This window comes from Eleutherodactylus coqui, chromosome 1 (assembly GCF_035609145.1).
Source record: "Eleutherodactylus coqui strain aEleCoq1 chromosome 1, aEleCoq1.hap1, whole genome shotgun sequence".
In the NCBI taxonomy this organism is placed as follows: Eukaryota; Metazoa; Chordata; class Amphibia; order Anura; family Eleutherodactylidae; genus Eleutherodactylus; species Eleutherodactylus coqui.
In genome coordinates, this window is record NC_089837.1 from 41,928,108 (window position 1) to 42,000,196 (window position 72,089).

The 72,089-nt window shown below is 45.0% G+C and overlaps 2 protein-coding genes across 2 annotated transcripts; both read right to left on the bottom strand.

Annotated features, from left to right (window-relative positions):
- Window positions 1–237: 237 nt before the first annotated feature.
- On the bottom strand, window positions 238–53,437 carry LOC136613640 (zinc finger protein 850-like). Its single transcript, XM_066594069.1, has 7 exons — window positions 53,001–53,437; window positions 46,168–48,080; window positions 19,551–19,674; window positions 18,971–19,125; window positions 12,974–13,153; window positions 12,767–12,890; window positions 238–2,296 (listed from the first exon to the last, which is right to left on the bottom strand). Exons 1-7 carry the CDS (start codon window positions 53,146–53,148, stop codon window positions 684–686), a joined length of 4,257 nt encoding a protein of 1,418 aa, XP_066450166.1. The 5' UTR covers window positions 53,149–53,437; the 3' UTR covers window positions 238–683.
- Window positions 19,662–34,932, bottom strand: LOC136608510 (oocyte zinc finger protein XlCOF29-like). The gene is made up of 3 exons (XM_066589114.1): window positions 34,753–34,932; window positions 29,304–29,464; window positions 19,662–19,935 (listed from the first exon to the last, which is right to left on the bottom strand). Exons 2-3 carry the CDS (start codon window positions 29,421–29,423, stop codon window positions 19,699–19,701), a joined length of 357 nt encoding a protein of 118 aa, XP_066445211.1. The 5' UTR covers window positions 29,424–29,464; window positions 34,753–34,932; the 3' UTR covers window positions 19,662–19,698.
- Window positions 53,438–72,089: the final 18,652 nt, after the last annotated feature.

The following is a 72,089-nucleotide window of genomic DNA, read 5'->3' on the forward strand; positions in this document are numbered from 1 at the left end:
AAGCACCAAAAGCCCTCCCACCAGATAAGAAGAGTAAGGGCTCCTCTACACGGGCAGATCAGACCCCACATGCAGGATTACCGCCGTGGATTTCGACCAAGTGCCTGGCCAGTCACCCCAGCTGACCTGTCCGGTGTCTCTTCTCTGTGCTCCGTCACACATGCGCAGAACACAATGATGATTGCAGAATGGCTGTGGGACGGCCAACTTCTATTGACTTCAATGGAAGCTGACAGTGCGTAGCCCACATGCTGTGATTTCTTCTTCGCGCGTGGAAAATTGTAATCGTTTTCCGCTCGTGGGCAGAAAATCACGTTTTTACATTGCATGCTATGCGGCTGGATGTGCTGCGGTGTCCGGAGGCAGAATCATGCTCTGTACTCCGCAATGCAAATCCGTCCATGGACAGGACCACAACAACAATTACTGGGTGTTTAATGTCTGAAAACAAACTGATGTGCTAAAAATATTTTTTCTTAGCATTTCCCATAGTAGAATCTGATCTCTTTGAAAATGTTGATTTCCTTGGAAAACGTTTTCCATGTATATAACTTCAAAAGACTTTTCCACTCTGTGACATCTTTGATGGTCCCTGTGTGTGGTAGGAACATTCCTTTGCGACTTTTCTAATGTGTAACAAGAGCTAATTTATTTGTAAAACACTTCTCACATCCTGAACATCACTACGGCTTTTCTCTTGTGTGAATTCTTTGATGTGAAACAAGATTTGATTTTTTTCTGAAACATTTGCCACATTCTGAACATAAATATGGTTTTTCTCCTGTGTGAATTCTCTGATGTTTAACAAGGCTTGATTTACAACTAAAACATTTCTCACATCCTGAACATGAATAAGGCTTCACTCCTGTGTGAATTCTCTGATGTAAAACAAGACTTGATTTTTCTGTAAAACCCTTCCCACATTCCAAACAAGGATAAGGCTTTTCACCTGTGTGAATTCTTTGATGTGAAACAAGACTTGATTTTTTTGTAAAACAGTTCCCACATTCTGAACAAGGAAACGGCTTTTCCCCTGTGTGAATTCTCTGATGTTTAGCAAGGTTTGATTTACTTATAAAACATTTCCCACATCCTGAACATGAAAAAGGTTTCTCTCCTGTGTGAATTCTCTGATGTAAAACAAGACTTGCCTTTTCTGTAAAGCATTTGCCACATTCTGAACATAAATAAGGCCTCTCTCCTGTGTGCATTCTCTGATGTGAAAGAAGATTTGATCTTTTTGTAAAACATTTCCCACAATCTGAACATGAAAATGGCTTCTCTCCTGTGTGAATTCTTTGATGTGAAGCAAGCTCTGATTTTACTATAAAACATTTCCCACATTCTAAACAAGAAAATGGCTTCTCTGATGTGTGACTTCTCTGATGTCTACCAAGGCTTGATTTATCAATAAAGCATTTCCCACATTCTGAACATGAAAATGGCTTCTCTCCTGTGTGAGTTCTCTGATGTGAAACAAATTTTGATTTTTTTGTAAACATTTTCCTACATTCTGAACATGAAAATAGCTTCTCTCCTGTATGAATTCTCTGATGTGTAATAAGTTCTGATTTTATTCTAAAACATTTCCCACATTCTAAACAAGGAAATGGCTTCTCTCCTGTGTGAATTCTCTGATGTCTAACAAGGCTTGATTTAGCAACAAAACACTTCCCACATCCTGAACATGAAAATGGTTTCTCTCCTGTGTGAATTCTCTGATGATAAACAAGACTTGATTTCTTTGCAAAAATGTTCCCACATTTTGAACATAAATATGTTTTTTCTGCAGTGTGAATTCTCTGATGTTTAACAAGCTCTGATTTCTGATTACACCGTATCCCACATGCTGAACATGGAAATTTCTCTCCAGTATGAACTCTCTGATGTTTTGAAAGAGCTGCTTTTAGGATAAAACATTTCCCACATTCTGAACATGAAAATGGCCTTTCTCTTGTGTGAGTTCTCTGATGTGAATGAACTATTCTTTGTTCTGAATTAATTATTAGATGATCTTTGACATTGGCTGCAGTTATAAAGAATTTTTTGCATTCTGAGCATGGACCCTGCTTCTGCCCTGTGTGACTTCTCTCATGTAGAATACATTGAAATTGATCGCTAAGATATATCCCCTTTTCTGAACAGAAGTATGGCTTCTCATCTCTACTGTGATGTACTGGCTGTAAGTGAAGGGTAATGAGGTTTTCTCTTGAAGATTGCTGAACTATATCTTCACCTTCTACTTTATAATTGGGCGATAAAATGAAGTTATCCTCAGAGTTCGCACTGGGATTATCTGTTAAGATAAAAAAAAATGTATTTTGTGATTTGAACATAAATTATTAAAGTAAACAAACTTATAATATTCCTGATAGGCTGGAAACACACTATTAGTTTTTGATGCAATTTGAGTTGGTTTTTTTTGGAGTCAAAGCCAGAAGTGGTTCCAGCAGGAAATAATATAGGCTCCTTTTTTAGGTTTCATATATATATATATATATATATATATATATTTATTTTATATTATCCTGCTGGAAAATACCTCTTGGAAGTCGCCATGAGAGAAACACATGTGGCTGTAGGATGTCCTGAACATATCGCTGAGCTGTCACTGTCCTTCGTACCGCTACTAGGGGTGACCGACTGTTGTATGTGATGGCACCCCAGACCATCACACCAACAGTGATGACAGTGTGCCTCTCCACAGCAAAGGCACGATAGAGGCACTCACCCTGAGGGCTCCAGACATGAAGACAGCTGTCGTGAGTGTGCAGACTAAATCTCGCTTCATAGTTGAATAGAGATGAGCGAGCGTACTCGTCCGAGCTTGATACTCGTTCGAGTATTAGGGTACTCGAGATGCTCGGTACTCGAGACGAGCACTACGTGGTGTTCCAGTCACTTTCATTTTCTTCCCAGAAAATTTTGCACCGTTTTCTGGCCAATAGAAAGACAGGGAAGGCATTACAACTTCCTCCTGTGAAGTTCCAGCCCTATCCCACCCCCCTGCAGTGAGTGGCTGGGGAGATCAGATGACACCCGAGTATCTAAACTGGGGCTGCCCGCGGCTCGCCACAGATGCACGCTGAGAGACATTAGGGAAAGTGCCGTCTTGCTGTAGCTGCTATAGGGAGAGTGTTAGGCTGTTATATTCGTCTTCAAGAACCCCCAACGGTCCTTCTTAGGGCCACATCTGACCGTGTGCAGTACTGTTGAGGCTGGTTTTAGCAGTGTTGCACATTTTATTTTATTTTTTTGTATATTGGGCGTGCAGACCATAGCGTCCTCAGTCTGCAGTCATTTTACTGAGTATAGGGGCAGTACTGGTGAGGCAGGGACAGTGGTACAGGGAAAGAGGTATACTGGCTGTATAGGCAGTGGGCTTTTTCAAAAAAATTGGAAAAAAAAATCTTTGGGCTGCCTGTGACCGTCTTCAGTTTACTGCGTGTCTGCTGGGGGTAGTAGTCACTCACTTATTACCCAGCTAAGCTTTACAGCAGGCTTGCACGTAATTGTTTCCTGGCTCTGCTGTGTCCATTACATGATCGCCGTCATCCCGCCAGAGGGAAACAGTATACATATATACGCTGCATACAGTATCTGTCTGGTTTCTCACCTCACCATTTAAAAATATTGAAGCAAAATACTTAAGGCCTACCACTGGCCTTTGGCCACTTGACTGGTTCTGCCCTGTGAATTCCAGTAGCTCAGTCATACGCACCTAGGTCTCACTACAGGCTTGCGCATAATTGTTTCCTGGCTCTGCTGTGCGCTCCGTAAGCAAAGTCAGCCTCCAACCACAGGCCAATAAGCGGCACATTTAATTACAGCGTTCTGTTTCTGCTCTACTCGTAATACACCATGCTGAGGGGTAGGGGTAGGCCTAGAGGACGTGCTCCCCCTATACTGCTGCTAGTGATATGTTACTGGGGCCTGTCTTGACTGCTACTATTACTGAAATGGAACTAATATTGTTCTCCTCCTATACTGCTGCTAGTGATATGTTACTGGGGCCTGTCCCTAATGCTACCGCTGAAATGTTACTAATTCTGGGCTCTGCCTATACCGCTGCTAGTGCTATGTCACTGTGGTGGGAAAACTGAGGCTTCCCAAAGACATGATGGCGGCGAGGCCATTTCCCACCAACGCGGTTACTGTTAAGGTGCATATAACCATGGACACGTGGAGAGGACACGTAGTGCCTCAAAAACATCTCCCTCCTCCTCCAACTATGAAAACATTCTTGGCAAATACCTTTGCATTGGTCCGTCTGGTGGCAGCCCAAGAATTTAACCTTTAACGACACAACAAGAGAGCCCCCCCCCCACCATCCCCCCGCCACGGCCCACTTAATCCGGGCCACATTCCGAAAACCAACTAAATAAAACCGCGCTACTAGGTCCGCAGTCGCGACCTCATTCCCACCAACGCGGTTACTGTTAAGGTACATATTACCAGTCTGACTGGGGCATGCACTGTGGGCCGAAGCCCACCTGCATTGTATCTGATGTTAGCTCTGCTGAGCAGGGCACTGCAATTGGATACATTTATGTTCCGCCGGTGGGTTCCAGGGAGCCACCCATGCTGTGGGTCCACAGGGACTTCACATTACGGATTTGTACCTGCCAGTGTCTATGTATTAAAAACCCCGGTCAGACTGGGGCATGCAGTGTGGGCCGAAGCCCACCTGCATTTAATCTGACGTTACCTCAGCTGTGCTCGGCCATGCAATGGGATTTATTTATGTAACGCCGGTGGCTTCCTGGGACCCACCCATGCTGTCTGTCCACACGGAGTTGTACCTGCCTGTGTCTACTTATAAAGAACCCCAGTCTGACTGGGGCATGCAGTGTGGGCCGAAGCCCACCTGTATTTAATCTGACATTAGCTCTACTATCCGGGGCACTGCATTGGGACAAACTACAGGAGCAATACAGTGCTAATGAGACGTTCACAGCTATGCTAGCATTGGAGTCCGCTGTAGGCACGCGATTGCTGAGGGTTTGTGCAGAGGCCTATGTTCTGGGTGCAGTGGAAGTCCGCTTCCAGCCTAGGATTCCTGAATCTGTGGGCCGAGGCCTATGCCGTGGGCGCGGTGCAAGTCTGCCATGTTTGGCCGCTCAGATCAATTTTTGGTTCATGTCTTGGGTTTCCTAGGACTCACCTATGCTGTTGGTGCAAACTTAGTTCCCATTGCGGTGTTTGACCTGTCTGGCACAAAGGCACTGACTGACTTGGGTAGGGGGCAGAGCGCAGACGGCTTTCCCCTTGCAGTGTGGATTGAGCTATGCGACACCTTGACAGAATGAATACTGTGTGGCACATGGATTCCCCATTGCTATGCCCACGTTTGCAGCTCCTGACGGAGGTGGCACAGGATTGGAGTTCTCATTGCTTCTGTACAGCATTGTGGGCTATCGCCCCGCCCCTTTTAAAGAGGGTTGCTGCCTGGCCCTGCCAACCCTCTGCAGCGTGTGCCTGCGGTTCCTTCTCATGGCAGACGCACTTATAAATAGACATGAGGGTGGTGTGGCTATGAGGCCAGCGTGTGGCATGAGGGCTGCTGAAGGCTGCGCAGGGACACTTTGGTGTGCGCTGTGGACACTGGGTCGTGCAGGGGGGTTGGGCAGCATGTTACCCAGGAGAAGTGGCAGCGGAGTGTCATGCAGGCAGTGATTGTGCTTTGGTGGAGGTAGTGTGGTGCTTAGCAAAGTTATGCATTGCTAATGAGGGCTTTTCAGAAGTAAAAGTTGTTGGGAGGGGGGGGCCCACTCTTGCCGCTATTGTGGCTTAATAGTGGGACCTGGGAACTTGAGATGCAGCCCAACATGTAGCCCCTCGCCTGCCCTATCCGTTGCTGTGTCGTTACCATCACTTTCTTGAATTGCCCAGATTTTCACAAATGAAAACCTTAGCGAGCATCGGCGATATACAAAAATGCTCGAGTTGCCCATTGACTTCAATGGGGTTCGTTACTCGAAACGAACCCTCGAGCCTTGCGGGAAGTTCGACTCGAGTAACGAGCACCCGAGCATTTTGGTGCTCGCTCATCTCTATAGTTGAAGACAACTAGGTTCTACTCCATAACAGTCCAGTTTCATTGTTCATGGCACCACTCCAAAGGGAAGCAATGGTGGGTGGCAGAAAAAAGCAGTACACATAATGTCCTTTAGCTAAGCTCCTGGAAATGGTTTAGACTGACACAGGGGCCTATAACGATGACACCACCTGTCTCTGGCTAGTGGACAACAAAACAATTGGAGACACTTGAGCTTGTTGAATGATCAGACGATTCTCTCGGCTAGTGGCCTGTTGATGGCCTCATGTTTCTACTGGACCCACCATGCTATAACAGTGTGGACAGAACAATCCAGCTGGTTGGCAATTTATTGATACAATCATTCAGCTTTTCGAATTCCAATAATGCGCCCCTCTCAAACACTGTTAGCTGTCTTTGATTGCATCACAATGGCTCATCTAGTGGTTAACAAGCTCTAAACAAGCAGAAAATTAAATCCACTACACACAAGTAGCCTCTGAGAAAGTTTTTATAGGCCATGGATTTAACCATTTTTAGGGCCTGAGGTGGCGACACCGTTCATCTAATCATTTGTATGTCTGTCTGAAATGTAACTGCATGCCGAGTTTTGCAGCAAAATTACAACTCCTATGTGATTGATTGTTTTGACAAGGTGTGTAGTATCTTATCTGTGTTTGTATAATTAACCTTTTGCACAAGGTATTCATGCCAATAGGTATTAATCCCCTATATCCTCATTCAAGCACTTCACTCAAACAAAGACGTTCATCTCATCATGCCATGACTAATAATCTGCATATCTCCCTGATATGTAACCGCATGCCTAGTTTTGCCTTGATTTTTTTTTCTTTTCTTTTATCGACAAACATGATTCCAGCCTTCTAAAACTTGGATTGAGGATTATTTCAGACGTCATTTTAGTGCAATTTTTCATCTTGTTGTAAAGTGGACCTACTACACAATGCTTTACAATTTAAAAATCAATACTCCTCCCCCAAAAAAGTATTCTAAATGATGGATCAGTTTCTCTCAGCTCTTCTACATTACCAACACTATCTCTGCTGTAATTAGTCCAATAGGTGACACAGTTCAACTTAAGAGCCAACATCCACAAACAGAGCCTTACAGTGAAAGCGCTCCTCGTCTCCTGACCATTACCCAAGTTGTCCTTCTAGAGCATAAGAGAGACGTCCATTTGTGACTTAAACTAATAAGGATCCATTTCAGGATTAAACCGCTTTTCACATCACGTTTTTAATCTATTATTTTGTATATATGTTAAATGTACATGACAAACATATGCAGTAAACTGTGAAGGCTATGAGCATAAAACATATATATTTCATCCTGTCTCCTATGAACATCTTTGATATATGTTTGTTATAAGAATTAGAAATAGAGAATAGTACTTAGCAAACGTATATATAAAACTTACATTCTTCCTTATCTCCTGTTACACTGTTCAAAGGTCAGAGTGCAATAGTGTTCAGTAAAGACAAGGCCTTAATGATTAACTGCTATCTATGTAAAAACACATGACTGACTAAAATGTACACTCCTTTAAAATACTATATAAAGAAAGATGTTTTGTAATAAGGGTAGATTGCTTTTAGACACAGTCCTGATTTCTGTGTCCATTGCTTTCTCACGGCGGCCGCCATAACCACCTCTGATTTGGGGCCTCACAACATATTGACGGAACATTGAATTTCCCTAACATTAATTGGCGCCCAACGTGGAGCTTGAAGGAACAAGAGGACCATCTACACCTCGAATCCCCCGGACCCAGATGGGATAAGGAGTCACTCGGAACCACGGATTGACAAAAACTGTGCAGTAAGGTAAGATTTTATCTTGCCACAATCTATCCGTGCTTCTTGGCTGCTCCTTTCCTGTCCGAGGGGTAAGAAGTGCACGACTCTTATAAATCTTCAAGCTTTTTCAGAAACCATATGGTGGGTTGAATATGCTGTGCGGGTGTTCTTTAATTGTTATTGTTTTTGTTAGTTTGCGTGGTCAGTTTACAGAATATGAAACCCTCTTGCCGATCTCTGGAAGGCATAGTATAAGTTGTAACAGGGAAGCCTAAAGTATTCAGGGGATAAAACCCCTGATGGGATCCTCTTATAAACATAAGAGAAGTAGTAGAGACGGGGGGAAATAAGCAGGGTGAGGAAGTACAGAATATGAAACCCTCTTGCCGATCTCTGGAAGGCATGGTACAAGTTGTACCAGGGAAGCCTAAAGTTTTCAGGGGATAAAATCCCTGATGGGAGCCTCTTATAGGTATAAGAGAAGTAGTAGAGATGGGGGGAAATAAGCAGGGTGAGGAAGTACTGACACTTAAAGACAGTGAGGAAGTACCAACACTTAAAGACAGTGAGGAAGTACTGATACAGAAGGAACTGACATACAAATGTTTTTGCTCTGTGTTTCTGTTTGTATATCTCAACAGCCAGAGGATTGTTTTATGTGTGTGAAAGAATAAAAATAATAAGCCTCTTGGTGTACATAAGCCACCAGCCATGGGCAATACTGCTGGTAAAGAGGATTAGTTATGGAAGACTACACAGAAAATAGTGAAACAAAGAGAAGGCAGGGATACACTAAGTAATGAATATGAAGGGACAGGAGTATTAGACCCCCAGCATTGGGATAGGTTTGCAGAAAGTTATGCTGGATGGGTTGAAGATAATGGATTACGGGAAATGTTGAATAGTTGAAAAAAGGCAAGTAAAGATATAGAAAAAGGTTTAACAGTGATAATAGTTGCTAACTGAAATGATGAATATAAGTATGTGGGTGGAAATGGGCATAAGTTGTATTCTGTTTGTCATTGGATAGCCTATAATGGACAAAACATGTAAAACCCGCGGTACATAAGAGTTTTTCTTACATATGTGTTTTGTCCACTGTTGGCAGTCCTATGTACAGTAAATATAATCCCAGTTTCTTCTTCACATGATAAACTTATCAGTCCGTATATGAATGAATAAAACCCCAGTGAGTGTGAATTTGCAGTTTTGTAAGGTGGGGCAAGTATATTACACTCTAGGTTAATTTTAAATAGACACATGAGCCCAGGCTATTTGGACATAATAGAAGATGGTGACAGGCAGTGAAACCGGTTATACAGTTCAATTATTTGTCTAGAGAAGCTTCTGTGTTCTATAGGAGATGAGTTAGATTCCAAAAGGTGGGTTATTGTGCTGTAGAGGGCTTACTTGTCTCTGCAAAGAAATGTGAATTAAGAATTGGTTATATTTGGCTGCACAGGAAAGGCCCCGTATGTTGTATTATATATACTGTTCAATGGCTGAAAATGACATGAGAAAATAATTCAAAGGACAGGTATATTATGCTCCCCCATTGTCGGGTCAGTTCCCTCTTCCACCTCTACCCCATCCTTCATCTCAATTCCAACCGTATCCTCCTCCCCCACCCTATGCCAAGCCATCCACTCCAAGGTCAAACATTGGACCGGAGGGATGGACCTGCTGGCATTGTGGACAACAAAACCCGGATTGGAGGGAGAGCTGCCCTGCTTGCGGAGCTCCTCGGCGCTAACCGGTTATACCTATGCTCACTAGATCCAAGGCTAGTGAGTGGAAGCATGAGGAAGAGGACAAGAGGAGATGCAGGAAGCGGAGGGTGGTACAGAAGTATATGTAACACCTGGGGAAGGCAGAAGGAGCCAATATGATGCAACATCACAAAAAGTCAAATATAGACCATGGATGCCAAGGGAGCATATGGCGCTCATACAACAATTATCAGACCCCATGACCAGATCTATGCCTTTCTTTAGACAGATAGCACAAATACAAGACACATACTCTGCAACATCAGTTGATCTGGGTCCTCTGATTATGTTGAAAACAGGGGAGGCAGTGGGAACGATAATCTTAAATTATGTGAAAGACTATTGTGGCACAGATTGGGATAAAATTAAACAGAGAATTAAAAAGTGGTAAGATATTTTTAATTGGTCTAGAACGTTGGGCAAAAGAAAAATTGAGAGAATCCTCCTTGTCTCTTTCCAATATCACACAAAAAGAAGGAAGACAGTGTAGAACAATTCTATGCCCGCCTTCAACAAAGTTGGTCAGATCTGGGGTATAGAAGAAATGGGCGAACATGTACTTAGTATGGCCTTTGTAGAAGGTTTATGGGAACCCCTAAAGTCTAAACTCATAGACAATAAGCCAAAGTGGAGACAGTCTGAATCTCTGGCCCTTTTACTGACAACAAAGGGCATTGAGTTAAACTGAAAGAAATAAAAAAAAAAAAAAAAAAGGATGTTTGGACATTCCTGCCACAAGGTGCGCAGAATTTTCCAAACATGTAGATCCAGGCATTCCAGTCTGTCTTGCAGGCCTGGACTCCGCCTGATGGGACTGTGCTGCTGCAATATGTTGATGACATTCTGCTTTGTGCTGAGGATCTGAAAACATGTCAATCTGCATCCATTTCTCTTCTAAAATTTTTGGGAGAAAGTGGCTGCAAGGCTTCAAAGGAAAAATTACAGCTTTGTAAACAAAAGATTGTGTTTCTAGGCCATTGCCTAGGTCAAGGTACCAAACATCCCACAGAAGAATGCAAAACTGCAGTTCACGTCATTTCTGTACCTTCTTCTCCTGCCAAACTCTGCACCTTTTTGGGACTTGTCTCATACTGCCGTCCTTGGCCGGTCATGTGACGGCAGTATTGACGCAAAAACATGGAGGATGTCGACGGCCACTTGGGTATTACTCCATGAGAATGGATCCAGTGGCCCGAGGAGCCCCCCCTCCTGTGTCCGTGCGGTGACAGCAGTACAAGTAATGGTTGACAAGTCTTCTGAGTTGGTCCTGAACTACCCCCTAGTGGTTCTCACACATCATGACATCCAGAGTATACTCACTCAAATACAATCTAAACATCTGTCTCTAGCTCGTCAAATAAGACTGCAATGTGCCCTGCCCCTAACATTTTTTCCAACGGTGTACTACTTTGAACCCGGCTACACTTCTTTCAATCGAGTATCCTGGTTCAAATGGGGGAGGGGGAGGCATAGGTGATCTAGGTATTACAGATCAGCTATTTATAAAATTTGTTTTGCAAATAAGATCGTGATCTATTTGAAATAGAATATCAGCATGATTGTCTAGCATTGATGCAACAAGAAAATTCAGGTTTTAAAAACAGTTACTGGAACCCCTGTTGACAATGTATATTTTGAGCTTTTTGTAGATGGTACCAGGGTGAGGATTGACGACTCCATACCAAATATGCAGTGGTCACACAACAAGATGTCCTAGCAGCAGAAGCTCTGCCTCCGCATGTCTCAGCACAAGAAGCGGAACTGAAGGCCCTCAATGAGGCGTGTAGAGTGGCAGAAGGTAAGACATTCTGTTGAATACGGAGTCAAGCAAATTATCTGGAATCGCTCCAGATGAAATAGTCATACGTAAAAGAGCAACAACAGTAGGGATCCGGCAAAGAAGGCAATAACGAAAGACCAGCAGGGGTTGCTTAGAACCCTTGATAGTACCACTACAAAGGCTCTTTTCAAGATGGACTTTTTCAAATGGGGGATTGTGAAGGCTATGAGCATAAAACTTATATATATATATATATATACATATATATATATATATATATATATATATATTATAATGATGTCCCTGCAGTCCTATGTCAAAGCACAGATAACACAGTGATACGTACTGCTATAATGATGTCCCTGCAGTCCTATGTCAAACCACAGATAACACAGTGATACGTACTGCTATAATGATGTCCCTGCAGTCCTATGTCAAACCACAGATAACACAGTGATACTTACTGTTATAATGAGTCCCTGCAATGTTAATTTATTCTTTACAGTTGTGTTTTACATTCATTCAGTATTGTTATTGTTTGTGGTATTAAAGACCAGAGTTATTCTCTATTAAATGGAGTTTGGTGTGTTTTTTTTAGAATGTTTAGAACCAATTAATTGGATTTACATTAATTCTTATGGAAATAATGTCCTCCACTAACATTGATTTCTACTAAAGTCCATTGCTTCCGGACGGATAAATGACGTTAGTTGAGGTTCTACTGTATATTTTTTTTTACTATAAAGTCTTCCTTTTAAAGTTTTGTAGTCTTAGTTCTTTGGCATTTGAGAAATGCTTTACATTTGCATACGTTTTCCTATAGATGAGCCTCGTGTGGCGCAGAGTGGGGGGGAAGATAGAGAGAGATCCCTCTCACTCTCCCCCTGCTGCAGCCCTGCCCCCCCCCCCCCCCCCCGCATTTGCACGGATGAGTACGCGGTTACTCGAGAAGAGCGATGCTCGTCAGAGTAACTGCCTTAGCTGAGCAAGCTTGCTCATCTCTATTAAGCATACATTTCTTCATGGGACATAAAAACACTATATGCTATACTTTACTGTCCCACAAAAAATAAAATGTACAAACGTAAGGAAGGCAAAAAGCCGTCAAAAGTATGCACTGTTCAATGATATTTGACCAGCTCTAGCCTATGGGAATGTCAAATAATGTCTTTGAATACTTTCTTTTATTAACACGTATATGTATGATGGATGGCTAAAACGTGATGTGAACGCCCCTAACTTCACACTATTAGATGCCTAAACCTTTAAGCCTATTTTTTCTGATTAAAAATGCATCCAATAATCTGAAAAATACAGAGTAAGTGTGTATATTATAACATAATGTATTTTGCATGGCTCTTACCTTGTGATAGCGGAGGCTTATGGTTCTCCATCATGATGTCCTTGTACAGATCCTTGTGTCCTTCTAAATACTCCCACTCCTCCATGGAGAAATAGACAGCGACATCCTGACACCTTATAGGACCCTGACAACACAGTGATACCGTCATTACCCAGACTCCTCTAGTGCTGTTACTGTATAATTTCCCAGCATTCCCAGCAGTGTCACCTCTCCAGTCAGCAGCTCAGTGATCTTGTTGGTGAGTTCTAGGATCTTCTGCTCATGTATCAGTAAGTGAGGATGAGCCTCTGTGATGGGGCTCTGGCTCCTGCTCCATCCTCCTGACTCATGAAGATGGCTGTTGAGAGTCGTACCGTCACCTGATGTCTTCTTCACTAATATGTAATCCTATATATGGAGAGAGACATGTAGAGAACAAACCCAGTATTCTTCCATCAATAAAAAGCGGGAGATTGTGATCCCACTGTATAGAGCAACATATCAAAAGTTTTAATCAGTTGGCTAGTCTATCTGACGTCGTGAGAGGACATGCTGCTGGAAAGTTTCGATCTGGTTCCAGCACTCTATAGCTTTCTAAAAGTATCTACAGTCCTCCGCACAATGAGAGGCTCAAAAAGAGGGGCTTTGCAGCCCGATTGGACGCTGCAAAGGCTTTCGGCCAAGTGCAACCAGTGATGCCGCAGGCTAAATTTTTGGGAATGCCTGCACAGTTGATCGCAACAATAGAGTGGAGCTCAATGAGCCAAGAACTTGCCCTGCAGAGGCTCAGCAAAGGCCACCAATGTGGGAGAACAGGGAAGGAGTGACTTGATGGAGCTGGCAGACACATGTGAGTTAGCTCCGTGACCAGCACCTCACAGCGACCTAAAAACTGACTGATCAACAGCGCACCGAAGACCCCACAGTGCCATACCAGAAGGGGTCATGACAAGGAAGTGGAAGGTGAAGTCAGAGCGGAAAAGGCTGATGGACTTCTTTGCCGTGAAAGAGCAGGAGGAGGACAAACAGGCTGCCGAACCTTTTACGCCAGAGGAGGAGATACCGGGAGCGGCGCTGTGGCAGGATTCCTTGCTTGACAAATCTGGTAAGCAGGCTTGCCTCAATAACCTGCTTCTCCTAGCAAAAGGTCAAAGGCCAAAGGCGAGAGGCCACTATTTTACAATGTTTGACCCAGTAAAACTCTTTAACAAGCCCAGAGCAGCCACAACATGAAAAGCTCAGGGGTTTAGCAGAGGTGTCAGTCCCATTAAATAGAGAGAAGACAGGACAGGAACCCAGGGAAGAGGAAACAGACCCACTTATCGAGAGCCCCTGCACTGAACAGGCAGCATCTCCCTGCTCCTCGAGTACACAAGGAGGGGAGAGAGAAAAGCAGGAAGAGGAGACAGCCACTTCCCCCAGCAATGACCAAAGGAAGGGAAGCCACCTTCTTACAACGTTAGCCCCAGATCCTCCATAACAAGTCCAGAGCAGCCGCAACACAAAAAGTGAAGGGAGACAGTAGAGTTTGGTAGAATTGGTAGACGCACATTATAACATAGTTGAAGAACTTTAAAATGTCAAAGCAGAACCAGCAGACCTGAAAGATAGGAATAGATGTAACAACATAAATATAAGAGGAGCAGCAGAGACAGTCTCATCAGCAGAGCTACCAGGGGATCTGAGAAGTCTAATGAAAAAGCTGCAGCCTGAATTCAAACAGGGGTCATTCCTCATTGATTGAATGCATAGGTTCCACGTCCCAACTTGGTCTCCGAAAACCTGCCTAGAGACATTATAGCACGCATACGTTTTTTTCATGTTAAAGAGAATATGATGCAAGCAGCAAGGAAACATAAGAATATACCACATCAGAACGAAAGAATCCAACTATTCGCGGACCTCTCCCTTCTAAGCTGCAACGCTCGCCAGTAAAAAATGTACCCCCATTATTTCCACACTAAGGGAAAATAACATCCCACACAAATAGGGATTCCCAGAAAACCTATAATAGTAAAGGAGGGAACCCCATATATAATTCTCAAGCCAGAAGAAGGCCAAAATATATTAAACTTGGCAAGCATTCACATCCTGAACAAGATGGCAAGGAAGAAAGGCAACCTGGTGTCTCCTTTTACTCGGCAAGACATCGCTCCTTCTCCAGAATTGATATGTTTCTAGTTTACTTCTTTATGCTCACAAAATTTCGCCAGGTCCCAATAGGAATAGCAACATGGTCAGAGCATACCCCAATCTATCTAACCCTTAAATTATCCCAAAACATTAAAATCCCCATAACACAGAGAAATAATACATATTTAATGAAAAACCCCAGATATGAAGAAACTATACGCAAAGCAATTGAAGAGTATTTCCATTTCAATGAATCCCCAGCGATAAACCCATTTGTCCTATGGAACGCCACAAAACAGTGATCAGAGGGACGATGATCCAGCTAGGGTCACAGCACAAAAAGGAAAAACAAAATATGATAATACATGATAACATCACTAGAAAAATTAGAGAACGAGTTGAAGAGAAACCCTTCAATGTCCCTCAACTCGGAACTAATGAAAACTAGAGCCAAATTGAGGGGATTCTTAATAGAAAGCCATGAAAAGACTATGATAAATATTAACACGACTGACTACATAGTAAATAATAAATTCAGTAAGCTGATGGTGAATAGGGATAAAAAAAATATTCAAAGCAAAAATTTCTCAAGTGTTAGATAACAAACTAAAAATCACAAAATGAGTAACCCTGTGGACATAGCTAAGGCCCTCAGAGCGTTCAACTCAAAATTATACAACCCCAAAGAAGACCACGAAACCCCACAACCATCCAAAGAAATAATATCCTTGATCCACTTACCTACGCTAACAGACTCCCTAAATTTACCCATTACTCGCAGAGAATTATTCAAGTGTCTAAAAAAGAAAAGTACCAGGCCCAGACAGTTATTCTAACCCTCATTAGCTAAAGTAAACTCAGTAGCTGCTGTTTGCTTAGGTGGGCGTGTGTTTATGCTAGGGATTAACTGGCTGCCAGATTCCATTGTGTTCTCCTGGCATTTTTATGCCTTGCATACAGAATGTACTCATTGTGCTGCCCTTGAAAAGACTGGATGAATTCCGTTCAACTGAAACATCTTTTGAGCGTCCGAACGATGTTTTTTTTCCTGCTAAAAACCTGTGGATAACGACAAGTGAACGGATATCACACGACTGCCCGCGTTTACATGTAATGATTGGCACTCACTTTCAACCGTTTGAAGAGCGATATAGTTATGAATTTTGAGCCATATAATAGTTATGTGTAACTATACTTATGTGTAACTTTCCGTTATGTGTCATGGAAAAACTGACTGAAACCTTTATGTTGCCATGAAAGAGGGTGTCTTCCCAACAGAGATGCTCCTGGTCACTATTGTGGCAATTTCCAAGCACGGAAAAAGTACAGCATCACCAGCAAATTTCAGGCCCATCTCACTTTTAAATTGTTATCTGAAATAATATGTAAAAGATTATAGTCCAACGCCTATTAAAAATGTTACAACCCCTAGTACATAGTGACCTAGCAGGATTTGTAAAAGGAAGACAGACTTCAGATGCCACCAGAAGAATCCTGGATCTAATGCACAAAATGGGCAGACTGCGAACGCCTTCTCTGATACATTGGATGCAGAGAAGGCGTTCAACAGGATCCATTGGTAATACGCATTCTCTGTCCTACACAAATTTGGTTCAAAGGGGCAATCATAAAAGCAAAGCTCTATACTCAGCACCCTCATCAATAGTGTCCTATCAAACACTTTCGAGATAACAAACGGAACCAGCAAGGGTGCCCCCTTTCCCTACTGTTCTGTATCCTCACAATGGAGCCCTACGCAGAAGCAATTAGGGGAAATTTCAACATAAGAGGTATCCCAATGTCATTTAAAGAACATAAATTGGACTCTTTGCGGATGACGTAACACTATTGATAACTCATCCCCTTGGTTCGCTCTAAGAAATTCTGCGAATGATAAACTTTTGAAATATATCTGGCTATAAAATAAATGCAACAAAATCCTAAATATTAACCATGATTGTATCTTGTAGCTTGATAGACCAAATTTAAGAAGACTTGCCTTACTTGTGGGAAGAGCCAGTGGTTCCATACATCGGTGCAGGATTGAAATGCCCACTAGAGGAAATTCCAACCCAATATTTCAGCAGTCTATACGAAACAATCCAAACACACCTAGAATCCTTTTCCAGGACAGAGCCTTTCTGGTTGGAATGATGATCTTCCAAAAATGCTGTATAGCTCCCGCTCCCTCCCACTCCCGTGCTCTTAGAAAACTATAGAAGATTTGCAAAAACAAATGATGTCCTTCATATGGAGGAACAAAAGGCCAAGAGTAGCAGCATCCATTATGTACGACTCAAGGGAGAGAGGGGGCCTGGGAATTCCAAACCTACAGGCCTACAAACAAGCAAACCTAATAAAACAGATGAGACCGTGGTTCTTCCTAACTGACGGGATTAGTTGGTCATCGCTAGAACACCACTCAATAATAGGTAGAAATATGAGAATTCTAATATTAGCAGCACCTTTGGCTTTCTTCTCCAAATGCAACACTGCCCAACTATTAAAGCCACAGTACAAGCATGGGTGCTCCTACTACAGATTTCAAATTCGTATTTCCCTGAGAAATGAGTTCTAGTACCAATAGAGGTCCTTGAGTTTTTCCTTGTACTGCCTTTCGGTGGACAGATGGAGGGAGTGGGGAGTGACAAACATGTCTGATCTTATGGAGAAAGACAAAATGAAAACCTTCCTCAAGCTGGTTGAAGAATTTTACTTTCATAGAAGCTAATTTTTCAGATACCTTCAAATTAAATATATTCTTGAAGAATTCACAACAAAAGAGCTCTATCTCCCGAATTAGCTATATAACTATCTACTCAGCCCTCCTCCTTACCATCTTAGTCTGAAATTTCACTACAAGATCTTTAGCAAAGAAATGGCGGAGGAGGAAGAGAGTTTCAAGAAACCTCACAATTTTGCTGCATAGAGCATACCTAAAAATTTTTGCAATGAAAAATAACGAACTAACTACTCGTGGAAAAGTTGAGATGCCCTGTTCAAATCACTAAACAAATCGAATATGGAAAAATTCAAAATATCAAGCTAAACCCAAGCAGAATAGACTGAACTGTTACAAGTAAAACAACAACATAGGAAATTGAGGTTCCTTTTTTTTCCTCCCCTATCCTTCCCCAACACCACCCCTCGTCCCCTCCACATAAATTATTCCTATGATCTCTCTCTTTCTATCCACGAGATTAATCTTGTCTGTAAGAAATATTTAGACAAATAAGAGATCATTTGTTTGACAAGTTACAAGAATATGCTAATGATGCCTCTTCTTTTCTCTTGATATCTGTAGTTCTGTACTTGTACATGGAAAACTGTATTTCAACAAAAAAATGTAATGTTACAAAAAAAGTTTTAATTAGTTGGAGGTCCAGATGTTGAGACCCCCACTAACTGCTGAAACCAAGAGGCTGCAGCAAGCACTGTGCCCATTCGGCTGTCATCTTGCCTATTGGCTCTACTTGGAAGCTGAAGACAGACACACAGAATTCCAGACATCTATGCGCCCGATTGCAGCTCTCGAGCAATGCCGTCAAGCGACGATGACAGCCGAAGGGGCACAATACTCAGCCGAGCGCTGCAGCCCCTTCACTCTAACAATCAAAGGGGTTCTGAAGGAAGGAATAAATAATAAAAATGAAATGAGGTAAGGACAGCCTGGATGGACCTTGTGCTCCTCCTGCTGTCAGTCTTTTACGCTTCTATATAGATCAAAAACTAATGGCAAAAGTCCAAGTCTCCAGGCTGAACTCCGGCCATGTGAACCTGCTGGCTCCTGGCTGCTCTTTCCTCCTCATTACAATGAGCCTACTTACCATTCTCATTGCTCCTACAACATTACTATTAGCTCATTGGTTCCCACCATACAGAACTGACCATATTGGTGGCCGATCTTCACTTTCTCCATTGGGATCATCGTTCATGGGAACCTTTATCGACCTTTTTCACTTTACAAGATTTAATTAATTAATTTAATTAATTTACAAGATCACAAAGCTATAATGTCATTTTGACCTGTACCACATCCAAAGTTGCTGTGTCACCCTAGCCATAAGAACTTAGAAATACAGAGAATTTTACCTCTCCGGTCAACATGTAAATGATCTTTAAGATGAAGTTCAATATTCTTTTGGTAATCTTATTGCTGTTCTTCTCCATCCTTGGTGGGTCATTCAAGAGTAGGACTGTTTCAGAGGAGAATATAAGAGAACTGGAGGGTTCTAGTGCTGCCGGCCCTTTATGAAAAAAGAAAAGACTCTTAATCATACGGGGACATCATCATGTGTGATATACAGAACCTCAATTATTGAGATAGTATAAGGGCAGACTAGATGGAGCATGTGTTCTCCTTCTGACGTCAGTTTTCTGTGCTTCTAGTCGCTATATAGGTGCGGATCTAAGAGATAGGACCTACAGTCAAATATATAAAAAGAAACTCCGCACTCTTATCTTGCACAGAGAATTTTCTTCATCAGAGACAATCCACAGACATTGTGATGTTTTGGTCGGTTACTCAGACCATTCTCATATAACTTCACACTATTAGATGCCTAAACCTTTAAACCTATTTTATCTGATTAAAAATGCATCCAATAATCCAAAAAAATACAGGGTAGGTGTGTATATTATAACATAATATGTATTATATGTCTCTTCTTACCCTGTGATACCGGAGGCTGGTGGTTCTCCATCATGATGTCCTTGTACAGATCCTTGTGTTCTTCTAAACATTCCCACTCCTCCATGGAGAAATAGACAGCGACATCCTGACACCTTATAAGAACCTGACACACAAAGTGATACCGTCATTACCCAGACACCCCCAGTGTTATTGTATAATTTCCCAGCAGTGTCACCTCTCCAGTCAGCAGCTCAGTGATCTTGTTGGTGAGTTCTAGGATTTTCTGCTCATGTATCGCTAAGTGAGGAGGAGCCTCTGTGATGGGGCTCTGGCTCCTGCTCCATCCTCCTGAATCATGGGAATCATGGAGATGGCTGTTGGGAGTTGCATTATCACACGATGTCTTCTTCACTATTATGTAATCCTGTGTATGGAGAGAGACATGTAGAGGACTGAACTCAATATTCCTCTGTCAATAAAAAGCATGAGATTGTGATCCCGCTGTATAAAGCAACATGTCAAAAGTTTAAATCTGTGTGGTGGCCTACCTGTCACCGCAAGATGACATGCAGTGGGAGAGCTTTGATCTGGTTCTAGCACAAACCGGCACCACCAGTTCTCCTGCTGCACTTTTCAGCTTACTAAAAGCCTTCACAGTCCTCCCCACATCAAGAGGTACAAGAAGGGGGCCTTTGTGGCTTTATCGGATGCCGCAATTCCCCCATTAATTCAAACCTCTCTTTCCCACCTCCAATACTTCACCAAAGCAGCACCTGACCTCTGGAAACCACTACCCAAAACTATCTGGGAAATCCCTGACTCGCACAACTTCAGGCGTGCTCTAAAAACACAAAACTTCAGGGAGGCATACCATATCCCCTAAACTAAACCCCTCTTTACTCCATCTGACCCCCGATCCGTGCAAGTCACAATCAACTCTCAACTGCAGTCCTACCGATTAAGCCACCATACGCTTAAGTCTGACCATTGCCTATGTGTAAAGCATCCCACACTCTCCACCTTGCCATACCGTGCACATCTATAACCCCTTTACCTTCTGTATCACCCCACTATCCTTAGAATGTAGGCTCGTTGGAGCAGGACCCTCACCCCTACTGTTTCCATCAATCGATTACTACATGTAACAGTGTTTTTTTAATCTGTTCTCCCCTGCCTTGTAATCGCTGTGGAATATGTTGGTGCTACATAGAGATTTATTATTAATAAATGATGCCTCTTTCCTTTTGATATCTGCAATTCTGTACTTGTTTATGGAAAACTGTAAAAAAATGTAATGTTCAAAAAAAAAAGTTTTAGTCAGTTGGAGGTCCGGATGCTGAGACCCCCACTGACTGCTGAAATCAAGATGCTGCAGCAAGTGCTGTGACTAGAGATGAGCGAACGTACTCGTCCGAGCTTGATACTCGTTCGAGTATTAGCGTGTTTGAGATGCTCGTTACTCGTAACGAGCACCACGCAATGTTCGAGTTACTTTCACTTTCATCTCTGAGACGTTAGCGCGCTTTTCTGGCCAATAGAAAGACAGGGAAGGCATTACAACTTCCCCCTGCGACGTTCAAGCCCTATACCACCCCCCTGCAGTGAGTGGCTGGCGAGATCAGGTGTCACCCGAGTATAAAAATCGGCCCCTCCCGCGGCTCGCCATAGATGCATTCTGACATAGCTCAGGGAAAGTGCTGTTGGTGCTGGAGCTGCTATAGGGAGAGCGTGAGGAGTATTTTAGGCTTCAAGAACCCCAACGGTCCTTCTTAGGGCCACATCTAACCGTGTGCAGTACTGTGGAGGCTGCTTTTTGCAGTGTTGCACATTTTTTTTTTTGGTATATCGGCCGTGCAGAGCATTGCGCCCTGCAGTAATACTCCAGGGCCAGAAGTGGTGGTTAGGCAGGGACAGAAGACATATTGATTGAATATAGGCAGTGGGCCTTTGCAAAAACATTTGGGGAAAAAAATCTATTTGGGCTGCCTGTGACTGTCCTCAGTGTTCTGGGTCTCTGCTGGGTGTAGTAGTCCTCCTAATTCATACGCAGCCAGCTAAGTGTTACAGCAGGCTTGCGCAAAATTATTTCCTGGCTCTGTGTTGGCTGTTAAATCACCGCTGTATTCCAGTCCACAGTGCAACACTCTGCAGTTATTTGACATACTCCAGGGCCAGTAGCGGTGACGCAGAGAGAGAAGAGATATATTTATTGAATACAGGCAGTGGGCCTTTGCAAAAACATTTGGGGAAAAAAATCTATTTGGGCTGCCTGTGACTGTCCTCAGTGTTCTGGGTCTCTGCTGGGTGTAGTAGTCCTCCTAATTCATACGCAGTCAGCTAAGTGTTACAGCAGGCTTGCGCAAAATTATTTCCTGGCGTTCCGTAAGCGAAGTCAGCCTCCAACCACAGGCCAATAAGCGGCACATTTAATTACAGCGTTCTGTTTCTGCACTACTGGTAATACACCATGCTGAGGGGTAGGGGTAGGCCTATAGGACGTGGACGCGGGCGAGGACGTGGAGGCCCAAGTCAGAGTGTGGGCACAGGCCGAGCCAGTGCGGTGGCCAGGGGTAGAGGCAGGGCCAGACCGAATAATCCACCAAATGTTTCCCAAAGCGCCCCCTCGCGCCATGCCACCCTGCAGAGGTCAAGGTGCTCAACGGTGTGGCAGTTTTTCACAGAGACGCCTGACGACCGACGAACAGTGGTGTGCAACCTTTGTCGCGCCAAGATCAGCTGGGGAGCCACCACCACCAGCATGCGCAGGCATATGATGGCCAAGCACCCCACAAGGTGGGACAAAGGCCGTTCACCGCCTCCGGTTTGCACCACTGCCTCTCCCCCTGTGCACCAACCTGCCACTGAGATCCAACCCCACTCTGAGGACACAGGCACTACCGTCTCCTGGCCTGCACCCACACCCTCACCTCCGCTGTCCTCGGCCCCATCCAGCAATGTCTCTCAGCGCAGCGTCCAGACGTTGCTAGCGCGACTGTTTGAGCGCGAGCGCAAGTACGCCGCCACGCACCCGCACGCTCAAGCGTTAAACGTGCACATTGCCAAATTGATCAGCCTGGAGATGCTGCCGTATAGGCTTGTGGAAACGGAGGCTTTCAAAAGCATGATGGCGGTGGCGGCCCCGCGCTACTCGGTTCCCAGTCGCCACTACTTTTCCCGATGTGCCGTCCCAGCCCTGCACGACCACGTCTCCCGCAACATTGTACGCGCCCTCACCAACGCGGTTACTGCCAAGGTCCACTTAACAACGGACACGTGGACAAGCACAGGCGGGCAGGGCCACTATATCTCCCTGACGGCACATTGGGTGAATTTAGTGGAGGCTGGGACAGAGTCAGAGCCTGGGACCGCTCACGTCCTACCCACCCCCCGAATTGCGTGCCCCAGCTCGGTGGTGGTATCTGCGGCGGTGTATGCTTTCTCCACTAAACCACCCTCCTCCTACGCAACCTCTGTCTCGCAATCAAGATGTGTCAGCAGCAGCACGTCGCCAGCAGTCGGTGTCGCGCGGCATGGCAGCACAGCGGTGGGCAAGCGTCAGCAGGCCGTGCTGAAACTACTCAGCATAGGAGAGAAGAGGCAGACGGCCCACGAACTGCTGCAGGGTCTGACAGAGCAGACCGACCGCTGGCTTGCGCCACTGAGCCTCCAACCAGGCATGGTCGTGTGTGACAACGGCCGTAACCTGGTGGCGGCTCTGCAGCTCGGCAGCCTCACGCACGTGCCATGCCTGGCCCATGTCTTTAATTTGGTGGTTCAGCGCTTTCTGAAAAGCTACCCACACTTGTCATACCTGCTCAGAAAGGTGCGCCGGGATAGCGCACATTTCCGCAACTCCAAGACGGACGCTGCCACCCTGCGGACCCTGCAACATTGGTTTCATCTGCCAGTGCACCGATTGCTGTGCGACGTGCCCACACAGTGGAACTCTACGCTCCACATGTGGCCAGGCTCTATGAGCAGCGTAGAGCTATTGCGGAATACCAACTCCAACATGGGCGGCGTAGTCGGAGTCAGCCTCCTCAATTATTTACAGAAGATTGGGCCTGGTTGGCAGCCATCTGCCAGGTCCTTGGAAACTTTGAGAAGTCTACCCAGATGCTGAGCGGGGATGCTGCAATCATTAGCGTCACCATTCCTCTGCTATGCCTCTTGAGAAGTTCCCTGCAAAGCATAAAGGCAGACGCTTTGCACTCGGAAACGGAGGCGGGGGAAGACAATATGTCGCTGGATAGTCAGAGCACCCTCATGTCTATATCTCAGAACGTTGAGGAGGAGGGGGAGGAGCATGAGGAGGAGGGGGAAGAGACAGCTTGGCCCACTGCCGAGGGTACACATGCTGCTTGCCTGTCATCCTTTCAGCGTGTATGGCCAGAGGAGGAGGAGGAGGAGGATCCTGAAAGTGATCTTCCTAGTGAGGACAGCCATGTGTTGCGTACAGGTACCCTGGCACACATGGCTGACTTCATGTTAGGATGCCTTTCTCGTGACCCTCGCGTTACACGCATTCTGGCCACTACAGATTACTGGGTGTACACACTGCTCGACCCACGGTATAAGGAGAACCTTTCCACTCTCATTCCCGAAGAGGAAAGGGGTTCGAGAATGATGCTATACCACAGGGCGCTGGTGGACAAACTGATGGTAAACTTCCCATCCGATAGCGCTAGTGGCAGAAGGCGCAGTTCCGAGGGCCAGGTAGCAGGGGAGGCGCAGAGATCAGGCAGCATGTGCAGCGCAGGCAGGGGACCATTCTCCAAGGCCTTTGCCAGCTTTCTGGCTCCCCAGCAAGACTGTGTCACTGGTCCCCAGTCAAGGCTGAGTTGGCGGGAGCACTGTAAAAGGATGGTGAGGGAGTACGTAGCCGATCGCACGACCGTCCTCGGTGACGCCTCTGCCCCCTACAACTACTGGGTGTCGAAGCTGGACACGTGGCCTGAACTCGCGCTGTATGCCCTGGAGGTGCTTGCTTGTCCTGCGGCTAGCGTCTTGTCAGAGAGTGTGTTTAGTGTGGCTGGGGGAATCATCACGGATAAACGTACCCACCTGCCAACCGACAGTGCCGACAGGCTTACACTCATCAAGATGAACAAAGCCTGGATTTCCCCAGACTTCTCTTCTTCACCAGCGGACAGCAGCGATACCTAAGCAATACGTAGGCTGCACCCACGGATGGAAGCATCGTTCTTTATCACCATCAAAAACGGGGACCTTTTTGCTTCATCAATCTGTGTATAATATTCCTCCTCCTCCTCCTGCTCCTCCTCCTGAAACCTCACATAATCACGCCGAACGGGCAATTTTTCTTAGGCCCACAAGGCTCAGTCATATAATTTTTCTAAACAATTTTTATACGTTTCAATGCTCATTAAAGCGTTGAAACTTTCACCTCAACCAATTTTTATTTTAACTGGGCTGCCTCCAGGCCTAGTTACCAATTAAGCCACATTAACCAAAGCGATTAATGGGTTTCACCTGCCCTCTTGGTTGGGCATGGGCAATTTTTCTGAGGTACATTAGTACTGTTGGTACACCAATTTTTGGGGGCCCTCGCCTACAGTTTTATCAAATAAATTTTTAGCCCACCTGCATTACAGCTGACGTTACATCAGCTGTGTTGGGCACTGCAATGGGATATATTTATGTACCGCCGGTGGCTTCCTGGCACCCACCCATGCTGTCGGTCCACACGGAGTTGTAACTGCATGTGGCCACTTCTAAAGAACCCCAGTCTGATTGGGGCATGCAGTGTGGGCCGAAGCCCACCTGCATTAAGCACGACATTACCTCAGCTGTGTTGGGCACTGCAATGGGATATATTTATGTACCGCCGGTGGGTTCCAGGGAGCCACCCATGCCGTGGGTCCACAGGGAGTTGTATCTGCATGTGTCCACTTCTAAAGAACCCCAGTCTGACTGGGGCATGCAGTGTGGGCCGAAGCCCACCTGCATTAAGCACGACATTACCTCAGCTGTGTTGGGCACTGCAATGGGATATATTTATGTACCGCCGGTGGGTTCCAGGGAGCCACCCATGCTGTGGGTGCATACGGAATTCCCATTGCAGAGTTGTACCTGCCTGTGACTATTTATAAAAAAACGCGGTCTGACTGGGGCATGCAGACACCTTGACAGAATGAATAGTGTGTGGCACATAGGTTCCCCATTGCTATGCCCATGTGTGCAGCTCCAGATGGAGGTGGCACAGGATTGGATTTCTCATTGCTTCTGTACAGCATTGTGGGCTATCGCCCCGCCCCTTTTAAAGAGGGTTGCTGCCTAGCCGTGCCAACCCTCTGCAGTGTGTGCCTGCGGTTCCTCTGGCAGACGCACTTATAAATAGACATGAGGGTGGCGTGGCATGAGTGCAGCTGAAGGCGGCGCAGGGACACTTTGGTGTGCGCTGTGGACACTGCGTCGTGCGGGGGGGGGGGGGGGTTGGGCAGCATGTAACCCAGGAGAAGTGGCAGCGGAGTGTCATGCAGGCAGTGATTGTGCTTTGTTGGAGGTAGTGTGGTGCTTAGCTAAGGTATGCATTGCTAATGAGGGCTTTTCAGAAGTAAAAATTGTTGGGGGGGGCCCCACTCTTGCCGCTATTGTGGCTTAATAGTGGGACCTGCGAACTTGAGATGCAGCCCAACATGTAGCCCCTCGCCTGCCCTATCCATTGCTGTGTCGTTCCCATCACTTTCTTGAATTGCCCCGATTTTCACAAATGAAAACCTTAGCGAGCATCGGCGATATACAAAAATGCTCGGGTCGCCCATTGACTTCAATGGGGTTCGTTACTCGAAACGAACCCTCAAGCATCGCGATAATTTCGTCCTGAGTAACGAGCACCCGAGCATTTTGGTGCTCGCTCATCTCCAGCTGTGACCCTTCATATGTCATCGTTGCCTGTTGGCTCCATTTGGGAGCTGAAGACAGACACATAGAATTCCACACACATCTATGCGCCTGTTTGCAGCTCCCAAGCAGAGCCCTCAAGAGGCGATGACAGCCGAAGAGGCACAGTACTCAGCCAAGCACTGCAGCCTCTTCATTCTAACAATCAGAGGCAGTCAGAAATAATATAAAGGCAGACTAAATGGACCTTGTGCTCTTTCTGTCGTCAGTCTTCTATGTTTCTATATATATATCACAAACTAATACCAAAGGTCCAAGTCTGCAGGCCAAACTCCAGCCATGTGATCCTCCTGGTTCCAGGCTGCCCTTTCCTACTCATTACAAGGAGCCTACTTACCATTCTCATTACTCCTACAACATTAAATAAATAAATCATGGTATTTGTATAGCGCCAACTTAGTCCGCAGCGCTTTCAGGTAATTATTATTTATTACCCCCCACCAAGCTGGGTTCTCATTTTACCGACCTCGGAAGGATGGAAGGCTGAGTCAACCTTGAGCCGGCTACCTTATTCATGCGGGGATCGAACTTGCAACCTTCAGGTCGTAGGCGAGAGCTTACACTCTGCACCACAGGAGGCTCATTACTATTAGCTCATTGGTTCCCACCATACAGAACTGACCATATTGGGGGCCGATCTTCACATTTTCTGCTGCTCAGTTCTTTAGTTCTCCCTCACTTGGAAGGTCTGGAAGCCATTATACAGGACACTGGATTGTACTTATTACTTCCTTTAATCCTTTCCAATCCAATTTTGGATTCAGGGTTTCTTAAGGGGTCTTTACTTTCTGCCGTCATACAACTAACACCAGTACTATAGTCTGTAAAGCAGCAGAGTAGCCAATGTACGTGATGGTATTTTCTCCAGCAGGTTTCAGGGTATTCTGTAGCTTCTTAATTGTGTAGTATGCGCATACCATCAACCGAGTCAGACACAAGCTCTAAGTCTCAAGTCTAAACTGGATCTGGGTGGTACATTGCACAAATCCTCACTTTATTGAAACACATAATACCTGCCCTTTATGGGCGTATAACATATTACATCAGTAACATATAGAATCCTCCCCGCCCCCCTCCCCACCTCTCTCTCAAGTCCAGTGTATGAGCCAGTCTTTGTCCCCCTCAACATGTGGTTTGGCAAAAGTAGTTCCTTTGTATCAGAAGTTGAGAGTGGGGGAGAGCTAGGATGACGCCCAACGTAGATACAAGTAATACAGTATAGGAATGTGACTTTAACTCTTAGAGGCTGGAGAGGAGCTTTATATTAGGCTAACATTGTAACACACAACTTTCACCATGCCATTGTCCAGCAATTACCATAATGAAATTATGCCGCCATTAGCCTCTACAGAGTTAAATAACTACAGCTGAGTAATACATCTAGTTTATACAAATCAATAGACATTTTAATCTAACTAATCGTCATGTCTACTACACCGGCAATATACAGTACTAGCTGATTTACCCTGCTTCACCCGAGTAAACTTGATACAGGTGTTTATGTGTTGTTTGCAGTGAAAATTTATGAAGTCAAGGATACTTTGGAGGAGCCAAGAAATAAAATATGTATACACATAGAGGACCGTTAGATTCTCCTCAGGCTGCATGTACCAATGTCCCTCTGCAGAATGTGCCACCCCTCCCACTCTCCTCATTTAGGACTTAATTTCATGCTTGTAGAAGTTGCATTAGCATTTAATAATCGAGTTGTGAGCCCTTTTCTTATTCAGGACCTTACGTAACCTATTTAGGACCTAAAGAATGTTTGTGCCAAATTTAGAGAAATAGATTAGGTAAATTACATAGGGGTGCCACTTACTTTTGCAATTAGCATTGAATTTTCGAGTTGTGACTAGAGATGAGAGAGCTCCCTCGTTTAAGGCTGATGCTCGAGCGAGCATCAGTGTTTTTGAGTAACTGATTACTCGTCCGAGCACCATGTGGGGGGGGCATCGGTGGTGAGCGACAGAGATATCTCGCTCTCTCCCCCTTCCCCGCTCCAACCTGCCGCCCCCCCCCCCATGGGGCTCAGATGAGTAATCAGTTACTCGAAAAGACTGGTGCTCACTCGAGCATCACCCTTAAACGAGTGTGCTTGCTCATCTCTAGTTGTGACCCCTTTACTTTTCTAATTTAGGATCTAAAGAATTGTCATGCCACATTTCATGTTTGTACGAAACCAGGAAGTTATATTACATAGCGGTGCCAATACTTTTGCACTTAGCATTGAATAATCAAGTTGTGACCCCCTTTACTTTTCGAATTTAGGACCTAAAGAATGGACGAGCCAAATTTCATGTTTGGACGACATCGAGAAGTTAGAGAATTAAATTAGGTACATTACATAGGGGAACCAATATTTTTGCAATTAGCACTGAATTTTCAAGTTGTGAACCTTTACTTTTCCTATTTAGGACCTAAAGAATGCTCCTGTCAGATTTCATGTTTGTACGACAACGGGAAGTTAGAGAATTAGTGGCAAGTCAGTCAATCAATCAGTGAGCGCTTTCACCTTTATATATATAGATGAATGCCCAGTTGGAAGTCGTCCGACATCACAGCTGTACAGGCTTCAGAATGTAGGAAGATGTCCAACAGTGAATTGGTTTAATGTATTTTAAATGAACTTTGTTTAGCGTGTTAAAAAATGCAATAAGAATAGGGCTACATGGCGACTTTAGCCGAGACGCAAGTCACTTGGCCTAACACTGCAATATTGCTCTTCGACATGGTAAACTAAGGGCGGTGAATCAGGTCCCAACACGGCTTATGAGTTGTTTTCACTTTTATTAATTTACAAGGTCACAAAGCTATAATGTAAGATTTGGTCGCTGAACCATAAGAACTAAGAAATACAGAGATGTTTACCTCTCCGGTCAGCAGGTAGATGATCTCTAAGGTGACGCTTAATATTCTCTTGGTAATCTCATTGCTGGTCTTCTCCATCCTCGGTGGGTCATTCATGAGGACCATTTTGGGTGAGGACATGAGCGAACTGGATGAACTGGAGGGTTTTAGCACTGCCGGCCCTTTATGAGAAAAGGAGAGACTCTAAATCATACGGGACATCATCATGTGCGATTTACAGAACCCCCTTATAGAGCATTCAGAGAAACGGGGTCTTTGGGGCCATGATCACATTACAGGGGGATTACCAGTTAGATGCTTGGAACAACCTTCCAGCTCATCTTCTTGGAAAATCATCAATAAATTAATTCTTGTCACCTGGGATAAGCAGAGATCTATCGTGTGGCCGCTGTCACACGGCGAGAAGACGGCACGAGGTTTGTGCGTTGTGAGATGCACGGATATGAACCACATTCTTTCACTTATACATGAATGATGGTTTCCTGCATCACAGTGCAGAGTGGGGAAAAAATCATGGCATGTCCTATCTTTGTGCATTCCCTCGGAATGCGTCGTCTGTTGCTTTCAATGTGGCCGGCAAATACATTGCATATGAGGAGCACATGAGGGCTATGCATTGTTTCCCATTGAATACAATATCTGCAAGAAGGTGTCTGTGCACACCACAAGCCCTTATTATACCCGCAGGAAGGTGTCTGCACACACCACAAGCTCTTATTATACCTTTAGGGAGGAGTCTGCACACCAGAAGCCCTTATTATACCTGCAGGAAGTTGTCTGCACACCACAAGCTCTTATTATACCTTTAGGGAGGAGTCTGTGCACCAGAAGCCCTTATTATACCTGCAGGAAAGGGTCTGCGCACCAGAAGCCCTTATTATACCTGCAGGAAGGGGTCTGCGCACACTACAAGCCCTTATTATAGCCGCAGAAAGGTGTCTGCGCACACCACAAGTTCTTATTATACCTTTAGGGAGGAGTCTACGCACCAGAAGCCCTTATTATACCTGCAGGAAAGGGTCTGCGCACCAGAAGCCCTTATTATACCTGCAAGAAGGTGTCTGCGCACACCACAAGCCCTTATTATACCCGCAGAAAGGTGTCTGCGCACACCACAAGCCCTTATTATACCTTTAGGGAGGAGAATGCGCACCAGAAGCACTTATTATACCTGCAGGAAAGGGTCTGCACACCAGAAGCCCTTATTATACCTGCAGGAAGGGGTCTGCGCACCACAAGCCCTTTTTATACCTGCAGGAAGGTATCTGCGCACCACAAGACCTTATTACACCTTTAAGGAGGGGTCTGCGCACCACAAGCCCTTATTATTATACCTTTAGGGAGTGGTCTCTACACCACAAGCCCTTATTATACCTGCAGAAAGGAGTCTGTGCACCACAACCCCTTATTATACCTGCAGGAAGGGTCTGCGCACCACAACCCCTTATTATACCTGCAGGAAGGGGTCTGCGCACCATACGCACTTATTATACCGGTAGGGAGGGGTCTGCACACCACAAGCGCTTATTATACCTGCAGAAAGGGGGCTGCACACCTCAAGTGCTTATTATACCTGCAGGAAGTTGTCTGCACACCACAAGCCCTTATTATACCCGCAGAAAGGTGTCTGCGCACACCACAAGTTCTTATTATACCTTTAGGGAGGAGTCTACGCACCAGAAGCCCTTATTATACCTGCAGGAAAGGGTCTGCGCACCAGAAGCCCTTATTATACCTGCCAGAAGGTGTCTGCGCACACCACAAGCCCTTATTATACCTTTAGGGAGGAGTCTGCGCACCAGAAGCCCTTATTATACCTGCAGGAAAGGGTCTGCACACCAGAAGCCCTTATTATACCTGCAGGAAGGTATCTGCGCACCACAAGACCTTATTATACCTTTAAGGAGGGGTCTGCGCACCACAAGCCCTTATTATACCTTTAGGGAGTGGTCTCTACACCACAAGCCCTTATTATACCTGCAGAAAGGGGTCTGTGCACCACAACCCCTTATTATACCTGCAGGAAGGTGTCTGCGCACCACAAGCCCTTATTATACCTGCAGGAACGGTCTGCGCACCACAACCCCTTATTATACCTGCAGGAAGGGGTCTGCGCACCACAAGCCCTTATTATACCTGCAGGAAGGGTCTGCGCACCACAAGCCCTTATTATACCTGCAGGAAGGGTCTGCGCACCACAAGCCCTTATTATACCTGCAGTAAGGGTCTGCGCACCATACGCCCTTATTATACCTGTAGGGAGGGGTCTGCACACCACAAGCGCTTATTATACCTGCAGAAAGGGGGCTGCACACCTCAAGCGCTTATTATACCTGCAGGAAGGGGTCTGCGCACCACAACCCCTTATTATACCTGCAGGAAGGGTCTGCGTACCACAACCCCTTATTATACCTGCAGGAAGGGGTCTGCACACCACAAGCCCGTATTATACCTGCAGGAAGGGGTCTGCGAACCACAAGTGCTTGCTATACCTGCAGGAAGGGGTCTGCGCACCACAAGCCCGAATTATACCTGCAGAAAGGGTCTGCGAACCACAAGTGCTTGCTATACCTGCAGGAAGGGGTCTGCGCACCACAAGCCCGAATTATACCTGCAGGAAGGGTCTGCGAACCACAAGCGCTTGTTATACCTGCAGGAAGGGGTCTGCGCACCACAAGCGCTTATTATACCTGCAGGAAGGGGTCTGCACACCACAAGCCCTTATTATACCTGCAGGAAGGTGTCTGCGCACCACGAGCCCTTATTGTATTTGCAGGAAGGGGTCTGCGCACCACACGCCCTTATAATACCTGTAGGGAGGGGTCTGCGCACCACAAGCGCTTATTATACCTGCAGGAAGGGGTCTGCGCACCACAAGCCCTCTTTATACCTGTAGGGAGTGGTCTGCGCACCACAAGCCCTTATTATACCTGCAGGAAAGTGTCTGTGCACCGCAAGCCCTTATTATACCCACAGAAAGGTGTCTGCCCACCAGAAGCCCTTATTATACCTACAGGAAGGTGTCTGCGCACCAGAAGCCCTTATTATACCTACAGGAAGGTGTCTGCGCACCAGAAGCCCTTATTATACCTACAGGAAGGTGTCTGCGCACCAGAAGCCCTTATTATACCTACAGGAAGGTGTCTGCGCACCAGAAGCCCTTATTATACCTACAGGAAGGTGTCTGCGCACTACACGACCTTATTATACCTGCAGGAAGGTGTCTGCTCGCTACAAGACCTTATTATACGTGCAGGAAGTGGTCTGCACACCACAAGCCCTAATTATACCTGCAGAAAGGGGTCTGCACACCACAAGGCCTTATTATACCTACAGGAAGTTGTCTGCGCACCACAAGACCTTATTATACCTGCAGGAAGGTGTCTGTGCAGACCACAAGCCCTTATTATACCCGCAGGAAGGGGTCTGCACACCACAAGCCCTTATTATACCCGGAGGAAGTTGTCTGCGCACCACAAGCCCTTATTATACCCGCAGGAAGGTGTCTGCGCACCACAAGCCCTTATTATACCCGCAGGAAGGTGTCTGCGCACCACAAGCCCTTATTATACCCGCAGGAAGGTGTCTGCGCACCACAAGCCCTTATTATACCCGCAGGAAGGTGTCTGCGCACCACAAGCCCTTATTATACCCGCAGGAAGGTGTCTGCGCACCACAAGCCCTTATTATACCCGCAGGAAGGTGTCTGCGCACCACAAGCCCTTATTATACCTGCAGGAAGGTGTCTGTGCACACCACAAGCCCTTATTATACCTGCAGGAAGGGGTCTGCACACCACAAGCGCTTATTATACCTGCAGGAAGATGTCTGCGCCCCACAAGCCCTTAATATACCTGCATGAAGGTGTCTGCGCACCACAAGGCCTTATTATACCTGCAGGAAGGTGTCTGCGCACCACAAGCCCTTATTATACCTGCAGGAAGGTGTCTGCGCACCACAAGCCCTTAATGTACCTGCAGGAAGGTGTCTGCGCACCACAAGCCCTTATTGTACCTGCAGGAAGGTGTCTGCGCACCACAAGCCCTTATTATACCTGCAGGAAGGTGTCTGCGCACCACAAGCCCTTGTTATACCTGCAGGAAGGTGTCTGCGCACCACAAGCCCTTGTTATACCTGCAGGAAGGTGTCTGCGCCCCACAAGCCCTTAATATACCTGCAGGAAGGTGTCTGCGCACCACAAGCCCTTATTATACCTGCAGGAAGGGGTTTGCGCACCACAAGCCCTTATTATACCTGCAGGAAGGTGTCTGCGCACCACAAGCCCTTATTATACCTGCAGGAAGGTGTCTGCGCACCACAAGCCTTTATTATACCTGCAGGAAGGTGTCTGCGCACCACAAGCCTTTATTATACCTGCAGGAAGGTGTCTGCGCACCACAAGCCTTTATTATACCTGCAGGAAGATGTCTGCGCACCACAAGCCTTTATTATACCTGCAGGAAGGTGTCTGCGCACCACAAGCCTTTATTATACCTGCAGGAAGGTGTCTGCGCACCACAAGCCTTTATTATACCTGCAGGAAGGTGTCTGCGCACCACAAGCCTTTATTATACCTGCAGGAAGGTGTCTGCGCACCACAAGCCTTTATTATACCTGCAGGAAGGTGTCTGCGCACCACAAGTCCTTATTATACCTGCAGGAAGGTGTCTGTGCACCAGAAGCCCTTATTATACCTGCAGGAAGCGGTCTGCGCACCACAAGCCCTTATTATACCTGCAGGAAGTTGTCTGCGGACCACAAGCCCTTATTATACCCGCAGGAAGGGGTCTGCACACCACAAGCCCTTATTATACCTGCAGGAAGGTGTCTGCGCACCACCAGCCCTTATTATACCTGCAGGAAGGTGTCTGCGCACCACAAGCTCTTATTATACCCGCAGGAAGGTGTCTGCAGACCACAAGCCCTTATTGTACCATCAGGAAGGTGTCTGCGCACCACAAGCCCTTATTATACCTGCAGGAAGGGGTTTGCGCACCACAAGCCCTTATTATACCTGCAGGAAGGTGTCTGCGCACCACAAGCCCTTATTATACCTGCAGGAAGGTGTCTGCGCACCACAAGCCCTTATTATACCTGCAGGAAGGTGTCTGCGCACCACAAGCCTTTATTATACCTGCAGGAAGGTGTCTGCGCACCACAAGCCTTTATTATACCTGCAGGAAGGTGTCTGCGCACCACAAGCCTTTATTATACCTGCAGGAAGGTGTCTGCGCACCACAAGCCTTTATTATACCTGCAGGAAGGTGTCTGCGCACCACAAGCCCTTATTATACCTGCCGGAAGGGGTCTGCGCACCACAAGCCCTTATTATACCTGCAGGAAGGGGTCTGCACACCACAAGCCCTTCTCCTCACTGCTTACTGCAATTACACAAACTGCATCAAAATACCCAATAAAACTGCACAAAAACAGTTTAACATAAACTTACCCGAATCCTCCAGCGTCACAGGGAGATTATATACTTTTTTCCCATTAATTTGTTTTAAATTTCAATAAAATAATGCAGCAACCATTAGGTGTGAATGTAGCTGATATCAGTGTGCTGTATATGTGTGTAAATATCCTCTGGGTACAAGTCTTTGGCTGATAACAGAGAGAACAGCATGGACCAGGAACTGCTACAATGCAATAGGACCTGTGATTATGTCACTGTCATGTGATCAGTACATAAGGGGCGGGGCTCAGCAGTGAGTAGAAGTGGTGGTCCAAGGACCTGTGATGATGTCACCATCATGTGATACATATATAAGGGGGCGGAGCTGAGCAGTGAGAAGTGGCAGATGAAGGCTCTGTGAGGAAGGTGATGTGTCGGTAGGGACAGAGCTCCTGTGAGGAGGGTGAAGGACGGACAGTAACTCCTGCAGCATTCAGAAAAGGCAGAATGTTACATGGCGGAGGGGCTTACAGAGGAGCGGCCCCTCACACAGCGACCGGTCATAGGAGGAGGCGGCTTAGTATTATACTTGTACATAGATGAGGCCTCTACAGGGTGTCGGCCACACAGTTATATGTAGGGCACCATGCAGGCTTACAGAGGAGCGGCCCCTCACACAGCGACCGGTCATAGGAGGAGGCGGCTTAGTATTATACTTGTACATAGATGAGGCCTCTGCAGGGTGTCGGTCACACAGTTACATGTAGGGCACCATGCAGGCTTACAGAGGAGCGGCCCCTCACACAGCGACCGGTCATAGGAGGAGGCGGCTTAGTATTATACTTGTACATAGATGAGGCCTCTGCAGGGTGTCGGTCACACAGTTACATGTAGGGCACCATGCAGGCTTACAGAGGAGCGGCCCCTCACACAGCGACCGGCCATAGGAGGAGGCGGCTTAGTATTATACTTGTACATAGATGAGGCCTCTGCAGGCTGTCGATCACACAGTTACATGTAGGCCACCATGCAGGCTTACTGAGGAGCGGCCCCTCACACAGCGACCGGCCATAGGAGGAGGCGGCTTAGTATTATACTTGTACATAGATGAGGCCTCTACAGGGTGTCAGTCACACAGTTACATGTAGGGCATCATGCAGGCTTACAGAGGAGCGGCCCCTCACACAGCGACCGGTCATAGGAGGAGGCGGCTTAGTATTATACTTGTACATAGATGAGGCCTCTGCAGGGTGTCAGTCACACAGTTACATGTAGGCCACCATGCAGGCTTACTGAGGAGCGGCCCCTCACACAGCGACCGGTCATAGGAGGAGGCGGCTTAGTATTATACTTGTACATAGATGAGGCCTCTACAGGGTGTCAGTCACACAGTTACATGTAGGGCACCATGCAGGCTTACAGAGGAGCGGCCCCTCACACAGCGACCGGTCATAGGAGGAGGCGGCTTAGTATTATACTTGTACATAGATGAGGCTTCTACAGTGTCGGTCACACCCCACTCACCTGCTGCTGGGGTTGCAGCGCGCTCTCATTCACGCTCCCCCCATCCTTTGATTGCCAGCAGAGCCTGCACACACTCCCACCCCTCTCATAAAGGGCCATTACGAATTCCCTAAACTTGTCCTCTGATCTCTGAACCACCTAGATCAGGAATCCATACCCGAGGGTGACGGCTAAGCAATTGATCTCATTAGCCATTTGTAACAAAGCCCCAGTTTTTGTGTGTATTCTGGTTCTGACCCCCTGACCTCAGCTCTGGATTCTGGATTTTGCTATTGCCTGGCCTGACCTACAGCCTGGACCTCGGGTATGCAGCTTCATGACAGACTCAAGCCTCTTTTTATACTAGACCCAATGCAGCGTTAGCAACCACATTACCGAGACTATCTGCATGTGTAATGGCCTGGAGACCCAGCAGCAAAGTCATCCCACTTGGAGGGGTCAAGTATGAAAACTGGGGTTCTCCAAGTGCTGCCACCTCACATAGCCCAAAACCAAACTGGAGTGTGGCAAGATGGGTCCACATCCGTCTACCTGATATGGTTAACCTTTCACAGGAACAGAAAGTATATACACATAGAGATGAGGTAGATTGTCTTCAGTATATACACATAGAAGAGCATTATATTGTCCTCAGTATACAAATAATTTCCCTAGGCTTTATGGTTTAGGAGAAAAGAACTCTCTCATGTATCACAGATTTTTTCATGCTTAGAACTGAATATTGAAGTTGTGAGCCCTTTACATTTCCTATTTAGGATGTAGAGAACTGTTGTGGCAAATTTCATGTTTGTGAGGTTCAGATGTGTGTTACTAGTTACACAGGGGGTCACTTTTTTTTGCACTTAGTACTCAAGTTGCAACCCCTTTACTTTGCCTATTTAGGACCTAAAGAACGGCCGTGCCAAATTTCAAGTTTGTCCAACACCGGGAAGTTAAAGAATTAGTGATGAGTCAGTGAGTGAGTGAACATTTATATGTACAGACCTGTCATCCACCCCCTTCCTGGGGTCAGTGATATGGTTGTGCGGGGCTAGCTGGTTGGGTCATTTCAATAACTAAAGTCCCTGTAACTCAGGTCAATAAATTGATCAGTGTAAGTGCATGCCCCAACTGAATGACAAATGAGAATTTGTTCACTTCTCGTTCATTGTTCAGTTTCTGCATGCATAAAACTGATCCTCCCGTGTAAACAGGCAATCAATCATTTATGAACGACTGCCTGTTTACTGTGAATGGAGGTGGGTGGGCCGGAACGATCCCTGATATGCTCCACCTCCATTTACCAGCGATGATTATTCCTGTGTAAAAACACAGTAACACTTATTGCTGGGACAACCTGTCGGACATCAGCGTCCAACAGGTCATCATGTGTAAAAGGGCCCCAAGCCAGCCCCTTTCTCTATCACTGCATCAGCCTACAACACCTAGGCATAATATAACAATAACCAGTAAAGGCCCTTTTATATGAGCCAAAGTTAGCAATAAATAAGTGTGGATTATCGAGATTGGTGCTCGTTTAACTGGCTTTTTACACAAGCCAATATGAGAGATGAATAGATTGTTCATATCATCGAAACAGAGGAAAGCAGGTTTCATCACCAACATAGAAAGGGGTTCTTTACTGTAAGAGCAGTTAGACTGTGGAATTCTCTGGCGGAGGAAGTGGTGATGGCAAAATCCATAGAGGAGTTTAAAAGGGGACTTGATTAGGGATGAGCGAGTATACTCACTAAGGCACTACTCGCTCGAGTAATGTGCCTTAGCCGAGTATCTCCCTGCTCGTCCCTAAAGATTCGGGGGCCGCCGCAGCTGACAGGTGAGTTGCGGCGGGGAGCGGGGCAGAGCGGGCGGGAGAGAGGGAGAGATCTTCCCTCCGTTCCTCCCTGCTCTCCCCCGCAGCTCCCCGCCCCGTGGCGGCACCCGAATCTTTCGGGACGAAAGCCTGCCCTTGGGGTTTTTTGCCTTCCTCTCGATCAACACAGGAGGATAGACAGGCTGGACTAGATGGACATTGTCTTCATTCGGCCTAACGAACTATGTTACTATGAAAAAGAAAAAGTAAAAAATACTAACTTGATTAATTTATGCTAATACGACAGACTCAAAACATATATTAAAATAAGGTGGGGATCTGGTTATATGGATGGGTACCAGAAGTCCTCACACCCAAAAACCCCATTCCTGGTGATTATACTAACACGAGGGGCATAGCACATCTACACAACCCATTTAGGTATGAGTGCAGTCTGTAAATTGGCCCTTGGTTGAGGATTCACAGTACAATCTCTCAGTTTTCGGTTTTCACGCCCAGCCGATATACGTCGTCCATCTCTTCAGGGGGGGAGGCTGGAAGAGCCAGGAGCAGTGCTCTGAGCTCCCGCCCCCTCTCTGCCTCCTCTCCGCCCCTCTGCACTATTTGCAATGAGGTGTGGCAGGATGGGGGTGGGGCTAATTCTAGTAACTTAGCCCCGCCCCATCCCACCTCCTTTCATTGCAAATAGTGCAGAGGGGCGGAGAGGGGGCGGGAGCTCAGTTCCTGCTCCTGGCTCTTCCATCCTCCCTCCCTGCAGATGAGGACACCGTATATCGGCTCGGCATGAAAACCCAGCTGATATACGTTTGTCTGAATCCAGCCTTAGGGAAGGAAAAAGCCTTTTTAATTTTGTCTGACAGCACCTAGGTTTGCTATACAGACTGATACTTATTAAATCGTGAGACAATGGGCAGCCATTTTTCCTTTTGTATCTTTGGAAGCTGTTCTTCACAAATCAGATACACTCTATTAATGGCCAATGCATCCTTAAATTATCCCTAGTTTATAATCAATAATAGGCATAGTGGATGTTACCCCAAACCCCTCCAAGTCCGAAATTTGAGCTAGGGGTCTCCGTATAGGCAACGTGACCATGAGGGAGGAAAAACATGGAGTGTAAATAATTTACTGATGTGTAGAATATGCTCCGTTATTCTCCAGTCACTTTAAATAAAGACCGCGGCACACTGAAACAGTGGAGAGGAAGGGGTTAAAGATTATGCTGGACCATCAATATAGTCCAGAAAGGGGGGTGTGAGTGTGCTATCTGTGCATACTCCCTTCCTTCCTGAACAACCCTAAATCCACCCCTGGCTTCCAAATACAAGGGCTGGGGAGGAAAGGGTTAATTTCAGACTAAAGCATTTTGGCAGACCCAGATATAGTCCAATAATGGCTCTGCACTCAGTGTCCGTATTATATAAGGCATTGTGTTAACAACAATGTCAATTTGCAGATCCAGCATAAAGAGGGTTAACATCCTTGGTGTCTGGATTTCATAGGCGCCGGCACACTAGGAAGCAGGCAGTACTCTCTTCCCCATAGTTAGCTCATGAAAGATGGAGGTGAAATGAATCATGGATAACACATTTGCTAAGTGGAGGTTCTAACTGTCTGCTCCGGCGCTGCTTGCCATGATAGCTAGCTGACTAGGGCACCCGTGTAGCCACCTGATGTATGGTATCGGGTGGAGGGCTGACACTGCACTAGGCTCACTCACAGGATTTTACTAGCTCACTATTCTTAGTTAAATTGATGCGTTTCCACAATCTGCAGATTGTGTGATCGGGATAGAAAAGAAGATCAGCGGGGGCAGCTGTGATGTCTGGCTGCCCTTTCAATAGTGAGTGTTCATATAATCGTTCATCCCCCATTCACTATACTCTGGATTTTTTTGTGGAGAGGTGGGTAGGCCTGCTAGTATCCCCCATTAGGGTATGTGTAGCACCAGGCACTGTCTTACTCGGCACTTTATTGAAGATGAAACTACTTCAACCCTGGCTGGTGTACACCAATTTCACAGCATCTGGGTGGATTCACACGAGCGTGTTTTTGCGCGTACATAGGTGTGCACCTATGTCTGAACAAAAACACGCGTGTATGCAGCTGCGTGCATTGTTTTCAACGGAGCCACGGCTGCTGCCGGCGGCTCCATTGAAAACAATAATTTGCCAGCACCCCTGCATTCTTTTTCAGGGAAGGGTTTTACATATAAGCCCTTCCATGAAAAAGAAACATTTTAGTGTAAAACAAAGAAGAAAAAAAAATACTTACTTCTCTGTCGCTACCGTGACCCCCGCGAGTATGAAGAACACATCTGCCGCATGCGGCAGATGTTTCCTTCACCTCCGCTAGTTAAAAGAATTCCCTGCTGCTACATCTGCCACATCTGTGGCAGATGCAGCAGAGGAATTCTTCAATTCTCTACCGCAGCTGTCACACATGACAGCTGCGCTAGAGAATCCTACCACCGGCATCCCAGTCATTGGATTTCAGGGAAGGGCTTTAAACATACGCCCTTCCCTGAAAATCCAATAAAAATAGTGTGGGGAAAAAAAAACAAAAAAAACCTCACCCACCTTCAGCTGCTGGGGCTCAGCCGCGACTTCTGCCGCTGTTCCCGAATCTGTAGTTCTGAGCTATCAGCAGCCAGGGATTTAAAATCCCCGCCTGCTGGTAGCTGCACACAGAGGTGAGTTAGATTTTCTGCAGTATATACACACAGCGGTGAGATGGATTCCCCTCAGTATATACACATAGAGGTGAGGTGGATTCTCCTCAGTATTTACATATAGAGGTGAGGGGGATTCTCCTCAATATATACACAGAGGTGAGTTAGATTCCCTCCAGTATATGCACATAGAGGTAAGATAGATTCTCCTGAGTTTATATACATAGACATGACCTGGATTCTCCTCAGCATATACAGAAGGTGAGTTAGATTTTCCTCAGTATATACTGAGGAGAATCTACCTCACCTCTGTGTGTATATACTGAAGAGAATCTACCTCACCTCTATGTGTATATACTGAGGACAATCTACCTCACCTCTATGTGCATATACTAATGAGAATGTACCTCACCTCTATGTGCATATACTAATGAGAATCTACCCCACCTCTATGTGTCTATACTGGAGGAGAATCTACCTCACTTCTATGTGTATTTACTGAGGGAATCTAACTCACCTTCTGTATATACTGAAGAGAATCCAGGTCATGTCTATGTGTATATACTGAGGAGAATCCACCTTACCTCTATGTGTATATACTGAGGAGAATCTACCTCACCTCTGTGTGCATATACTGGGGAGAATCTACCTCACCTCTATGTGTATATACTGAGGAGAATCTACCTCACCTCTATGTGTATATACTGAGGAGAATCTACCTCACCTCTGTGTGTATATACTGAGGAGAATCTACCTCACCTCTGTGTGTATATACTGAGGAGAATCTACCTCACCTCTGTGTGTATATACTGAGGAGAATCTACCTCACCTCTGTGTGTATATACTGAGGAGAATCTACCTCACCTCTATGTGTATATACTGAGGAGAATCTACCTCACCTCTATGTGTATATAGTGAGGAGAACCTACCTCACCTCTATGTGTATATACTGAGGAGAATCTACCTCACCTCTATGTGTATATACTGAGGAGAATCTACCTCACCTCTATGTGTATATACTGAGGGGAATCTACCTCACCTCTATGTGTATATAGTGAGGAGAATCTACCTCACCTCTATGTGTATATACTGGGAAGAATCTACCTCACCTCTGTGTGCATATACTGGGAAGAATCTACCTCACCTCTGTGTGAATATACTGAGGAGAATCTACCTCACCTCTCTGTTTCTATACTGGAGGAGAATCTACCTCACTTCATTGTGTATATACTGAGGGAATTAACTCACCTTCTGTATATACTGAAGAGAATCCAGGTCATGTCTATGTGTATATACTGAGGAGAATCTACCTCGCCTCTATGCGTATATACAGAAGGAGAATCTATCTCACCTCTATGTGCATATACTGAGGAGAATCTATCTCCCCTTTATGTGCATAAACTGAGGAGAATCCACCTCACCTCTATGTATATATACTGAGGAGAATCTACCTCACCTCTATGTGTATATACTGAGGAGAATCTAACTTATCTCTGTGTGTGTATATACTGAGGAGAATCCACCTCACCCCTACGTGTATATATTAAGGAAAATCTAACTCACCTTCTGTATATGCTGAGGAGAATCCAGGTCATGTCTATGTGTATAAAGTGAGCAGAATCCAGGTCATGTCTATGTGTATAAAGTGAGGAGAATCTATCTTACCCTTATGTGCATAGGCTGGAGGGAATCTAACTCACCTCTTTGTGCATATACTGAGGAGAATCCACCTCACCTCTATGTGTATATACTAAGGAGAATCCACCTCACCTCTATGTGTATATACTGGGGAGAATCCATCTTACCTCTGTGTGTATATACTGCACAGAATCTAACTCACCTCTGTGTGCATATACTGAGGAGAATCTACCTCACCTCTGTGTGCATATACTGAGGAGAATCTACCTCACTTTTATGTGCATATACTGAGGAGAATCTACCTCACCTCTTTGTGTATATACTGAGGAGAATCCACCTCACCTCTATGTGTATATACTGTATAGAATCCACCTCACCTCTATGTGCATATACTGAGGAGAATCTACCTCACCTCTATGTGCATATACTGAGGAGAATCTACCTCACCCCTATGTGCATATACTGAGGAGAATCTACCTCACCCCTATGTGTATATACTGAGGAGAATCTACCTCACCCCTATGTGTATATACTGAGGAGAATCTACCTCACCCCTCTGTGTATATACTGAGGAGAATCTACCTCACCCCTCTGTGTATATACTGAGGAGAATCTACCTCACCTCTATGTGTATATACGGAGGAGAATCTACCTCACCCCTATGTGTATATACTGAGAAGAATCTACCTCACCTCTATGTGTATATACTAAGGAGAATCTACCTCACCTCTCTGTGTATATACGGAGGAGAATCTACCTCACCCCTATGTGTATATACTGAGGAGAATCTACCTCACCCCTATGTGTATATACTGAGGAGAATCTACCTCACCCCTATGTGTATATACTGAGGAGAATCTACCTCACCTCTCTGTGTATATACTGAGGAGAATCTACCTCACCTCTATGTGTATATACGGAGGAGAATCTACCTCACCCCTATGTGTATATACTGAGGAGAATCTACCTCACCTCTATGTGTATATACGGAGGAGAATCTACCTCACCCCTATGTGTATATACTGAGGAGAATCTACCTCACCTCTCTGTGTATATACTGAGGAGAATCTACCTCACCTCTATGTGTATATACGGAGGAGAATCTACCTCACCCCTGTGTGTATATACTGAGGAGAATCTATCTCACCTCTGTGTGTATATACTGAGGAAAATCTACCTCACCTCTATGTGTATATACGGAGGAGAATCTACCTCACCTCTATGTGTATATACGGAGGAGAATCTACCTCACCTCTATGTGTATATACGGAGGAGAATCTACCTCACCGCTCTGTGTATATACGGAGGAGAATCTACCTCACCTCTATGTGTATATACTGTATAGAATCCACCTCACCGCTCTGTGTATATACGGAGGAGAATCTACCTCCCCTCTATGTGTATATACTGTATAGAATCCACCTCACCTCTATGTGTATATACTGAGGAGAATCCTCCTCACCTCTATGTGTATATATTGAGGAGAATCTACCTCCCCTTTAGGGCAGTTTCAGACGAACCCGTATTTCTCCCATTATGCGGCAGTGATTATCACAGCGACATAAAGCAACTAAACGAAATCCCTGTTTTTTTAAGGATTTCAGTGGTTTCGATTTCACTAGCTCTTTTCTCGACTGTTAATACTATGTGCAGGAAAGATAGGGCAGGACCTATCTCCCACGCCGTTTTTTAAACTTCTGTGATATGGCACAGAGTTTGAACGGTCAGCGAAGGGGGCGAAATTTCCCTCGTTTGGGTGCAACTATGTTTTGTCTTTGTGAGACCACCCTTATGTCTATTAACTGAGGAGAGTCTACCTCACCTCTATGAGTATATACTGAGGAGAACCTACTTCATATCTGTATATATAAAGTACATATACAGTGCGATAGCTCTGACTCACTCAACCCCTGACTGAGGGTATTCAGACGAACGTGTTTTTCTCCCCTTATGTGGCCATGATAATCATGATCACATAACGGGACAAAACGAAACCCCGGATTTCAATAGGATTTCTGTGCTTTCATTTTCACTAGCTCTTATCTTGGTTAATTGTTTGGCCAGGAAAAAAAGCACCTGCCCTATCTTTCCCGTATGTAGTAAATACTAAGTGCGGGAAAGATCGAGTGGCACCTATTGCCCGCGGCTTTCTTCAAACTCCTGCGCTCCGGCGCAGAGTTAGAACAACCTAAGTAAGCAGCAGGGATTGTGGTGACAATTCAGCGTCACTGCTTTGTAAGTAAATGGGTCTCCTCTTTTCTTCATTACAGCCATAATACTTTTCCCTCATGGATCCTGGTCATAGTTGACCTCATAACTACAATTATAAGTGTTTGACAGATCCGGGATATGTCCACAGGAATAAATCAACATGTTTAAAGATATTTATTGGAAATTTTTGAATAAAAGATGGTAGCAGGTACCGCCGCAATAACCCCATGCAGGGGGACATAAAGGCACAGATATATTTGGACATAACAGTGCAATAGAGAGGTGATCTCGTTAAATCTATACATACATATAAAATGTTTCTGTTGTCTATGTATGACCACATGACGGGACCAATCTGCACCAAAATTCTTCAGAAGGTTTCAGACCAGATTTCAGCTCTCTAGGACCAACCGTTTTGAAAAAAAATAAAAAATATTGGAATGCAAAAGCAAATTTGAGTTGTCTAAGATCTTCCAGAGCACCTGATTTCAACCTATGTGGCGAATCTGGTGCTATAAGAATGTTGACTTCATATCAGTAGCAAACAAAGTTTTTAACCACAAACACACCAAACAGTTACATGAAATAGACCCTGTGAAGCCGAGCAATTCTAGTAAAAAAAACAAAAAAAACACACTTTAAAAAAATTCAAAATTTAAAAAGCAGACTTTAAAAGCAGAAAACGGCAGTGATCCTGAGTTAACGTACCTTTGCATGGGACAAGTATGAGCGCAAAAGCTCCCGACAGTCATCCCAGCAACTATCACTCCAGTGCCTTTCGGGAGCCCGCCATCCGTGTTCTTTTAAACTCATACACATTGCGTCAAAAATAAGTTTATTGTGTGGGTCAGTACAATTAGGACTATACCAAATTCATGTAGTTTTTTTTTTCTGTACTTAAAAATAAAATACCTTTGGAAAAAAATTAAAATATTTTCTGCTGCTGTCGATAGTTTTGTGAGGGCTCTTTTTTTGCGGGACGTCCTGTAGTTTCTATTGGTGCCATTTTGGAGTACATATGGCTTTTTGATCGTTTATTAAAAATCTGGCATTGTGTATTTTTTTTCATGACAATGTTCACCATGTTTTCTCATATTTATAATAAATTGAAAACCCAAATATGTATTTTTTTCTATAAATATGGGAATTTTTTTTTTTTTTTTTTTTAACTTTTAATACCTCTTTTCTAACTTTATTTTAACATTTTTTTTAGTCCCATTGATTTCAATGAGAGCTGTGCCTGTAGTTACAAGCACCAGCCAGGTCGGCGCGGAGGCTTCTGCTCAGACCTCTTTCTTTTTGCAGCACTGACAGCATGCGCCCGCTGAGCTGACCGATGAACCCTGGCCGATTAACTATGGATGACCTATCCTGTTGATAGGTCATCAATAGTATTTCATGGGAATCCCTTTTAATTATGGAACACCAATTAATCTACCGTCTCTTTAGATCCTTGGTGAATTATGAAGGCTTACCAGGACTCAGTGAAAGGGAGTATAGTATAATGGATGGAGGCAGCTATTATCTGTGTTTGCGCTGATCAGAACCTCAAAAATATACAGTCTTTATAAACTAAAAACATACTGGAATTTGCTTGTCATAGGTTTTCCACATAGTGTTTCTCCACTGTGTGACATTTATGATGATCTTTATGCTCGGTGTCAGTACTAAAACATTTCCCACATTCTGAGCACTGAAATGGCTTCCTCCCTTTGTGATTTCTCTCATGTCTTACAGCTTCTGATTTACTTATAAAACATTTAGCACATTCTGAACATGAAAACGGCTTCTCTCCTGTATGGATTCTCTGATGAACAACAAGGTCTGGTTTTCGGGCAAAACATTTTCCACACTCTAAACAAGAATACGGCTTCTGTCCTGTGTGCGTTCTCTGATGTTTAATAAGAGTTGACTTTGATATGAAACATTTTCCACATTCTGCACAAGAATACGGTTTCACTCCTGTGTGAATTCTCTGATGTTGAACAAGATCTGATTTTTTGATAAAACATCTTCCACATTCTGAACAAGAAAATGGCTTCTCTCCTGTGTGAATTTTCTGATGTTGAACAAGATTTGAATTCAGGAAAAAACACTTTCCACATTTTGAACATGAAAATGGCCTCTCTCCTGTGTGAATTCTCTGATGTGAAACAAGCTGCGATTTTAAGATAAAACATTTCCCACAATCTGAACATGAAAATGGCTTCTCTCCTGTGTGCATTCTCTGATGTGCAACAAGAGCTGATTTTTGGGTAAAACATTTCCCGCATTCTGAACAAGAATACGGCTTCTCTCCGGTGTGAATTCTCTGATGTCTAATAAGATCTGCGTTCAGGAAAAAGCGTTTCCCACATTGTGAACATGAAAACCGCCTGTCATCTGCATGAATTCTGTTATGTCGCGCAAGATCTGATTCCTTTGCCAAAAATTTCCCACATTTTGAACATGAATATGGCTTCTCATCTGTGTGAAGTTTCTCATGTGCAACAAGATTGCTTTTTCTTGCAAAACATCTCCCACAACTTGAACATGAATAAGGCTTTACTCCTGTATGAATTCTCTGGTGGGCAACAAGGTTAGTTTTTTCTGAGAAACATTTCCCACATTCTGAACATGCAAACGGCTTCTCTCCTGTGTGAATTCTCACATGTACAACAAGTTCTGCTTTGCGTGTAAAACATTTTCCACATTCTGTACATGCAAACGGCTTCTGTTCTGTGTTAATTCCAAACTTCTCTCCTGTGTTAATGTTCTGATGTTTAACAAGCTCAGATTTTTTTGCAAAACATTTCCCACATTCTGAACATGAATAAGGCTTCTCGCCTGTGTGAATTCTCTCATGCGCAACAACACTTGATTTTCTCGTAAAACATTTCCCACATATTGAACATGTAAAAGGTTTTTCTCCTGTGTGAATTATCTGATGTTCAATAAGATCTGATTTGTGCTTAAAACATTTCCCACATTTTAAACATGAAAATGGTCTCTCTCCTGTGTGAATTTTCTCATGTCTAACAAGATTTGTTTTTTTTGTAAAACATTTCCCACATTCTGTACATGAATATGACTTCTCTCCTGTGTGAATTACCTCATGGCTAACAAGATTTGATTTTCTAGTAAAACATTTACCACATTTTGAACATGAATATAGTTTTTCTGTGTGAATTATCTGATTTTCCGCAAGGTCTGATTTAGCCATAAAATATTTCTCACTTTCTGAACTTGAAAATGTTTTTTGTTCTGAATGAATTATCAGATCATCTTTGACTTTGGCGTCAGTTGTACATAAAAATTGCTTCTCTTCTGTGTGACTTTTCTCATGTATAACACAATTTGATTGATCTGTAAAACAAATCCCACTTTCTGAACAGGAGTATGGCTTCTCATCTCTACTGTGATGTTCTGGCTGTAAGTGAAGGGTAATCAGATCTTCTCTTGAAGAGTGCTGCACCATATCTTCATCTTCTACTTTATAATTAGGCGATAACATGACATTTTCCTCAAAATTCTCACTGGGATTATCTGTAAGGATTAAAAATGGATTTAATCGTTGATTTTTACCTTCAAATCACAAAATAGACAAACCTATAATATTCCTATTAGGGTGTATTCACAAGGGTGAATGCAATGCAGGTGTAAGAAAATCGGAGCTACATTGCACACTATTTAAGCTGCAAATTTTCTGAGATTTACATTAAAAAAAACACATTGTATATACACTATGTTGACAAAAATTTTGGGACACCCGCTGATCCTGTGCGGTCATGTGAAGGGGATATGAAAATCACATGTGTTAGCATTACGTATGAAAAGGAGGAGTATCACGCAGGCATATCCCAGTGCAGAATGCCACAAGGTGTAGAGCCGACAGACTTGCAATGGGGTATAGTGGTAGTATGTCACCTAGGAACCAATCACTATGGGACAGCACAGCACTTTTGGACCTTCCGAATTCAACTGTTGGCAATGTTATTTGCAGTGGGAAAACATCTGGTATGTAAGCAGAGCAGCCATATTTGGGAACACTTTGTAAACTGAGAGAACATGGATAACGAAGCCTTGTACGAGCTGCAAAGGCATCACGCACATCGGCTGCCGAAAAAATTGTTCAGGTGGTCTCACAGGCCATTGGAACATCCATTAGCACCAGGATTATCTTTACGAAACTGCATGCGAAGGGTTCCCATGGATGAGCAGCTGCACATAAGCCCAAATCACAGCATTGAATGCACAGAGGCGCCTGCGATGGGGATTGGACCATCAATCGCAATTTCTATGCGTCCCAACAGTGAAGTTTGGAGGAGGAAGCTCGGTTATGGTGTGAAGGTGTTGCTGCTGAGGACTAGATCCACTGGTTGTACTGAAGTCCACCCTCAACACCAGTGGGTACAGAGACATTCTGGACCATATGGCATTACCTACTGACATGACCAAGTACCATGTCATACAGCAGCAGTGTCTAGGCTTGGGTTGAGGAAAAAAATGTCTACAAGCTTCATTGGCAAGCGCAAAGTCCAGATCTCAATCCCATCAAGCATCTTTGGGACATTGTATTTGTACACGCCCAGCATCACTGAAGCTCTCCGAGGAATGGAAGCAAATACTTCCACACATCTATGGAAATTTGATGGAAAGTGGCCTAGGAGGGTCCCTGCAGTCATGCAGGCAGAAGGTCGCCCACCAGTTATGAAAAATATGAATAAAATCAAATTTCATCACCTGTTAGGAGTGTCCATAAAACTCGTCAACATAGTGCATGTACATGCAATCTGGACATGCGTTTTTTCACATGTGCGTGAAAAAAAAAATTCCACTTGCCTCCAATACTTAAAGGGGTTGTCCCGCGAAACAAAGTTGGGGTATACACTTCTGTATGGCCATATTAATGCACTTTGTAATGTGCATTGTGCATTAATTATGAGCCATACAGAAGTTATTCACTTACCTGTTCCGTTGCTAGCGTCCTCGTCTCCATGGTGCCGTCTAATTTTCAGCGTCTAATCGCCCGATTAGACGCGCTTGCGCAGTCCGGTCTTCTCTGTGTTGAATGGGGCTGCTCGTGCTGGAGAGCTGCTCCTCGTAGCTCCGCCCCGTCACGTGTGCCGATTCCAGCCAATCAGGAGGCTGGAATCGGCAATGGACCGCACAGAAGACCTGCGGTCCACCGAGGGTGAAGATCCCGGCGGCCATCTTCGCAAGGTAAGTAAGAAGTCACCGGAGCGCGGGGATTCGGGTAAGTACTATCCGTTTTTTTTTTCCAACACATGCATCGGGTTTGTCTCGCGCCAAACGGGGGGGGGCTATTGAAAAAAAAAAAAAAAACGTTTCGGCGCAGGACAACCCCTTTAAGTTGGTAACAATCACATTACACTCGCATGTAAATCGCATCTGCATGCGAGTGCGATGCAATTATTTTTTCCTGATCCTGTAGAAATTAATGGGCGACTCTTAAGCGAGAATCGGCCAAAAATAGGACATGCAGAAAAGAAATCACTTAGTCAGAGAGAAATCACTTGTGCATAAACAGATAGAAAGCAACAGTTTTTTTTTTCACTCGTTAGTTACGTTCATACTGCGGACAGAACGCACACGTAAAAATCGCCAGTGTGAATACACCCCAAGGCTGGAAACACACTTTCAGTTTTTGATGCAATTAGGTTTTTCCACGTTTGCACAATGAAAAATTTGAGTTACTATATATTTCGCTTTATAAGACGCATTTCCCCCCACAGTGAGGTAAAAGGTCAGTGCGTCCTGTTAAGTGAATGTGCCAAAATTCAAGCTGACCGACACATTTGTTCGGCCGCACGTCCGGATGACCACGCTCCATAGCAGGGGAGGAGAGCAGTTTTCCTTTCCCACCGTCACTTACCACCAGCGGTAACGGCTGTTGCTCCCCCGCTTCCACCAATCAGCTTCCTCGCACCATACACGAGTGCCACTGTTACAGAGCTCTGCTGCTCCTGCTGTGGAAAGGAGTTATAGTGGCCCTCCATCACCCTGTACTATCCCCTGCACGGTCACCTAAAGTCCCTGGGTGAGTTAAAAATATTTTTTCCCATCAAAATATTATTTTATCATCAGGCAAGTCTTCTACATATATATATATAAAATTGAATGTATGCGTGTCTGTCTGTCTGCGTGTCTGTCTGTTTGTCCTTTATGCGCTACTACACCATTCATCCGATCGCCATGAAACTTGGGGAAGTTGTTGAGTACACTCCTGGGAAGATTATAGGCATAGTACAATTATGCTATGATAAATGGCGCGCGTGCGAGCGTCGGCGACAGTTACGCCCCCCCCCACGTAGATTGTTTGATTTCCATCACTGCCACTAATTCTCTCACTTCGCGATGTCGTAAAAACATGAAATTTGGCACGAGCATTGATTATGTCATAAATAGGAAAAGTTAATGGGTCCCGACTCGATTATTCAATTCTAAGCGCCAAAGAATTAGCGTCCAAATTTTACGTACGGAATCTAATTTTCTCGCTTCCCAATGTCATAGAAACTTGAAATTTGGCCCGGGCATTGATTATGTCATAAATAGGAAAAGTTAATAGGTCCCAACTCAATTATTCAATTCTAAGCGCAAAAGAATTAGCGTCCAAATTTTACGTACGGAATCTAATTCTCTCACTTCCCAATGTCATAGAAACTTGAAATTTGGAACGAGCATTGATGTCATAAATAGGAAAATATAATGGGTCCCAACTCGATTATTCAATTCTAAGCACAAAAGAATTAGCGTCCAAATTCTACGTACGGAATCTAATTTTCTCACTTCCTAATGTCATAGGAACATGAAATTTGGCACGAGCATTGATTATGTCATAAATAGGAAAAGCTAATAGGTCCCAACTCGATTATTCAATTCTAAGCGCAAAAGATTTAGCGTCCAAATTTTATGTACGGAATCTAATTTTCTCACTTCCCAATGTCATAGAAACTTGAAATTTGGCATGAGCATTATGTCATAAATAGGAGAAGTTAATGGGTCCCAACTCAATTATTCAATTCTAAGTGCCAAAGAATTAGCGTCCAAATTTTACGTACGAAATGTAATTTTCTCACTTCCCAATGTCATAGAAACTTGAAGTTTGGCACAAGCATTGATTATGTCATAAATAGGAAAAGGTAATAGGTCCCAACTCGATTATTCAATTCTAAGCGCAAAAGAACTAGCGTCCAAATTTTACGTATGGAATCTAATTCTCTCACTTCCTGATGTCATCTATTTATATAAAAAGGAATGTATGTCTGTCTGTCCTTTTTGCGCTACTACACCATTCATCTAATCGCCATGAAACTTTGGGAAGTTGTTGAGTACACTCCTGGGAAGATTACTGGCATAGTACAACTATCCTGCGAGCATCGTCGACAGTTATGCCCCCCAGACAAAGATCGTTTGATTTCCATCTCAAGCACAAAAGCAAAAGGCATTACGAGCAACGGGATGCGTGTTCAACTACAAAATGATGCATCCGCCGAACGTTTCGCAAGACAATTGCTGGATATTGAGAATGCTGAGGTAAAATGAAAGCTGTGCTCTGATTGGTTGCTATTTCTTATACTGCTGAGGTAACATGAAAGCTGTGCTGTGATTGGTTGCAATTTCTTATACTGCTGAGGTAAAATGAAAGCTGTGCTCTGATTGGTTGTTATTTCTTATACTGCTGAGGTAACATGAAAGCTGTGCTGTGATTGGTTGCTATATATTATACTGCTGAGGTAACATGAAAGCTGCTGTGCTGTGATTGGTTGTTATATATTATACCGCTGAGGTAACTTGAAAGCTGCACTGTGATTGGTTGTTATCTAGATATATAAAAACGAATGTATGTATGTATGTCTGTCTGTCTTCGCAGCAACGCGCGACGGGTACGCTAGTATATAATATTTTTCAAAGGTGGTGCTTAAACCCCACACCCACCTTCCCCATTCCCTTCTGTCATTATGAGGCTTTGTAGTCTTTTTATTTCTTCTTCATAGGTACACAACAACCTACGACTTCCGATATGCTTTTTGTAACTTTTTGGATCTATGTCGAGCTCTACCGTACATGTGACAATTGGATCCCTTGGTACCCAATTATTTAGTGTGTTTTTGGTTGCCTGGTTTGAATTTATTCTTGTTGATACATTTTTGTTAATAAAAGTGATATAACAGAAAGGTATGCGCTTATTAAGCCATATTTGACCAATTATAATAATATATAATGGCTATTTGAAGCAATACATTTCAATACTTTTGTTTTTTTTAATTAAACTTTTAAAAAAAAGTTAATCCATAACTTCAGACTATTAGATGCAAAAAACTTTCAGCCCATTTTTTCTCTGATGAAAAGTGTATCAAGTAGTCTGAAAAATACTAGGTGTGTGTATATATTATAGATATTTTACATTTATACCAAACAATATACATTTTTGTCTCTTCTTACCTTGTGATATCGGAGGCTGGTGGTTCTCTATTTTGATGTTCTTGTACAGATCCTTGTGTTCTTCTAAATACTCCCACTCCTCCATGGTGAAATAGACAGCGACATCCTGACACCTTATAGGAACCTGACAACACAATGATACCATCATTACCCAGACTCCTCTAGTGCTGTTACTGTATAATTTCCCAGCATTCCCAGCAGTGTCACCTCTCCAGTCAGCAGCTCAGTGATCTTGTTGTTGAGTTCCAGGATCTTCTGCTCATATATCGGTAAGTGAGGAGGAGCCTCTGTGATGGAGCTCTGGCTCCTGCTCCATCCTCCTGACTCATGGAGATGGCTGTTGGGAGTTGTAGCGTCACCCGATGTCTTCTTCACTATTGTGTAATCCTGTGCATGGAGAGAGATATGTATGGGAATGAACCCAGTATTCATCCCACAGTAGAAAGAGAGAGATTGTGATACTGCTGTAGAGAGGTCTGGTGAGACCACATTTGGAATACTGTGTTCAGTTCTGGAGATCACATAAAATAAATAGAACAGGTCTAAAGACAAGAAACAGAAATGGTGGATGATCTTAAACACAAAAGTTGTCAAGAGAGACAAAAAAAACTTAAGGGATTTTGTCATCTGCTTACCCGAACCACGAGCGGCACGAACCCAGGACAGGTATACACAGTGCCGATATGCATGTTTTATCCTAAAAAGCTGCAGCATTTCAGAATAAACACACTTTGAAGTCTAATTTAGGAATGGAGCTTCAAGTCACAGGGTGGACCATACTAGACTCTCTGCCTGCAGCATGTAGAGTGACAGCTCTAAAAGGGGAGAGAGCTGTCACTCTACATGACAGAGGGCCGGGTAAGCTAGACTTCGGACATTGACACAAAAATATCGATAGTATTGACTATTGCTGAACAAACTATCGATTATTGTGAAATATCGGTGCTAAACTATTGATATATCGACTTTTTAAATGTTATATAAAAATAAAACAAGTCTGGGGTTAATAAATATATTAACCCCTTACCTCCCTATGACGTAGGGGTACGTCATGGCAGGCTGGTACTTCCCGCAAAATGACGTACCCTTATATCATAGGAATAGCGCGAGATTATAGCAGATCCTGCGCTATCCCACAGCGGGAGCCGGCCTCAAGCTGCATCGGAGATGCACCTCCACCCGGCTGTTAACCCCTTCCCTGCCGCGATCTAAGTAGATAGCAAGCAGCAGGGCTCTCGCGATGTTATGGCAACAGGACATCAGATACCGGCGTCCTGTATTGCCATTGCCTAAGATTGCTATAATAAGCGATAAGGCATGGCAGGAGAGAAGTCCTGCCATGCCTTATTGTAGCAATCATTAGTGCTGCAGTGTAAGTCCCCCAGAGGGACACAAATGGTGTAAAACTAAGAGCAAAATAAAGTACAAGAAATAAAAATGTAAAAAAAACAAACAGTTTTTTATGCTTTTTCTCCTATGAGCATAAAAAAAATCCCACATATTTGGTATCAACGCGTCTGTAACGACATAAATTGAACATGCTTTTTATCCTGCACTGCAAAAAGCGTTAAAGAAACTATAAAAAACTGAGGCAAAAATGCAAATTTTTCTAATAGTTTGCCTCCCAAAAAACGCAATAAAAGTGATAGAAAAAACGTATGTACCCTAAAATGGTACCAGTAAAAATTACAGCTCATCTCAAAAAATAAGCCCTCACAGAGCTCCGTCCATGGAAAAATAAACAAGTTATAGGACTTTAAATGCAGCGATTAAGAGAAAAATAATTTCCAGTTTTCTCTCCCTACGATCATAAAAAAAAAATAATAAAAGTTTTACAATATAGTCTATGTACCCAAAAATGGTACCAATAAAAACTACAGTCCGCCACGCAAAAAACAAGCCCTTATACGACCGCATCGACGGAAAAATAAAAAAGTTATGGCTTTTGAAAAATGAAGATGAAAAAATACCAAAAATTGTTTGGTCCTCAACGCCAAAATAGGCCGTGTCCTTAAGGGGTTAAAGTTACAAATTAAAATAAAAAAATACAGATGAAACATATAAATAAAATTAGGTATATGAAAATAAGTTTATCATTAGCCCCAATAATCGTTATTGATTCTAGTGAGCCCAGAAATATTAATTAGCTCGCATGCTCTCCCTTCACAAGGCTCCTTCCAGCAGACAGAATTTCACCAGCTTTTGAAAAGATTCTTTCTGCAGGAACCGAAGTAGCGACTACAGAAAGGGATTTTCTACCAAGCTGGTACAAATTGGAGTAGGGTTGACGTAATGCCTACATGCCCTGCATTTTTCAAGTTGCCACTGAGGAACCAACGGTCTCCATGGCAACTTGTAAACAATGCAGGGCCTGGTAACGCGAACGCAGTGCCCTGAACACAATTGTAATTGCGTTAGATGGGTCTCCTATCTTTTCTATGGGCACGGTGTTCGCGTTAGACGCTGAACGCACGACATGTCGCGTCTCCTTTTCTGGATGCGCCCTTCGTGCGTTCAGCGCAGCGCTCCATCTGCATGTGGAAATGCTTTCATTTAGACAACATTGCCCAAAACCATCGCGATAGACACAAGCGTTCAGAGCCTGTGTCTAACGCCATGAACAAACGCATGTGGGACAGGGGGCCGAAGACCCCACTATTCTGAGAGTCGTTTTGCCCAGAGCGAACCTGATTGGTGACAAAGAGTCGCCTCACACTTTCCAGAAGCTTCTAGAACTTGTTTATAAGTTCATTAGTGCCGCGAGCAAAACTACATCCTGTACAACACAAAGGGAAGGGCGGAATGTAAAGAAGGCAAATCGGGTCACCGGACCACAAGACACGCTTCTGCTTTACAAAAATCCATATTATATCGCCTTAGGCCTCATGTCCACGGGCAAAAGAAGAATTAAAATCCGCAGCAGATTTTAACTCTTCTCCTGCCCGCGGATCCGCATCCCATAGATAAATACCCGCGGATGGTCAATAAAAGGGATTTTTTAAAAATGGAGCATGAAAAAATCTGGACCATGCTCCATTTTCGTGCGGGTCTCCCGCAGGCTTATATTGAAGCCTATGGAAGCCGTCCGGATCCGCGGGAGACAAAAATCAGATTTTACTCACCCGCTCCGTTTCTTCTCTTCGCTGCGGCGCCATCTTCTCTCAGTCGTGGCCGGATCATTTTGCTTCGGGCCGGCGCATGCGCGGGGCACGTCACCGACGTCATCCTGCGCATCCGCCGGGCCGAAGAAAGAAGATCCGGCCGCAACGCAGAGAAGATGACGCGGCAGCGAAGGAAGGATCCGGAGCGTGCGGGAGGTAAGTTTATTCTGATTTATTCTTATTTTCAGCGCTCATGTCCGCGGGGCAGAAGGGACCCGCTACGGATTCTCCATGATTTTCCCCGTGGACATGAGGCCTTACACTATCGATGTTACCGATATATCGCACATAACAATATCGATGAAAAGTATCGCCAAAGCATTAGCGATATATCAATATTTCAATATAACGGTTTTCAATGTCCCAACCTTACGGGTAGCCCACCTCCATGACTCCGTTCTCAGCTCTGAATCAAATTTTAAAGCATCTTTGTTCTGAAACTTGGGGGCATTGTGCATACAGGTCGTGGCTTCATGCTGCCATGCTGTGGGCACCAAGAACCTCATGACAGAGTTCCTTTAATCTGTGTATCTTGGAAAAAATGATCAAAATTAGAGATGAGCGAACGTACTCGTTTAGGGCGATTTCGCAATCGAGCACCGCTTTTTCGAGTAACTAACTACTCGGGCGAAAAGATTCGGGGGGCGCCGGGGGTGAAGGAGAGAGAGAGCTCCCCACTGCTACCCCTCCGCTCCACCACGCCGCCCCCCGAATCTTTTCGCCCGAGTAGTCAGTTACTCGAAAAAAGCGGTGCTCGATTGCGAAATCGCCCTAAACGAGTACGCTCGCTCATCTCTAATCAAAACCTTTATATACAGTTACAGAAGGGAAGTAACAAATCAAGGGGCACAAGCTGAGATTGGTGCAGGTTGAGATCAGAAGCAACATCCAAATATATTTTAGTGAAAGTAGTAGATATTGGGAACATGTCTGCATCAGCTTTAGTTGGACAATCAACAGTAAGGACGGCTTCAGACGAGAGCCTGTGTAAATATGCTTGCCTTAGTGTAACGTATTTGTGCAATGAACGAGGTTGATTTGCGTGCGTATCGGCACATAGTACTGGACTTTTTGTGCATGGAGGGCCTGTTCACATGCACGTGACACCCCCGCCCTGATCTTAAAAGCCATTTAGCTTAATGAGGTCCAGATGTGTTCTTTTTTTCCACTGAATTGCACACATTCATAGACTTCTATGGGGCTCTCGGTGCACAAAAACACAAGGAAAGAGCCGGTCCTATTTTTTTGCGTGTGTTAGTAAAACATTAAGAACAAACCCATTGACATCAATGAGTTTTATTCTCCGTGTATTGTGTGTGCAAATATGTCCATCTGAAGGAGCCCCATGTGAATTGAACCCTGGGATAAGACTACACTGTGGCGACTCTGAAGAATCAATTAAAAGGAAATATAATGGCAGACTAGATGGACTGTGTGTCCTCCTCCTGTGGTCAGTCTTTTAGGTTTCTGTATAGTTGTGAAGCTACTGACAAAAATCCAAGATCCAGGCCATGCGATCCTGCTGGTTCCTGGATGCCCTTTCCTCCTCATTACAAAGAGCCTACTTATCATTCTCATTGCTCCTACAACATTACTATTAGCTCATTGTTTACCACTAGAGATAAGCGCTTTTTCCGAGTAACTGACTACTCGGACGAAAAGATTCGGGGGGAGCCGAAGGTGAGCAGGAAGGGGGGGGGGGGGGGGGGAGAGCTCACTGCTACCCCCTGCCCCACCACGCCGCCACCTGAATCACCCGAACCTAGTACACTCGCTCATCTCTATTTACCACCTTACAGAACTGACCATATTGGTGGCCGATCTTCACATTCTCTGCTGCTCTTCAGTTCTTCCTTTGACTTCACTTAGAAAGTTTCAAAGTGGTTATACAGGACGCTGGATTGTTCTTACTACTTCCTGCAATGTATTTTAACTTCTCTGTGTTAGACTTGTGAAATAGAACAATAAGGCTAGGGCTATATGATGACTTTGGTCAAGACACAGGCCATGCCACCAAAGATTGCAGTACAACTCTGACATCGAAAGCTAATGGAAAGGAGTTTGGCCACGTCGCAGCTCACAAGTTCTGAATGATCAACTCAATGATTACCAGAAATGCAGCAGGTTTGGATTTCTTGTCACGGCATCTTACAAGCCACAATGTGACCACTTTCACTTCTGTTAGTTTGTCATGTCATAGAGCCATACTTGAATCTTTGGCCATTCTGACCTGTTCCGCAGCTAAAGTCACTGTGTAACCCTAGCCTAAAGATGATCGAAATACAGAAAAGCTTACCTCTCCGGTCAGCAGGTAGATGATCTCCAAGGTGAAGCTTAATATCCTCTGGGTAATCTCATTGCTGGTCTTCTCCATCCTCGGTAGGTCATTCATGAGGACCATTTTGGATGAGGACATGAGAGAACTGGAGGAACTAGAGGGTTCTAGTGCGGCCGGCCCTTTATGAGAGAAGCAGAGACTTTAAATCATCGTGTGTGATATACAGAACCTCATCATGTGTGATATACAGAACCTCACTTATAGAGCATTGAGAAAAAACGGTTGCTATGAGAGCCTTCACCACTTTTAACGAATGTTGGCAGGATATGCAAAAATCTCTGATGGGTGCAGTCTTCCATATCTGGTTGTCTGCTTAGCCGTTTCCGTACTACCACAAGAGTGCATTGACATATGTGTGGCCACATCTTCGTTCATTATTCACCTAGATGCAACAGCCCCCTCACCAGGCAGGTTGGGGGACCACCAATCTCCACATAAGTTTGGTCCAAGACATAAGACCCACAGTAAGTCTGAAACAGGGCACTCTTAATTTGAACAAAGAATTCTTTGTATTGGAACCAATCCATAGACATTGTGAGGTCGCTACCCAAATGGTCAGATTGCTTAGGAAGCAAAAAAGGCTGAGATGTCCATAGCTAATAAAAGTATAGCCTCACTATTGCTAGTATCTCAGAAGACATAGTAGACATTATGTAACTACTGTCACAAAAGGTTTAACAGCAGCTTAAAGTGGTTTTCTGGGATTACAATATTAATATCCAATCCTCATGACTATCGTGTTTCCCTGTCTAATTTTTGTCCAAAAAGAGGCACTAGGTCTTATTTTCAGGAGAGCTCTTATCATACTTCCTACCAGGCTAGGTGTACTTCCCTTTCGCTGCTCTCTGGAGCTCTGACACGCTTCTTGCAGTCCTTGGCCGCGGACAGAAGATCCCTTCCTTGTAACAGGATTGATAAATCCTGCCTCCATTAAGCGATGGCTCTGATTGGTTCATAGAGTACTGCATTGATTGGCTGAGCAGAGCTCGATAACCAGTCAGAGCCATCACTTCCTGGAGGTGGGATTTATGAATTCTGAAGACTGCATGAAGCACAATGGAGCTCCAAAGAGCAGCGGGAGGGAGCCGGACCGAGTCTTCCAGGTAATATATTCCTTTTTTTGTTATGTAATGCGGGTGGGCCTTTTTTTAGGGTAAGGCTTATATTTCAAGCCTCCTGATAATTAAAAAAAATAAAATAAATCAGGGTAGGTCTTAGTTTCGGGGGAAACAGGGTATATCTATAATCTATATCCTTGTTACCGCTGCTGGTATTGCCCAGAATTGCCCAGCGAGGTAAATATAACCCATTAGTTGCCTCCATCGTAAATGTAAAAACACAGCTTTTTAAAATAAATTGTAAAGTTGATCAGATGAATCAATCAATCTAAAACTACAGCGTTTGGGCACTACTGATGGGTAAGGGTGTATAGCGCTTACTATCTGGTTAGTAATAGTCACAAGATGCTACCAGAAGCCCTAGCTAACAGATCATAGGTACACATTCACAGGGCCCCTACTGCCCCTCTGAACACTCATACTTCCTGCAGCTACTTTGCGTGGGGTTCGCCCACAAAATACAAACAATAATCAAACAGCATATCTATAAGAAAACCTTTATTATACAGCAGCTTAGATACAGTAATCTCTATATAATGCAGTCACCATATAATAGTCAGACAGCAGTTCTAAAGTGATAGTGATTACAGTGCAGTTACCTCCAGTGATCACAATAGTGATAATCATTAGAGATGAGCGAGTACACTCGCTAAGGCACATTACTCGAGCGAGTAGTGCCTTAGCCAAGTATCTCCCCGCTCGTCTCTAAAGATTCGGGGGCCGGCGGGGGAGAGCGGGGAAGAACGGAGGGGAGATCTCTCTCTCCCTCTCTTCCCCCCGCAACTCACCTGTCACCCGCGCCGGCCCCCGAATCTTTAGAGACGAGCGGGGAGATACTTGGCTAAGGCACTACTCGCTCGAGACATGTGCCATAGCGAGTATACTCGCTCATCTCTAATAATCATCATATAGTCAGCTCTCCCCGCAGCGCCGTTTTCTATACCACCTCTGTGTTGACAGTCCGCCTGTTTGTGAGACGTCACAGATGCCAGTGCTTGAATGCTGGGATCAGTGACCTGCGATATCGTGATATCGCACTTGCCCAAGTAAATCCCGTCTAAGGATGCTTTTAGACAGAACGATTTATTGCTCGCACCAGTGAATGATGGCAGCGCTCGCTCGTTCATCCTGCTGATACGTTATTAGCTCACAGATCGTTCACATTCGTTGTACCAGTGAATGCCAACGATTGAATCATCGGCATTCAAACCAGACAAGCCAACAATGATCCTCAAGCTTGCATGAAATGAACGATAACGAACAAATGATCGCCCAATCGTTGGCCGCGTTTACAGTGAGCGATTATTGTTTAAATTCGAACGATCTAATGATTTTTTTTGAGCGATAACCATTCTGTGTAAAAGCACCCAAACTTCCAGAAGACCCCTTTAAGTTGAAGTGCAATCTGTTAGAGAGCAGATAACATATACCGCGTTTCCTCAAAAATAAGACCCTGTCATATTAATTTTTGCCTCAAAAGAGACAAAAGTGTCTTATTTTCAGGGGGTGTCTAATAATACTCACCTACTGCCGGCGTTCCCGTCCTCGTTGCTACTGCAGGCTGCCTTCTTCAAGCGACAGAGCATTTCTTCCTGGAAGCGGGGCAGCCATAAAACGCAAGTAAAAAAAAAAAAACGCCCATTCTTTCCTAACAGGATATGAAGAAGAGGAGCTTCTGTCTTCCTTTTCATTTTTTTCTCCATTATACGTACAATTTTTGCGTGCGTAATACGCTGTGAAAAGTACCGATTGATTTCAATGAGTTCGTTCACAAGAGCAAAATTTTTTCACGCGTTTAAGCCTGTTAAAATATATGCGGAACGTCCTATTTTGGTGCGTATCACCCGTCGCAAGAGGCCATGCAGATATGGGCCAGCGCAGATATGCAGTGAATGACGCAGGAAAACTGCATATTCACTGTGGATGTGCGCACTAAATACATGGGCCCTTCTGCATACTTTTTTGCCCACACAAATACCCACTGTGTGGATATGCAAACGTAAGTCTTACCTGCCGCAGAGCTCTGATATCAGTGTGTATATATCCTCTGGCTGATAACAGAGACAATAGCAGGACCTGCTACACTGAGAGACCTGTGATGACATCACCATCATGTGATCAGTATATAAGGGGGCAGAGCTCAGCAGTGAGGAGAAGTAGCGGCTGAAGAACCTGTGATGATGTCATTGTCATGTGATCAGTATATAAGGGGCGGAGTTCAGCAGTGAGAGTATTAGTAGCGGCTGAAGGAGCTGTGATGATGTCACTGTCATGTGATCAGTATATAAGGGGCGGAGTTCAGCAGTGAGAGTATTAGTAGCGGCTGAAGGAGCTGTGATGATGTCACTGTCATGTGATCAGTATATAAGGGGCGGAGTTCAGCAGTGAGAGTATTAGTAGCGGCTGAAGGAGCTGTGATGAAGGTTATGAGGGGCGGAGCTCCTGAGTTGTGAGCTTCGCATCCCGTCACTCAGCGATGATCATTTCTGTGTCATAGCACTGGAGGGATTATCGCTGGGTCGAGCTCAACGGGTCTCATCATGTAAAATGACTCTTCCATGTGCAATTCTTGCTCCATCAATGCTGCAAATAGAAGTGATGCGAGAGCAAAGTTGCGGCATTGCCTATTTTTGAACGATTCTGTTGAAGAACCTCCCATTCTTCCCTATGAGAGCAGGAAAACAAAACGTGTTGCGCTCGCACGTACATGTGATTGCGATATGTTTTTGCTCCCCTAGAGAATATTAGGTGATTTTCACTCATGTTTCTTCTGCTCATGAAAATGGGAGTATTTTCTTGCAAACCGCATCGCGCTCACATAAAAACCACAAGTTTGCAAGAGCGGTATTGGTCCTGAAAACCGCGCTGACAGAATCCGCGAACGGAAACAAACGCCATTGATGTGTATTAAATAAATCTTGTTATTTGTATAGCGCCAACTTATTCCGCAGCGCTTTCAGGTAATTATTACTTATTACCCCCCACCAAGCTGGGTTCTCATTTTACCGACCTCGGAAGGATGAAAGGCTGAGTCAACCTTGAGCCGGCTACCTGAATCAAGCGGCGATTGAACTTGCAACCTTCAGTATTATAAAACCGACCACATTTACAAAGCTTCCGTTTGTTTGAGTTTCACTTGAAGTACAGAATAGTCAACTGTGTATAGTGTATAAATATATATATATATATATATATATATTATATATGAATAGTGCAGTCAACTACGCTATTCTAAACTCCAAATATGACGGAACCTGTAAAATGGACGCAAAACAGGGGCGACCGTTTCACAACACAAGCGAATGGTTCCGTTCGGGAATTTCGTCTCAGCGCTGGTTTCAGTTTCACGGAACCCTCGGGTAGTCATGGAACGTGTTCACAAACGCTCCCGTACTCTGCTGTATAGAATGGCGCAGTCTGCTTAGCTATCCCACACAGTGGCGTGCAGTCATACCAGCCATACTGGGCCGTGTACTTTTTGTTATCGAAGCTCATTGACAGCAGATGCCGCTGTTTGGTTTCCAGCGTTTTGTGTTAGAAGCAATAAATATGTCTACCACATTCATCGTTCCAAAACAGAATCCCGAAATCAAATAGATACCTGCTGAAAAAGAGGCATATTGGTCGCTATTACGGCAAATTTCATGAATGGCAGAGACGGGTGACACCCAGGGAGCCATTTTCGGGATTTTAAAAGAAAAGCCTGAAGGAACCCCTGGAGGGAATCAATAATGAGATGTGAACTCTATTCATAGAGTATTATACAAGGTGCCCCAGTTAAAGGGATTGTTTGCTGCTGGAGTGATCACTTAAAATACATTGGATGGATATCAAAGCCTCATCAGTCAGTGAATGCAAATTATGGGCGGTGCAGCAGAGAAGTTCCCACAGAAACAACACTTGTGTGTTTCTAGAAACCTGTCTTATTGTTCTAATACAAGAGATTGCATAGTGTTGCAACCCCAACAAGGTTAACAATTCAAAGTCTACAACATGTGTGATAATTTTCTCTTAGTAAAACATTGCAAAGGTTAATTATGACAAAGCTGCATGTTTAGCGTCTGGTACCCTGTTAGTAAAACTTCACCACAATGTGTCACATACTTCTTGGTATGCACACAGCGCAAATATGCTTACAACACTACTGCATAACATATAATTCTATACTTTCACACTGGTTACCAGAGAATGTACCTCCTTTAGTGCTACAATAAGAAGAGAAGCAGTACTTACCTGTTGCCTGTGTTCACGAACCAGCGCTGCAGCCCGCTGTGGTCCAGTGTTTGCCGTTGTGTTTGCTTCTGTTTTTATTGTTTCGTGCTGGTTCTTGTCATCTGCCTTTCCTGTCGATGCTAGTGGGTAGTAGTGTCTTGTATAGATACTGCGGTCCCTGTCTGTCCCCCCTAGTAAGCGTAGGGCCAGAGTTGGCGGTCTGGATGTGTCCACCATCAGGGCTATCTCCAGGAAGGGACAGTGGCGTGGGTGTAGATCTGGGAGCCCCGCGCCGTACATACCTAAGCACCCCACTAGTACCATAACAGCTGCAGCCTCTGATTGGCTGCAGTGGTCACTTAACGTCTGGTGACATCGGACACAACCAACACCACAGCAAGGCTGTAGCTCAGGATTGAGGTGGCAGAGGAGGGGTAAATACACTTTCTTTCCTTGTTTTACCACAGTGGGCACTAAAGGGGGTACATTTAGGGGAAGCTGAAGGAGAGAGTTTAGGCCACACCTGTAAATGACATAACCACCCAGCATCAAAGAATAATGCGCTCAGTTGGACACTCGGCGCCGGATAAATTAATTGCTGCTGAGCATCTATATGTTTTAACATGCACTACATAAAATATAAACTACTTGGAAGAAGGAGCCACCATATTGCACACGTTGAAAGGCAGAGCCCAAGTATGTGCCATACAATACAGCCCTGTACTATATTATTTATAGTATAGTCTATATGTTATACTATATACCGGTAATACTGGAAGGAGGGGGGGGGATACATATATAGCACGTTTCTCAGCTCCACCAATACGATTAGGCCCGGCTTTACATGGGCGTATTTGCGCGCGCAATATACAGAGAATAGAACTATTGATTTTAATGGGTTCATTCACATTTTTGTATTTTGCGCGCTCATTTTGGTCTAACAGAACTAGCATGTTTTATTTTTCTGTGTGTTTGCACATCAAAGGTCCCCATAGACGTCAATGGGTTAGATAGTTATCTCGCTAGGACGACGAGGGTCCGTAGCGTCGGTCTAGAATGACCACGACCGAGAGCATTGTTCCATTTAGTGTTGATGTCAGAGGAGGTACCGTTGCCTATCTGTTGCACCCACGAGTGCCAGGGGGTCGTCTCTCGATTTTCCTAGCAATTGCTGCAGTTAGAGCACCGTGGGCCAGAGCAGCTTCTGACAAGCGTGCAACATGCAAGTCATCTCAATGTTATTGTTTTTGTGATTGACTCAAGCCCCGTGCAAGCCTGTATCTCGCTGTTTCTGATGAAGTCGAACCAACAGACACGGAGAATTTGGCACTGGCATCTCATGTGAAAGGACTCCAGACGCTCAGTGGTATGTGACAGCAAGGTCCAAGTCTCTGAACCGTACAATAATATTGGCATAACGCAGGTCTGGTAAAATCGAATCCTGGTCCAGAGTGTTATGTTTTGCCTCCACCAGGGTTTATCCAGGGGCCTCATCGCCGAGGCTGCCAGCGCTATTCTCCGCAGGATGTCTGGACGCGCCCTCCCATCTGTGTGCTGAACGCTTCTGAGGTACACACACTCACTGACAGCGTTGACTCTCTGGCCGTTTAAGTCTAGGTCGGGAGGGATTTTTTTCCGAGGACGTGAAGCCCAAGACAGAATGCCTCAAAATCGAACTTTTCCAATGAGTGTCTCAGAATATTAGATGTGACATCCAAGAGTGCAACATCGTCCGCATAGTCAAGGTCGGTGAAGTGGTACTCCAGAAGAGTGACCCCACTACATTGAACAATACGCTGAAGAATTCAGTCCATGGCCCTGAAGAAGAGTGCGGGAGCCAAGATGTAACCTTGTCGAACACCAGAAGAGGTCTCAAAACGAGCAGAGGTTGAACCGTTGATATAGACTTTGGCAGATGTGCCTTGATGCATGTCTTTTGGTAGGTTTAGAAGGGATGTGGGGATGCCAATGTCACGCAAGGCCTTCCAGAGGGCTTTTCTGTCGACCGGGTTAAACGGCGCCTTGAGATCGACATACGCGACGAGGAGCAGTTTGTTAAATTCTCTATGTATCTCTGAGAGCATGGACGATGAGCTGATCGCTCAGTGTAAATAGCGGCCGTTCAATACTGAACGGCCACTATGTTAAGGCAATGGAGAGGGGCGGGGGAGCGAAGGGAATAAAATCTCCTGAAACCGCCCCGTCCACCTGCTGGCCGCTCTGTGAGGAGCCTGGTAGCGAGGATACACAGGGATAGGTGTCTGGCATCATTTGCCCCATCTAAAATGGACCATTACTGTTGGGCTCAGTCACCAAGCTGCAGACTAATCAGCGGAGTTGGAGAAAGAGGTGGGCCCTCTTTCTGAGCTTCTGTTTTGAGCGCTAACCTCAGGACCCTTTGCGCATTGGCAGGCGGCACCCCTGCGACCCCACTGCAGCGCATTGAAAAGCAGGCAACACCCCCTGTGGAGGGCACTAAAAAAAAGGAGGGCTGCCCACTACAAGACAAAGGATAGGGGCATGCAGGCAGTGTTGAATTTCCTATAGGGGCTTCCTTCCTACTTCTCCCCTCCCACTATATATTACCTGAGCTGCTGGTGGGAGGCAGATACCAAGGAACAAAGGATGGGTGCAGTGACCTGACCGCCACTCTCCCTTTGATAAGAAGTAGATGAAGCTACCTGGTCACGACAAAGCTACATTCATTTGTCTCTGCACAGCGATCTGCTTGCGCCACGTATCAGTATATCTCTCTGCATCCGATCAATGCAGGCTGCCAGCTTCAAAGCATAATGTGGCAATGGGGACCCTGGGTCCTCTCGCTTATGGGCTCTGCGCCAATGTGACTACTGATACCGGTCATTGTGGAGGCTCAGTATTATACTTAATACTGAGCGCATACATAAGGCTTCTAGAAGGTTCCAGTCTCATGCTTAGGCATATTGCACCATGCCGGCTTGCAGCATATCAGTGATGCCCATACTATTGCATTAGGCAGGCTGCCCCACACCTTCTATGTGCACCCCACAAAGTACCAACACCTCCAACTCCCCAAACATCTCAGAGCCAAAGTGATTTCAGAAAACATAACAAGCATGAGGATAACAGGCACGAGGTATTAGTTGACAGTTTGACCAAAATATACAAGCTTGTATCCTGTGTCAAGGATCTTCATTATCTTCAAGTACCTACACTGAAATATTGAACCCCCAGATCTCTAGAATCATAAAATATTACAAAGTGGTATCGCAGCCGATTTCTGTTATTTTATTGATACTTTATGATTTCTGTATACTGTTGTATCTTCTTTTATATGTCTCATTTTTCAGCTATCAGGGCCACCTTTGACCCAAATAGTCTTCTCCCCGTCAATGTTCCTATAATCCAATGTCACACGAGCTTCTGTATTGTGCTATAGAATAATACAGTTGGTATGATTCCAAAATGTGTGGCTTGGCAATAAATGAAGTCCAGGAAGGTATTGTTTCTCGATGAATCCTTGATCATAGAATGGTAGAGTTCGAAGGGACCTCCAGGGTCATGGGGTCCGAGCCCCAGCTCAATGATGCCAAAGCCGGAGAAAGATCTGTGTCTATTGCTTCATATTGCACAGTCCCCCTGATTGCCGGTATCTGCGTCAGCGCTCCGCCCAGTCCAAGGAAAACCCTACATATTTTGGAAATTGTAGCATACACAAGGTGAGCAAGTTATCACTAGAGATGAGTGAGTATACTCGCTAAGGCACATTACTCGAGCGAGTAGTGCCTTAGCCGAGTATCTCCCTGCTCGTCTCTAAAGATTCGGGGGCCGGCGCGGGTGACAGGTGAGTTGCGGGGGGGAGAGAGAGAGAGATCTCCCGTCCGTTCCTCCCCGCCGCTCCCCGCCCCCTGATCTTTAGAGACGAGCGGGGAGATACTCGGCTAAGGCACTACTCGCTCGAGTAATGTGCCTTAGCAAGTATACTCGCTCATCTCTAGTTATCACTCATCTGTGCACCATGTGATATGCTGTTCTCATGTCTATGAGGCGCTCTTCTCTTTTTCAATGGCAGTAGGTAGTGTTGGCGTTGAGGAAGTTAAAGGGGTTTTCTGAGTACAAAACAACATTTCAGCAATAGGTCGAACTGGCTTAAAATAACAAACTGTAGCTGTACTCGCCCATCCTCAGCCCCGGGGATCCAGCAATGTTGCCCAATCATCTACCTAGAGATTATTCTGAAAGATGACGCTAGGGGAAATCAGGTGACTGCTGCAGCCAATCGGAGGCTCATTCTCCTGGCATCAACGCTCACATCCATGATGCAATGAGTTGAGAACAGAGATGCCTCTGATTGGCTGCAGCAGTCAGGTGACATCCAATGATGTCACCTTCCACGACAATCACCAGGCAGATGGCGGGGCAACATCGCTAGATCCCCGCGGCTGAGGATCGGCGAGCACAACTCCAATTCGACCTATTGCTGAAATGTTGTCCGATAATCAGATAACCCCTTTAATGTCAAAAAGTGTAGTTAGGGTGCATTTACACGGGTGATTTTCTGGCACGATTTCTGTGTGTTCTGAGATGCACAGAAATCACACAGGAAAAGAACTCATTGTCCTTAAGGGGTGCATTGACGTGTACGATTAGTCTGCTGCAGCGATGCGAGAAGGAGCAATGCGAGAGAAAAATTACAGCATGTCTTATTTTTGGGAGATTCTGTTGAAGAATCGCCTATTCTTCCCTATGGGGGCAAAAAAAAAAATCACATTGCACTCATTGTACATGCAAGTTTCTTGCAAGTGCTATGTGACTCTTTTTGGCATAGGGAATAATGGGCCATTTCCACACGTGAAAATGCATCACACTTGCATAGAAATCACGGGTTTGCAAATGCAAGTTTTTTTCGATAGAAAAATTTTATGTATAAAAAATTCGCATAATAGTGATTTTTGGCGTGCGGAGAAAAGTGCCCGAAAGTAACCAACACAAACAGGGGTGAGAACATAGAAACTCCATGTCCATGTTTAACCACTTAGATGCTATGGTCAATGATCTCTAAGCCATTAGCTGGAGAGGCAGTCTCCTCAACCCACCTCCCCCCGTGACGTGATCATGGTGTGCTGATTTGTCGCCATGACGGCGCAGGGCCTGCCGTGTATTCCAGCTAATTAATCCTTGACTGTGGCAGGACGTACGAGGCTAACATTGAAAATCGGCAAAGGTTTTTGGTTTATCTGCGACAGAACCCGTTTCTCGGAATTTGGAAAGAAGCTTGGCAACTGCAGTGTGGGTGATGGGAGGTCTGGTTGGGTGGCGCTGATTGAACTCTGCTGCGATGACACGTGCGTTCCGTTCACCGGACATAAGGACGATCTCAACACGTTCGGCTTGTGATAACGCCATCAGTCAATGTCCCTGTAATAAAGAACAATCAAGTTATCACACAACTACCTTCCCGCTAGAAAAAACTAGTTGATTTCAATATGGCGGTAGGAGAATGGGCAAATCCGAAAACGGAACTTTTATTTTAAGAAAGTATGAAAATCAAATCGAGAAAGGGGTAAATCCAAGAAAACTATAAGCCATCAAACATGCGACAGACTATTCATTACGGTCTCACATGAAACAGTAAAAAAGTGTTACGTGTGCTGCCGAGACATGTTGTACTACTGTGCTACCAGCAGCACAGCCCTCACAGGGTTAATGATTGATCTGGCTGGGTGTGGTACTTCCTGCTAGCCAATCCCCTGGGTCTGTGCTCACATATAAACCCAGCTCCTGGTCAGTCTGAAGCTGGTCTTGTACTGTTTGGAATGTATCTGTGACATGTGGCCTGTTACCTGGTCTGTTGCAGCTTGCTGTGTGATCTGTGCCTTGTGGTTCATGCCCGTTTATTTTGTCAGTTTGGTCTGCTGAGTTTGTTTGCTATGTCTGCGCTAGGTTGGCCCCTAGGGCCCTCTAGTAGATGTGCCTTGCTAGTGTAGGGACTGCAAGATACGAGGGGCCTTGCCTGGGCTTGCAGCTTAAGTTCATTGGCCAATGTACGAACTAACACCTCGCATTTCTATTCAGCTTATCATCTGCTGTTAGTGTTTGCATTGTGGCTGCTGTATGCTGTGTATTCTGGCTCTGTGTGTCCTGTGGTTCTGTCATGTGGCACATGAACAGATTTCAATTGTGGAATTCGCGATAGCTGTCTGTGCGGAAGATCCACGGTACAACGTGGGCATTGAAAGATACGTATTTTTGATTTCTCGCTCCCATTCGCGGGCATGCGATTCCTATTCCATGTGCAGAAGAAAAATCGCAGCATACTCATTCAGTGTGGATTCTGCGTGGACGGCCGCCATTGAAGTCAACGGATGCGAGCGTTCTGTCGTAAGAACGGCGGAATCACTCGCAACTTCAGAGGAAAATAGATAGAAAATCTGAAATACCGGCTGGAGGGGAGAGAGACATATTTCTTCTGCGCGGACGATACACTGTGTAAATGCGTACAACTGCACAAAAAAAATGCCCGTATCCGCGATCATTCGCAATCACTTTTCCTGATCGCAGGTATTCTGCTGTGGAAAACCCTCTGTGGAATCTGACCCGTTGGCGAGCGCCTGGCCTAAGGGGGTAAACAGTCAGGAACTGGAGTTTCATCATCCCAGCTGTCATCTGACATCGGGGACCCGGCGCTTCCCTAAACGTAAAGGTCTACGAAAGCTTGAAAAAGAATAAAAAATGCCAGGAGACAGAAAAAAACTGTGACATCATTTGGCCGTTATTTCAGGTATTTTGTGCAGGCGCGTGAAAAACGGCACAGGGATGTAAAAAATTGCAAATGCGCAGCAAAACACACGTAGCGCGTACATACGGTACACAGTCAGCGAGGGCCGGTGTTCACAGACCACAACTGCACACGTCCGTGTGAATGAGCCCCAACATACGTGTTACGGACATTAGAAGTCACCGCAGACGTTCCGGATCCGAAAGATCCGTTATTTCTTTATACAGTTTTCGGCTCCCCAATACCCTATAAAGGAAATCTCCTTCCCGCTGTCTTGGCGGTCCGGCGCCGCAGCATCTGACGTGCCGAGGCAGGTTACGGAATGTCCCTGCTGGCCTCCTATTGGCTGCAGTGGTCACAGGGGTAAACAACCCACTTTACCGCTGCGGCAGATGAAAGCAGAGATCGGAGCTGCGGGACAGGTTTTCCTGATAAGTTATGTCCCCCGCTGCCACCAGTGTTTGGGGTTCTCAAAGACCCCTTTAAGAGACGTCTGACATTCTTGTTATTTACAGCTGTGGGCAAATAACATCCCCGTATTATATCCGCCATGACGTGTCTGCGCTCGCCACAAGGCTGCGGAAACCTCCGGCGTCTCTTACCTGCCGACTGAGTCACACGCAGAGCTCTGAGATCAGTGTGTATATATCCTCCGGCTGATAACAGAGACAACAGCAGGGACCGTAATCTGCTACACTGCAATAGCTAAAGGACCTGTGATGATGTCACCATCATGTGATCAGTGTATAAGGAGGCGGAGCTCAGCAATGAGGAGAAGTGGTGGCTGAAGGACCTGTGATGATGTCACCATCATGTGATCAGTATATAAGGGGGCGGAGCTCATCAGTAAGGAGGAGAAGTGGTGGCTGAAGGACCTGTAATGATGTCACCATCATGTGATCAGTATATAAGGGGCAGAGCTCAGCAGTAAGAAGTGGCAGATGAAGGGAACTCCTGTGATCTGTGAGGAGGCGGGCGCCCCGTGCAGAAAACATCTGGATGCAGAAGACAAGCGGGACACCCCGCTTGTTTTCTGCATCCTCCGCTGGCAGCGCAAGCTGATCGCTCATCTGATCGTGATCATCTCGCACTGCGAATGACACAACGACGATCGCTCAAAAGTCGTTCATTTCTCTGTTAAGCCATTTTTGATGGTGGTCACCTCCATCAAAGTGTATTCCTACACTTTTTAGTGTAGGAATAAGCCCTAAGCAGCCGCTCCCCTCAGTATAAGGAGGGTGTGTGAGTGGCTGCTCATCAGTGTCCTCACATGTATAAGCTGCTCCTTCATTCTGCATTCTGGCAGTCTACATGTTGGGGGTTAATAATAGGGCATCTATGTAGTGGCCCCGTACCAGGCAAAACATGCAGTAAAGAGATTGTCATTGCCAAAAAGGTAGCGTCGTCCCCACAGATTTTTTTCGTTTCTATTTCAGTTTCTCTCCTCCAAAAGCCAAGCAAAGAGGTGGAAACCCCGAACTGACCCTAACGCAGATCTATAAT

Bases quoted from the DNA above. Each gene is read 5' to 3' on its own strand.
- LOC136613640 (XM_066594069.1), bottom strand. From the start codon at position 53,148: ATGATGGTATCATTGTGTTGTCAGGTTCCTATAAGGTGTCAGGATGTC. The intron at 19,675-46,167 runs GTGGAAAACCTA...TTTGTGTGTCAG, and splicing joins ACACAGTGGAGAAACACTAT to GTTCTTATAAGGTGTCAGGA. The intron at 19,126-19,550 runs GTAAGAAGAGAC...TTTTTCATAAAG, and splicing joins CCAGCCTCCGGTATCACAGG to GGCCGGCAGCACTAGAACCC.
- LOC136608510 (XM_066589114.1), bottom strand. From the start codon at position 29,423: ATGTCCTCACCCAAAATGGTCCTCATGAATGACCCACCGAGGATGGAG. The intron at 19,936-29,303 runs GTAAACATCTCT...CTCCATACACAG, and splicing joins TCTACCTGCTGACCGGAGAG to GATTACATAATAGTGAAGAA.